Source organism: Ylistrum balloti, unplaced genomic scaffold (genome assembly GCF_031769215.1).
Source record: "Ylistrum balloti isolate Yb309-2 unplaced genomic scaffold, AGI_CSIRO_Ybal_v1 Utg370776, whole genome shotgun sequence".
Taxonomy (NCBI): domain Eukaryota; kingdom Metazoa; phylum Mollusca; class Bivalvia; order Pectinida; family Pectinidae; genus Ylistrum; species Ylistrum balloti.
Window position 1 is genome coordinate 365,356 of NW_026782454.1, and position 51,747 is coordinate 417,102.

At 37.8% G+C, this 51,747-nt stretch overlaps 1 protein-coding gene across 1 annotated transcript; it reads left to right on the forward strand.

Moving 5' to 3' along the window:
• The first annotated feature begins 25,456 nt into the window (after nt 1-25,456).
• On the forward strand, nt 25,457-42,817 carry LOC132558267 (tetratricopeptide repeat protein 39B-like). The gene is made up of 15 exons (XM_060222809.1): nt 25,457-25,532; nt 26,003-26,135; nt 26,590-26,722; nt 27,657-27,750; nt 28,157-28,222; nt 29,191-29,302; nt 32,761-32,828; nt 33,253-33,312; nt 35,383-35,474; nt 36,598-36,756; nt 39,585-39,702; nt 40,487-40,598; nt 41,362-41,479; nt 42,046-42,162; nt 42,568-42,817. Exons 1-15 carry the CDS (start codon nt 25,470-25,472, stop codon nt 42,815-42,817), a joined length of 1,695 nt encoding a protein of 564 aa, XP_060078792.1. The 5' UTR covers nt 25,457-25,469.
• The last annotated feature ends 8,930 nt before the right edge of the window (nt 42,818-51,747 follow it).

Sequence of the window (51,747 nt, forward strand, 5' to 3'; positions counted from 1 at the left end):
CATATTGATCTGATTTCTGGCTTAAGGCATACTAAAAACGCGGATCATTCGAGGTAATCCGTGTCATTTAAAAGTTTGGGTTATGCTCGGCAGTAGAGGCTATTAATCAGATACACACTGATACAAGTGTGCTTCTATCTTATTATTTCATTTCTTACTCAATTTTAAGTCGGATTGCTTATCCAAAAAACCGGATTTCTCGCTCCCGGTGAACGATTTTTCCCATACATTATATAGCGGCATTTCCGAATAATTCTAATATATCGTTTTATATATAAACATTCCAAAATGTATGTCTCTGATTAGTCAATTTAACATTTCTTCGTTAAAGATATATCATTTAAAAAAAAAAATCGATGAAAATTAAATGTGTCATTTTTTTAGTTAAGCACTCAGGCATAAATTTCCTTGATAGTCTTATTAAATTTTTAACAGAACGAATATTTTAACAACTGGCTATCAAGTATAGTAACTTTCCAACATATTGATAAAACTTTGACAAACATGAATTGAAAACTAGTTGTCACTTTTTAGATGAAAATGGCACATACTCTTAGTTCATGGAAATGTTGTAAGTCATATTGTTGTACATGTAAACACCGTCGATGTAGTGTATCGATGAAAGGCGGGCTGCTGTTTATGTATAGTAAATAGTTATATTGTTTTGAAATGTTGTAAGTCATATTGTTGTACATGTGAACACCGTCGATGTAGTGTATCGATGAAAGGCGGGCTGCTGTATATGCATAGTAAATAGTTATATTGTTTTGAAATGTTGTAAGTCATATTGTTGTACATGTAAACACCGTCGATGTAGCGTATCGATGAAAGGCGGGCTGCTGTATATGCATAGTAAATAGTTATATTGTTTTCTGATTAAAGCGCATTTGATAACTTCGAAATAAATGCAATTAACTAAACGAATAATAAAATATAAACGACATTTCCACATAGCGGCAAACAATCAATAATTGGAGTTTATTTCAATGTCTTGGTTATTTATTTATTTATTTTCTTTTTCAGTGTTTTTTTTTTAATTTATAAACTTATCACTATATACATTTCACGCGTTCTTCGTCAATGCCTGTTTTTATGTCATTATTTCGACTGAGTCGTATGACGTTTTTATCCCATAAAACATGCCTTACACGTTCTTGTCAACTCCTTTTTCCAGGTCCGGTCATTAGTCATAACCCACCACAACCGACAAAACCAACGGTATGCAGACGTTTCGCTCCCGACCCGGTTCGCACAAAGTCGTTTCGTCTCCAGCACCGTTTGCACCACGACGTTTCGTACCGGTTCCAAGAGTCTTTGCACCCTCCATGTTATAGATAAAACCATTTCTGTTTATATGTATAATGCGTTTATATTATGTGTCATACTCGACACTCCAGGGGTTACAACCATTTCGCTCTCTGCACCCCTGGAACATGTCGTGGGAAAATTGAAACCGAGATGGAATCATTTTTGTTTTGTTTTACACAATCTGTTGCTCAATCCGCATCTGTTACGTCCTTTTGTTTCATAATTTACATTTACACTATTTGTTCCATGTGCAATCGGACAAAGTACAGTCCTCCTGTAAGGTATTCATATTACTGAATAGCCGGGCAGAAAAATATGTCCAACACGTACATTTGTAGTACTATTAGTTAATCTGAGAAAATGTCAATAATATACCTGGATAATGGAAAGCAATGTCTGGTCATGTGTGTTGAATATTTATTTTTAATTCTCACCACGATATAGTGATTATCTAACTTGAAAACGATATCAGTTTTTTTTCACTGTATTAATTTTGTCTTTCACACCAAGTAATTTCAATTGTGAGTGGAATTATCTAACAAGATAAAAATATATAGACAAAAACAACAAACAAAAAACAAACTCTGAATTTTATTCAAAAGTATTTCAGCTAGTGGAAAACCATACGGCCCTTTAAAAGCAATTCCGAAATCGGCGGTAAATAGGCAGACCCGTATATTTCAAAAATTAAAATTCATGTCAGTCTCAGATCTATAATTTGTATCTGTTACTATTTTATTGAACAATTCTGGGCAAATTAGCCTTATTCGTTGGGGGCGAATTGTCATTTTGGAATTTTCATGCTGGGGCGAACTGTCTGAATTGGATGCGCAACGTTACGGTCCGAAACAACTTCGGGGCGAAACGTCTGACATTCAAACCAACATGGCGTCGAATGTTGTGGGTTCAACGACAACACAAGAAGATGAGGAGGTAAGGTCCACTGTCTCATTCTCGCTTCAGTGATCTTCAAAATTACATGTCTAACTTCACGGATGGATTGTTGTTTAAGTATGTCAGCGACAATCCTTGTTAGATCAAGCTTGCAATGACATGTTGACGATTTGCCAAGATCGTGCCAAGTGACAGGTGTTTGACAGTATAATGTATCGGCTGTTCTGAAAGTTTATGGTTGCTATACACTAAATGCACTCTTTCAATTAATCGTTTACTCCTAACAATATTTCATAAATATATTCACAAATTAAACAACAATATGCATTCCCTGATCCACAGGACGTCCTATGTGAAATATAGGTAGCAGGAAGCAGTTAATTTGCATTTTTCCAGAAATTATTGGTCATGTTTGAGATATACAGGTAAAGCAGTTTCGTTATGAAAAACACATCATTACATGTATATATATTTATAAACAACATAACAATTACATTGATAGTAGTGAAATAAAAAAATGTGAATAAAAGATTTCCTCTGATTTCTGACATGTGATTGCCATGGTTACCAACTCAAAAAAATGCTAAAAATGCAAAAATACTGCTAATTCCAGCCTAAAACTACAACTTTATAGAAGAAATTTATTTCTGGACACCTGTCTTAAAATCTACAAGACTTTCATGGTAATAAATTCCTTACATTTCGGCAGATTGCAACTCAGAACGCCTTCACAACATGACCATGTGTGAACACCATGAAAATTTCACTCTCTGTAAAGCTAGCTTTTGATGTGTAGACACAGATTCGAGACTGTCCAAATAGTAATATCCAACACAATGACCAATTTAAGCAAGGATTTATTTTGAAAGTTTTAATTAAAACATGTATAATGGGGTAATCTAATGAACAAAAATATCACCCATGGCCACACCGAGAAACTGTGTACTGCTATCTAAAGCTTTTTTCAGATTACACTACTTACAAAGCAGGAATCATACATAAAAAGAATATATGATTCCTGCTAGTTTAGAAGTATAATAAAATATAGCTTTATTTCACATACAAACGTCTAATTCCTGTGCTTGGCCAGACAATCCTTCTCATTTATTTATCTAAAAGGTTTTACGTCCACTATTACGGCCTTTCGGCCTTCCAACAAATGAGAAAAGAAGATAGGAAAATGAGTAACAGGGGAAAATAGGAAGCAATGGCAGAGAGTGGGATACAGATATGAGGTAGAGAGGGGCTGTCTTTGCTACTAGACCTGTTCAAAAACTATGATTTAGAAGGCGACCGCTGGCCTTATTGTAGACCTAGCAAGCCTAACCCTAAGCATGTCACAGCATGAGGACCTGTTAAGGATAGAGAAGAGGAGGAAGGGGATACTACACTAGATAGAGTCTGATATGTTGATAATATTACTTAATAAATAATCTCTCTGGGCCAGCGTTATCACACCTGCTCTTTTTCGAAAAGCCAGAGAGAGATCTTTATCATGCAAGCTGGACATTTTCACATGGGCCACCATTTTTAGTCCCATCCGCCGGTCTGTGGGTTAGTGGTTAGTTGTTAGTAAGATGTTGGTGCTGATCTGTTTTGTTATCTATACAAGTATAAATTGACATTCCATTTCTATCTCCCTCTCTTTATACTTTTTGCTTTATCAATGTCTATACTTTCTGTAAATCAACACTGTTTCTTTCTTCACGTAGCTGTTCACCACTCTGATGATGATATTTTGTGATTGTGAGGTTAATATTTGGAGAAGTTGGAGGTGTTAGTAGGACTTTACTAAGTGGTTAATAAACAGACTTGTTATAAGGTTACTTATTGGCTGATTGAGTGTTAATATTAAACTAACTGTGTTTAGGGATAGTGGTGATAGGAAAGGTAAACTACAGGGGGAGGTAGGTAATGGGCAGAGTACAGAAATGGGGTAGGGGTGCTTCATATTTTGGGGAGCAAGGAGGGTAGGGGTGGGGATGGAGTGTTACGTTCCTGCTGTAAGCCCTATTTTAGCCACAGTGGTGGCGTTGGACAAATTATGTATTTGGTTGTATTGTGTCAGGAATCAGAAATGGAGCCCTACTGTGTCCCGTACCATGCCTTAGGTATGAGCCTGTGTGATGTTGTGTGTGTATATGATGTGTTAAGGGTATGGTGTCCCCTATCTGGAGTCACAGTGCTGGTGTTATGCAAGCTGCCTATGTGGATGTTTGGATTGTACAGTTCCGGCGTAAAGATGACAGTGATTCATGTTAAGGGCATGGTGTCCTGTGTCTGGGGCATTTTTTCCAAAATAAAAAGTTTGAAAGCTTTTGAAACAATATCCCATTATACTAATCATTAGGTAAATTATAGAATGTTTAAGAGAAAACTTCCTCTTAAGTAGTATGCAAAGATAATATTTTATAAATAGCTATGCTGAGTGATATTTTTGAAATAACATTTGGTGGGGATATTGAATCATAGAAATTCATGAAAGTAGGTCCAACTGAAAATACAAACTGATGTTATACAAAGTTCTGAAAGGCACCACAAAAAAAAAAAAAAAACGTGACCAATCTATTGTTATTGATACAAATCATGGTCAATATAAAATGAAAAAAATATTCCTTGTATTTTTCTAGGAATTTGAAGATGCTGTTGAAGTTGTGCAAGTGTAAGTATAACCTAAATCAGGCTTCCAAACTCATATTTCAATTTTATTTTTGTCTGAAATATTTCAAACTGCATTTATTCTAGACTAGGTGTGTGATGTACATTACATGTGACATGTCATCATATGACTACTAGACTAAGTGTGTGATGTACATTACATGTGACATGTCATCATGTCACTACTAGACTAAGTGTGTGATGTGTCATCATGTGACTACTAGACTAAATGTGTGATGTACATTACATGTGATTTGTCATATGACTACTAGACTAAGTGTGTGCAGTACATGACATGTGATGTGTCATCATGTGACTACTAGACTAAGTGTGTGATGTACATTACATGTGATGTGTCATCATGTGACTACTAGACTAAGTGTGTGATGTACATTACATGTGATGTGTCATCATGTAACCACTAGACAAAGTGTGTGATGTACATTACATGTGATGTGTCATCATGTGACTACTAGACTAAGTATGTGCAGTACATGACATGTGATGTGTCATCATGTGACTACTAGACTAAGTGTGTGATGTACATTACATGTGATGTGTCATCATGTAACCACTAGACTAAGTGTGTGATGTTCATTACATGTGATGTGTCAACATGTGACTACTAGACTAAGTGTGTGCAGTACATGACATGTGATGTGTCATCATGTGACTACTAGACTAAGTGTGTGATATACATGCCATGTGATGTGTCATCATGTGACTACTAGACTAAATGTCTGATATACATTACATGTGACATGTCATCATGTGACTACTTGATTTAGTGTGTGATGTACATGACATGTGACATGTCATCATGTGACTACTAGACTAAGTGTGTGATGTACATTACATGTGATGTGTCATCATGTGACTACTAGACTAAGTGTGTGATGTTCATTACATGTGACATGTCATCATGTGACTACTAGACTAAGTGTGTGATGTACATTACATGTGATGTGTCATCATGTGACTACTAGACTAAGTGTGTGATGTACATGACATGTGATGTGTCATCATGTGACTACTAGACTAAGTGTGTGATGTACATTACATGTGATGTGTCATCATATGACTACTAGACTAAGTATGTGCAGTACATGACATGTGATGTGTCATCATGTGACTACTACACTAAGTGTGTGATGTACATTACATGTGATGTGTCATCATGTGACTACTAGACTAAGTGTGTGATGTACATGACATGTGATGTGTCATCATGTGACTACTAGACTAAGTGTGTGATGTACATTACATGTGATGTGTCATCATATGACTACTAGACTAAGTATGTGCAGTACATGACATGTGATGTGTCATCATGTGACTACTAGACTAAGTGTGTGATGTACATTACATGTGACATGTCATCATGTGACTACTTGATTTAGTGTGTGATGTACATTACACATGATGTGTCATCATTTGGCTATTTAACTAAGTGTACAAAAGTGTTGTGTAAAGAGGATGAAGTTTGGATTCTGTCAGCAGCTTTCACCTATGAAATCATTTGCTGTTGTACTGTGTTATACAGTTTTTTCTGTCCTATAAGTCTACAGTAAAGTGCTTTCATGCTTGTAACATCTATGGTGATATACCATAATGCATCAATACAACTACTTAAATATGTTTAATGATGGGTGATAGCTGTCACATACCCTCATACACAGCAGAAACATTATTATATGGCATGTGTTTAGCACTCGTTATCCTGGATCCTTACTGATAGTGAATGAAGGAGACAGTTTAATGAGAAAGACTATTAGGAGCAGCATTTTGAGGACGAGAGAGTTGTATGAGAAGTTGATGAGAAGCAGCATTTTGAGGACGAGAGAGTTGTTTGAGAAGTTGATGAGAAGCAGCATTTTGAGGACGAGAGAGTTGTATGAGAAGTTGATGAGAAGCAGCATTTTGAGGACGAGAGAGTATTTTGAGAAGTCAATGGAAGCATCATTTTGAGGACGAGAGAGTTGTTTGAGAAGTTGATGAGAAGCAGCATTTTGAGGACGAGAGAGTTGTATGAGAAGTTGATGAGAAGCAGCATTTTGAGGATGAGAGAGTTGTATGAGAAGTTGATGAGAAGCAGCATTTTGAGGATGAGAGAGTTGTATGAGAAGTTGATGAGAATCAGTATATTTAAATGTATAGATAAAATAGGATCAGAACAGTTAATGCTGGGTTATATAGACACAACATGACTATAACAGAGAGGTACGTGGTCTTAGCTAGATAAAATAAGATCAGAACAGTTAATACTGGGTTATGAAGACCACAACATGACTATAACAGGTATGTCGTCTTTTAACAGCTTGACTTATTTAATCATATACTTCACTGATCCAACTAAAGAGTTCTAGTAGTATAACACAGCTAGTGTTGTGCAAGGTTTACATACTCTCCATCCTGGAAATGTCCTGAAGTTTCCAGGGGTAACAGCACTGCTTGTGATAGTAACGCTAATTATTAAAGAAGACACAGATCTATCAGGTCAAAACTAAGTACATTACATACATATACAGAGGTTGGTTGGATTCACCACTCACTACTGTACAATGATATTGGGGGAACTTAATGCATTAGAAAAGAAAATGAAACAATCCATTTGTTGTACTTAAACAAGAACAGCCTGCTGGTACAGCCATCGTAGAAATGAATTGAATATGGTCCTGTACACTTGGCAATCAATATTGACTGGATGAGGCTTTAGATAGCTCTCACTGCGGGGCACTATCTGATTGCCAACACATTCATCTTGTGATCCACTGGGTTTGGATGGTGGAGGTGCAGTCTGTAGGAATCATGTTCAGGGATATTCTTTACTTAAGGATATATTATCATTCATTCCTTGGATCCTTCTCACGCTTTCTATTTCCTACTTGTGTTTGGGAGATTTGTTTACTTCGATCTGAAAGAAGGGTTGATGGTGTAACACTGCAGTAATGGCTTCGTCCCAAAACCCGACAAGTGCCAGGTAATATTTCTCAGTCCCCTACTCTGTTTTACACAGAACACAGACAAGTGCCAGGTAATATTTCTCAGTCCCCTACACTGTTTTACACAGAACACAGACAAGTGCCAGGTAATATTTCTCAGTCCCCTACTCTGTTTTACACAGTACACAGACAAGTACCAGGTAATATTTCTCAGTCCCCTACTCTGTTTTACACAGTACACAGACAAGTGCCAGGTAATATTTCTCAGTCCCCTACTCTGTTTTACACAGTACACAGACAAGTGCCAGGTAATATTTCTCAGTCCCCTACTCTGTTTTACACAATAAACAGCTGTAAATTCTACACAAAATTGTTCTTGTTACAGTTTTTTCTTTATTTTCCTTTATCATCAATAAGAAATGGAACTACAGGTCAAAGGTCAATTTTTAATCAAATGACATTAACTTAATGTAAATATGTAAATAAACTTGTTTTATAATGGTAACTGATAATGTTCAATAGCAAATTATGCTTGGTTAAATTGCTAGGCATAATAACGAAAGGAATGCAAATCTGTAAAGGCATGTAATGAGTTTTGAACTCAATATCCAAAGGCAACATATCATTTATTAAAGGTTGTTTCTCTTTGTGTTTGCATTTGATATAGATATTTAGTGATTTTAGTGTTCAGGGATCTTGCCCCCACCCCCATCCCCCCACCCCCATCCCCCCACCCCTCTCCCCTTGAGTCAAAGGGTGGGGCCCAATAGAGGAAATCTATCAGTTTATTTAAAATCTATCTTGTTCTTCAGGAATTGCCGGATATTGTCCAGATTTGGTCTGAAGCATGTCTAGGGGAAGGAAATTAATTGTGTGTAAATGGTGGGTCTGGGCCCCCTGGGGCTAATGGGGTGGGGCACAATAGGGAAAATCTATCAATATCTTCAGAATCTATCTCGTTCTTCAGGAATTGGAAGATATTGTCCAGATTTGGTCGGAAAAATGGTTGGGTGAAGGAAAATCAGCTTTTTATAAATAGTAGGTCTTTGGGGCCCCCTGGGGTAAGAGGGGCTGGGCCCAATAGAGGAAATCTATGAAATTCTAGTTTTTTACAGGATACAAGTCTGGAGTTACAGGTTTAGTTGTCAGGATGCTGTTGCTACAACTTTGCAGTTCTTTGTTCAAAGAATCATCCTGCTTGCTGATATTGCTAATACTATAATGTTTTAAAATCAATTTTAATGGGATGGAAAAAAGTACATTAAGTTATCAAAAGTCCATTTTTAGCTATTCAAATCTCCCTGTGTCCCTCCCCTGGTTAGTAAATAATTTTTATTGTTATTTCATAGGTACTGGATGGATCTTTCTCAAATTTCAAAAAAACAAAATGGCTGACAGGTGGCCATCTTGGATTTTTTCAATGAAGTTTGTTTTTGCTGTTTCTTGAAAAAAACATTATGGATCTCTCTCAAATTTTGTATGTAGGTTCTCTTTTAAATCTAGTTGCACCCACATGATTTTGGGTCTGATAAAAAAAAATAAAATAGCTAAGATTGTTATCCCTATTTCTTAAGAAGGACTGAATACATCTCTCTCAAATTTCATACACAGTTTCTCTTTTGTCTGTTGTTGTGCCAGTTTGATTTTGAGACTGATCAGAAAACAAAATGGCTTCCAGGAGACCATCTTAGATTTGTCAGGTAAAAATTATCATCGCTATTTCAAATTTCTTTTAAGAGCAAAAACAGAGAAGATTCACCTTTCAAAGAGCAATAAAGATCAAACAATGGTGGGTGTCAGGATCCCTCTGGGATCTCTTGTATTATTAAATTTCAATCTTAATTGTATTTCAAATAATACTGAGAGGGATTATGATAACATCAATCAATATTGGTCCTCCAGACATTTAAATGACGTGTTCAATATTCTGAAACTCCTCTAAAGTAGAATGGACTTGTCATGATCTATTGAAATTGAGCAGTCTACTTTTGTCTGAAGGGTGGGAAAAGCTCCAGCTGCAAGTTAGCATGTAAATTCTTCCAGACCACATGTAGTCCCAATCAGTATTGATTGAATTTCTTTCCCAAGAGCTGTTGATCCAAAAATGGATGACCTTATTTCTGTACACATTTAGGCAAGCATGTCTAAAACAAATTTCCTGAATATTTTCAGTTAAGGGACAAGCAACAGAATGTGTGTTTTTAATTAATATTCGACTTGGGACAACATTATATCTCAGTTGAGTTCATAACCTTTTCTAAAGAGATCAATCAAAGTTATTGTTCTTCGTTGATTGTTGCATTGGTGTCAGCACAGTTCAGATAGACAGGGTGGAATACGGAAACATACATGATGTCTCATGTCTTCTGATATATTTATCCTTTATCAAGTTTACAAGAAATACCCAGATCTGGCAGTCTGTGTTAATGATCAATCTAAGTTGTTTGTAGAAGATTTAGAAAGTCAGCACATTGGTGTGGACATTTGGTCAGTTTTATAGTCCACCATCATCAGGCTGTCTGCTGTATGGTCTGTTGGTGAAATTTATTTTTTCTTTAGAGATGGTGGTGTAGTGTGTTTTAGTGACTATTCAGTGTGAGATGGTGATATAGTGTGTTTTAGTGACTATTCAGTATGAGATGGTGGTGTAGTGTGTTTTAGTGACTATTCAGTGTGAGATGGTGGTGTAGTGTGTTTTAGTGACTATTCAGTGTGAGATGGTGGTGTAGTGTGTTTTAGTGACTATTTAGTGTGAGATGGTGGTGTAGTGTGTTTTAGTGACTATTTAGTGTGAGATGGTGATATAGTGTGTTTTAGTGACTATTCAGTGTGAGATGGTGGTGTAGTGTGTTTTAGTGACTATTCAGTGTGAGATGGTGGTGTAGTGTGTTTTAGTGACTATTCAGTGTGAGATGGTGGTGTAGTGTGTTTTAGTGACTATTCAGTGTGAGATGGTGATAGTGTGTTTTAGTGACTATTTAGTGTGAGATGGTGGTGTAGTGTGTTTTAGTGACTATTTAGTGTGAGATGGTGGTGTAGTGTGTTTTAGTGACTATTCATTGTGAGATGGTGGTGTAGTGTGTTTTAGTGACTATTCAGTGTGAGATGGTGGTGTAGTGTGTTTTAGTGACTATTCATTGTGAGATGGTGGTGTAGTGTGTTTTAGTGACTATTTAGTGTGAGATGGTGGTGTAGTGTGTTTTAGTGACTATTCAGTGTGAGATGGTGGTGTAGTGTGTTTTAGTGACTATTCAGTGTGAGATGGTGATATAGTGTGTTTTAGTGACTATTTAGTGTGAGATGGTGGTGTAGTGTGTTTTAGTGACTATTTAGTGTGAGATGGTGGTGTAGTGTGTTTTAGTGACTATTCAGTGTGAGATGGTGGTGTAGTGTGTTTTAGTGACTATTCAGTGTGAGATGGTGGTGTAGTGTGTTTTAGTGACTATTCATTGTGAGATGGTGGTGTAGTGTGTTTTAGTGACTATTTAGTGTGAGATGGTGGTGTAGTGTGTTTTAGTGACTATTCAGTGTGAGATGGTGGTGTAGTGTGTTTTAGTGACTATTTAGTGTGAGATGGTGGTATAGTGTGTTTTAGTGACTATTCAGTGTGAGATGGTGGTGTAGTGTGTTTTAGTGACTATTTAGTGTGAGATGGTGGTGTAGTGTGTTTTAGTGACTATTCAGTGTGAGATGGTGATAGAGTGTGTTTTAGTGACTATTCAGTGTGAGATGGTGGTGTAGTGTGTTTTAGTGACTATTCAGTGTGAGATGGTGGTGTAGTGTGTTTTAGTGACTATTCAGTGTGAGATGGTGGTGTAGTGTGTTTTAGTGACTATTCAGTGTGAGATGGTGGTGTAGTGTGTTTTAGTGACTATTCAGTGTGAGATGGTGGTGTAGTGTGTTTTAGTGACTATTCAGATGGTGTGAGATGGTGGTGTAGTGTGTTTTAGTGACTATTTAGTGTGAGAGGGTGTTCTAGTGTGTTTTAGTGACTATTCAGTGTGAGATGGTGGTGTAGTGTGTTTTAGTGACTATTTAGTGTGAGATGGTGGTGTAGTGTGTTTTAGTGACTATTCAGTGTGAGATGGTGGTGTAGTGTGTTTTAGTGACTATTCAGTGTGAGATGGTGGTGTAGTGTGTTTTAGTGACTATTCAGTGTGAGATGGTGATATAGTGTGTTTTAGTGACTATTCAGTGTGAGATGGTGGTGTAGTGTGTTTTAGTGACTATTCAGTGTGAGATGGTGGTGTAGTGTGTTTTAGTGACTATTCAGTGTGAGATGGTGGTGTAGTGTGTTTTAGTGACTATTCAGTGTGAGATGGTGGTATAGTGTGTTTTAGTGACTATTCAATGTGAGATGGTGGTGTAGTGTGTTTTAGTGACTATTCAGTGTGAGATGGTGGTGTAGTGTGTTTTAGTGACTATTTAGTGTGAGATGGTGGTGTAGTGTGTTTTAGTGACTATTCAGTGTGAGATGGTGGTATAGTGTGTTTTAGTGACTATTCAGTGTGAGATGGTGGTGTAGTGTGTTTTAGTGACTATTCAGTGTGAGATGGTGGTGTAGTGTGTTTTAGTGACTATTTAGTGTGAGATGGTGGTGTAGTGTGTTTTAGTGACTATTCAGTGTGAGATGGTGGTGTAGTGTGTTTTAGTGACTATTCAGTGTGAGATGGTGGTGTAGTGTGTTTTAGTGACTATTCAGTGTGAGATGGTGGTGTAGTGTGTTTTAGTGACTATTTAGTGTGAGATGGTGGTGTAGTGTGACTATTCAGTGTGAGATGGTGGTGTAGTGTGTTTTAGTGACTATTCAGTGTGAGATGGTGGTGTAGTGTGTTTTAGTGAGTGTGAGATGGTGTGTGTAGTGTGTTAGTGTTAGTGACTATTCAGTGTGAGAGTGTGTGGTGTGAGAGTGTGTTTTAGTGACTATTCAGTGTGAGATGGTGGTGTAGTGTGTTTTAGTGACTATTCAGTGTGAGATGGTGGTGTAGTGTGTTTTAGTGACTATTCAGTGTGAGATGGTGGTGTAGTGTGTTTTAGTGACTATTCAGTGTGAGATGGTGGTGTAGTGTGTTTTAGTGACTATTCAGTGTGAGATGGTGGTGTAGTGTGTTTTAGTGACTATTCAGTGTGAGATGGTGGTGTAGTGTGTTTTAGTGACTATTCAGTGTGAGATGGTGGTGTAGTGTGTTTTAGTGACTATTCAGTGTGAGATGGTGGTGTAGTGTGTTTTAGTGACTATTCAGTGTGAGATGGTGGTGTAGTGTGTTTTAGTGACTATTCAGTGTGAGATGGTGTTTAGTGTGTTTTAGTGACTATTCAGTGTGAGATGGTGGTGTAGTGTGTTTTAGTGACTATTCAGTGTGAGATGGTGGTGTAGTGTGTTTTAGTGACTATTCAGTGTGAGATGGTGGTGTAGTGTGTTTTAGTGACTATTCAGTGTGAGATGGTGGTGTAGTGTGTTTTAGTGACTATTCAGTGTGAGATGGTGGTGTAGTGTGTTTTAGTGACTATTCAGTGTGAGATGGTGGTGTAGTGTGTTTTAGTGACTATTCAGTGTGAGATGGTGGTGTAGTGTGTTTTAGTGACTATTCAGTGTGAGATGGTGGTGTAGTGTGTTTTAGTGACTATTCAGTGTGAGATGGTGGTGTAGTGTGTTTTAGTGACTATTCAGTGTGAGATGGTGGTGTAGTGTGTTTTAGTGACTATTCAGTGTGAGATGGTGGTGTAGTGTGTTTTAGTGACTATTCAGTGTGAGATGGTGGTGTAGTGTGTTTTAGTGATTCAGTGTGAGATGGTGGTGTAGTGTGTTTTAGTGACTATTCAGTGTGAGATGGTGGTGTAGTGTGTTTTAGTGACTATTCAGTGTGAGATGGTGGTGTAGTGTGTTTTAGTGACTATTTAGTGTGAGATGGTGGTGTAGTGTGTTTTAGTGACTATTCAGTGTGAGATGGTGGTGTAGTGTGTTTTAGTGACTATTGAGTGTGAGATGGTGGTGTAGTGTGTTTTAGTGACTATTCAGTGTGAGATGGTGGTGTAGTGTGTTTTAGTGACTATTTAGTGTGAGATGGTGGTGTAGTGTGTTTTAGTGACTATTCAGTGTGAGATGGTGGTGTAGTGTGTTTTAGTGACTATTTAGTGTGAGATGGTGGTGTAGTGTGTTTTAGTGACTATTCAGTGTGAGATGGTGGTGTAGTGTGTTTTAGTGACTATTCAGTGTGAGATGGTGGTGTAGTGTGTTTTAGTGACTATTCAGTGTGAGATGGTGTTTTAGTGTGTTTTAGTGACTATTCAGTGTGAGATGGTGGTGTAGTGTGTTTTAGTGACTATTCAGTGTGAGATGGTGGTGTAGTGTGTTTTGTGTTTCAGTAGTGAGATGGTGGTGTAGTGTGTTTTAGTGACTATTCAGTGTGAGATGGTGGTGTAGTGTGTTTTAGTGACTATTCAGTGTGAGATGGTGGTGTAGTGTGTTTTAGTGACTATTCAGTGTGAGATGGTGGTGTAGTGTGTTTTAGTGACTATTCAGTGTGAGATGGTGGTGTAGTGGGTTTTAGTGACTATTCAGTGTGAGATGGTGGTGTAGTGTGTTTTAGTGACTATTCAGTGTGAGATGGTGGTGTAGTGTGTTTTAGTGACTATTCAGTGTGAGATGGTGGTGTAGTGTGTTTTAGTGACTATTTAGTGTGAGATGGTGGTATAGTGTGTTTTAGTGACTATTCAGTGTGAGATGGTGGTGTAGTGTGTTTTAGTGACTATTTAGTGTGATGGTGGTGTAGTGTGTTTTAGTGACTATTCAGTGTGAGATGGTGATGTAGTGTGTTTTAGTGACTATTCAGTGTGAGATGGTGGTGTAGTGTGTTTTAGTGACTATTCAGTGTGAGATGGTGGTGTAGTGTTTTTTAGTGACTATTCAGTGTGAGATGGTGGTGTAGTGTGTTTTAGTGACTATTCAGTGTGAGATGGTGGTGTAGTGTGTTTTAGTGACTATTCAGTGTGAGATGGTGGTGTAGTGTGTTTTAGTGACTATTCAGTGTGAGATGGTGGTGTAGTGTGTTTTAGTGACTATTTAGTGTGAGATGGTGGTGTAGTGTGTTTTAGTGACTATTTAGTGTGAGATGGTGGTGTAGTGTGTTTTAGTGACTATTCAGTGTGAGATGGTGATATAGTGTGTTTTAGTGACTATTCAGTGTGAGATGGTGGTGTAGTGTGTTTTAGTGACTATTCAGTGTGAGATGGTGGTGTAGTGTGTTTTAGTGACTATTCAGTGTGAGATGGTGGTGTAGTGTGTTTTAGTGACTATTCAGTGTGAGATGGTGGTGTAGTGTGTTTTAGTGACTATTCAGTGTGAGATGGTGGTGTAGTGTGTTTTAGTGACTATTCAGTGTGAGATGGTGGTGTAGTGTGTTTTAGTGACTATTCAGTGTGAGATGGTGGTGTAGTGTGTTTTAGTGACTATTTAGTGTGAGATGGTGGTGTAGTGTGTTTTAGTGACTATTCAGTGTGAGATGGTGGTGTAGTGTGTTTTAGTGACTATTCATTGTGAGATGGTGGTGTAGTGTGTTTTAGTGACTATTCATTGTGAGATGGTGGTGTAGTGTGTTTTAGTGACTATTCAGTGTGAGATGGTGGTGTAGTGTGTTTTAGTGACTATTTAGTGTGAGATGGTGGTGTAGTGTGTTTTAGTGACTATTTAGTGTGAGATGGTGGTATAGTGTGTTTTAGTGACTATTTAGTGTGAGATGGTGGTGTAGTGTGTTTTAGTGACTATTTAGTGTGAGATGGTGGTGTAGTGTGTTTTAGTGACTATTTAGTGTGAGATGGTGGTGTAGTGTGTTTTAGTGACTATTCAGTGTGAGATGGTGGTGTAGTGTGTTTTAGTGACTATTCAGTGTGAGATGGTGGTGTAGTGTGTTTTAGTGACTATTCAGTGTGAGATGGTGGTGTAGTGTGTTTTAGTGACTATTCAGTGTGAGATGGTGGTGTAGTGTGTTTTAGTGACTATTCAGTGTGAGATGGTGGTGTAGTGTGTTTTAGTGACTATTTAGTGTGAGATGGTGGTGTAGTGTGTTTTAGTGACTATTCAGTGTGAGATGGTGGTGTAGTGTGTTTTAGTGACTATTCAATGTGAGATGGTGGTGTAGTGTGTTTTAGTGACTATTCAGTGTGAGATGGTGGTGTAGTGTGTTTTAGTGACTATTTAGTGTGAGATGGTGGTGTAGTGTGTTTTAGTGACTATTCAGTGTGAGATGGTGGTGTAGTGTGTTTTAGTGACTATTTAGTGTGAGATGGTGGTGTAGTGTGTTTTAGTGACTATTCATTGTGAGATGGTGGTGTAGTGTGTTTTAGTGACTATTCAGTGTGAGATGGTGGTGTAGTGTGTTTTAGTGACTATTCAGTGTGAGATGGTGGTGTAGTGTGTTTTAGTGACTATTCAGTATGAGATGGTGGTGTAGTGTGTTTTATTGACTATTTAGTGTGAGATGGTGGTGTAGTGTGTTTTAGTGACTATTCAGTGTGAGATGGTGGTGTAGTGTGTTTTAGTGACTATTCAGTGTGAGATGGTGGTGTAGTGTGTTTTAGTGACTATTTAGTGTGAGATGGTGGTGTAGTGTGTTTTAGTGACTATTCAGTGTGAGATGGTGGTGTAGTGTGTTTTAGTGACTATTCAATGTGAGATGGTGGTGTAGTGTGTTTTAGTGACTATTCAGTGTGAGATGGTGGTGTAGTGTGTTTTAGTGACTATTTAGTGTGAGATGGTGGTGTAGTGTGTTTTAGTGACTATTCAGTGTGAGATGGTGGTGTAGTGTGTTTTAGTGACTATTTAGTGTGAGATGGTGGTGTAGTGTGTTTTAGTGACTATTCATTGTGAGATGGTGGTGTAGTGTGTTTTAGTGACTATTCAGTGTGAGATGGTGGTGTAGTGTGTTTTAGTGACTATTCAGTGTGAGATGGTGGTGTAGTGTGTTTTAGTGACTATTCAGTATGAGATGGTGGTGTAGTGTGTTTTATTGACTATTTAGTGTGAGATGGTGGTGTAGTGTGTTTTAGTGACTTTTCAGTCAATGAATAAATATGACTCAAGGGAATGCTCTGCTCTCAGTAATGTTAGGTTTTTTATTACTTCTCACAGACAAATAAATTTGATCACACACAGACAGTATCGAAAGGCATTCTCCAGTTAGAGCAGTATGATTTAGTATGTGGGGAATTCTCCAGTTAGAGCAGTATGATTTAGTATGTGGGGAATTCTCCAGTTAGAGCAGTATGGTTTAGTATGTGGGGAATTCTCCAGTTAGAGCAGTATGATTTAGTATGTGGGGAATTCTCCAGTTAGAGCAGTATGATTTAGTATGTGGGGAATTCTCCAGTTAGAGCAGTATGGTTTAGTATGTGGGGAATTCTCCAGTTAGAGCAGTATGGTTTAGTATGTGGGGAATTCTCCAGTTAGAGCAGTATGGTTTAGTATGTGGGGAATTCTCCAGTTAGAGCAGTATGGTTTAGTATGTGGGGAATACTCCAGTTAGAGCAGTATGGTTTAGTATGTGCGGAATTCTCCAGTTAGAGCAGTATGATTTAGTATGTGGGGAATTCTCCAGTTAGAGCAGTATGATTTAGTATGTGGGGAATTCTCCAGTTAGAGCAGTATGATTTAGTATGTGGGGAATTCTCCAGTTAGAGCAGTATGATTTAGTATGTGGGGAATTCTCCAGTTAGAGCAGTATGGTTTAGTATGTGGGGAGTTCTCCAGTTAGAGCAGTATGGTTTAGTATGTGGGGAATTCTCCAGTTAGAGCAGTATGGTTTAGTATGTGGGGAATCTTTCACAGTTGTTGTAAAAGAAATAGTTTTTATATTGTATAAAGCAGTCTTAGGTGACCTGTCGGAGACCCTTGTCTGTTGTAATGCACTTTCTGATGTAGTGAGACCGGTCAAATATATACTGGGCTTTGTCAATTTGTTCAATATCCATACAAAGTGAATATGTTCTCCATTTCAGTAATTTTTGGTATGATTTAACACAGAAATGTTTCACTTCCCTCTACTATTTGTAAAAGAATGAAATCTTTTGTCCAATGACATCTTCATTAATATGACTTTTGTTTTTTCAAAAATGCAAGAAATTATCAAAGTATGGATGATTAATAATGAAAAAAATTACATAAAATCATTGCATAAAGTTAAATGATAGGATGTGTATGTTAATGTATATTTAACCATTTACAGGAATAACTAGCAAACATGACTAAAATGTTGTTCCCAAACAGAACCACGGTTAGGATAATCTTTTATTAGCTCAGCTGACCCTTTGGGCCAAGTAAGGAAAAAGAGAGCAAATAATGTGAAGCCCTACTCCTCGTGTAGGAATACTTGGATTTTGTCCAAATTTGGTCTAAAGGATGTTTGTGTGAAGGGAAATCAATTTTGTATAAGCAGTTTTCTCAGCCCCCTGGGACAAGGGGGAGAAGGCTGTATAGGGGAAATAGAGCAAATTATTTCAAATTCTTCTCTTCTGGTAGGAATGATTTGATTTTGTCTAAATATGGTGTGAAGGATGTTTGGGTAAAGGGAAATCAATTTCTGGGAGGGGTGGGGCCAAATAAAAAATAGGAAATTCTTTAAAGTCATACTCCTCTTGTAGGAATGACTGGATTTTGCCCAAATTTGGTCTGTAGCATGTTTAGGTGAAGAGGAATCAATAGATGATGGGTATTGGGGCCCCCGAGGGCAGGAGGGGAGGGGCTCAATAAGGGAAATGTTTTAAATATTTGAAACAGTTGAGATCCTCATCCCATAACCATATATGGCAATGTTGTGGATCAAGAGATAAACACAATCATGATGTAACACTTGACCGTAGAGTCTGGCCCCACTCCTAAGCACTCTGTTTCTTGGTACTATATATAGTTGAAACCATTGAGATCTTTATCCCTAAATCATACATCAAGAGATAAACACAATGGTTATGTAAGACCCTTGGGTGTGGCATACCAAAGGGACATTATTTCTGGGCGGTCTTATTGATATAGTTGAGATACTGACCCAATAACCATATAAACACTTACTTGGCATCGAAAGAGAAATACAGTCATGATATAAGAATTTACCCATTGGTCTTGCCCCCATGAAAGAGGTTAAGTGACTGGGCTTTAATTTGGAAATATTTAAAATACCTGACCTATAGGCATGTATATTATTGCTTGTCTTTTAAGATCCAGGTGAGTAATGCCGACCCAATGGGCCTCTTTGTCTGTTTGCTTGGTTGCATCACCCCATCAATAACCAGGTTTATTTTGAGGCAGGTCTCCTTATAGTAGCTGATGACTAAGTTACACTGAACGAAACACAGGAGCCTTCCATATATTATTCACAGCAAAAGGGATGAAATGTGTTGCCCAAGGACTGAACAACTCAAAACAGGTAGTGATTTGTTCTTAAAGAACTCAAATCACGCACCTCTGATTGTCACATGATCTACTCTGGATCTGTCCACAGAGTGTTTGGGGCCTGATATTGTACCAGTATTAAAATTGAAAAATTCAAAAAATGGTGTAATTTAATCCATGTGATATGTATTTTAGCTCTGCCCTAAGTTATATGTTATATATTGTATAACTGGAGCCATTCTGTTCAGACAACACTGATTACATTGGCCAATGTGCTGCTACCAATACGACAGTCAATGCAGACTCATGCCTACATGCCACTACAGCTACTATGTTGGATCTATTCTCGATCATCGTAATTACTCTTGAGGATAGAACGAAGAGACTTACAATGACATTAACATTTAACTTTAATGTCTGGGCTTTGTCCAAAAGATGGAGCTACAACAGCCCTGGATTTAGGTGAATAGACAGGAACAGTGATATGGAATAGTCTTTCTTTAATGTATAAAACCTACAACAGCCCTGGATTTAGGTGAATAGACAGGAATAGTTTTTCTTTAATGTATAAAACCTACAACAGCCAAGTTGAATAGGCTGGAATGGTAATAGGAAATAATGTAAAGTGTCTCATACAATCATGAGATAACAGACCAACCTTGTTCTCAGTTTCCTGAAAATAGAAACACCCACTTTTAAGTGTCAAAACCATGAGTGTAAGATCTTTGCCTGATCTCCTATGCTCTTATTGACTGGTAAAAACCATGAGTGTAAGATCTTTGCCTGATCTCCTATGCTCTTATTGACTGGTAAAAACCATGAGTGTAAGATCTTTGCCCGATCTCCTATGCTCTTATTGACTGGTAAAAACCATGAGTGTAAGATCTTTGCCCGATCTCCTATGCTCTTATTGACTGGTAAAAACCATGAGTGTAAGATCTTTGCCTGATCTCCTATGCTCTTATTGAATGTAAAAACCATGATTGTAATGTCCACTGTCTTTGTGATCTCCTATGCTCTTATTGACTGATGTAAAAACCATGATTGTGATGATCTTTGCCTGATGTCCAACTGTCTGCTTGTGATGTCCCCTGTCTGATTGTAATGTCCACTGTCTGATTGTAATGTCCACTGTCTGATTGTGATGTCCCCTGTCTGATTGTGATGTCCCCTGTCTGATTGTGATGTCCCCTGACTAAATGTAATGTCAACTGTCTGATTGTGATGTCCCCTGTCTGATTGTGATGTCCACTGTCTGATTGTGATGTCCCCTGTCTGATTGTGATGTCCACTGTCTGATTGTGATGTCCACTGTCTGATTGTGATGTCCCCTGTCTGATTGTGATGTCCCCTGAATAAATGTTATGTTCCCCTGTCTGAATGTGATGTCCCTTCACTGATGGTGATGTCTTGATGTCCCCTGTGTGATTTGTTGTCTCCTACACTCCCCTCCCCCCTAAAAAAAAAACCCATATACCCTGATATTCCTTGCCTGAAAGTGAAAAAAGAAACTTGGGCTGATATTGCTAAGCAATTACCACCCCAACCCCCACCACCCTTTGTCCGTTGCTATTCTTTAAATAAATTAAATAAATTCAGTTGAAATATAATTGATGGTATATTTTCTCTTCAGTCCTACACCACAAGACCTGGCAGCATGTATAGAACAAGCCAATCTCGCACTCACACTCTTCTTCAACAACAAGTTTACTCAAGCCAGAGAACTACTACAGCCATGGTAAGTAAAAGGAGGGAACTTTTACAGCTATAGTAAGTGAAGCTGGGGAGGGGGGGGTGGGACTTCTACAGCAATGGTAAGTAAAAGGAGGGAACTTTTACAGGAAAGGTAAGTGAAGGGAGGGAACTTCTACAGGAAAGGTAAGTGAAGGGAGGGAACTTCTACAGCAATGGTAAGTGAAGGGAGGGAACTTTTACAGCTATAGTAAGTGAAGCTGGGGAGGGGGGGTGGGACTTCTACAGCAATGGTAAGTAAAAGGAGGGAACTTTTACAGCTATGGTAAGTGAAGCGGGGGAGGGGGGGACTTCTACAGGCATAGTAAGTAGAGAAAGGGAACTTTTACAGCCATGGTAAGTGAAGGGAGGGAACTTCTACAGGAAAGGTAAGTGAAGGGAGGGAACTTCTACAGCAATGGTAAGTGAAGGGAGGGAACTTCTACAGCAAAGGTAAGTGAAGGGAGGGAACTTCTACAGGAAAGGTAAGTGAAGGGAGGGAACTTCTACAGCAATGGTACTACAGCAATGGTAAGTGAAGGGAGGGAACTTCTACAGGAAAGGTAAGTGAAGGGAGGGAACTTCTACAGGAAAGGTAAGTGAAGGGAGGGAACTTCTACACGAAAGGTAAGTGAAGGGAGGGAACTTCTACAGCAATGGTAAGTGAAGGGAGGGAACTTCTACAGCAAAGGTAAGTGAAGGGAGGGAACTTCTACAGGAAAGGTAAGTGAAGGGAGGGAACTTCTACAGGAAAGGTAAGTGAAGGGAGGGAACTTCTACAGGAAAGGTAAGTGAAGGGAGGGAACTTCTACAGGAAAGGTAAGTGAAGGGAGGGAACTTCTACAGGAAAGGTAAGTGAAGGGAGGGAACTTCTACAGCAATGGTAAGTGAAGGGAGGGAACTTCTACAGCAAAGGTAAGTGAAGGGAGGGAACTTCTACAGCAATGGTAAGTGAAGGGAGGGAACTTCTACAGCCATGGTAAGTGAAGGGAGGGAACTTCTACAGCAATGGTAAGTGAAGGGAAGGAACTTCTACAGGAAAGGTAAGTAAAGGGAGGGAACTTCTACAGGAAAGGTAAGTGAAGGGAGGGAACTTCTACAGCAATGGTAAGTGAAGGGAGGGAACTTCTACAGCAATGGTAAGTGAAGGGAGGGAACTTCTACAGGAAAGGTAAGTGAAGGGAGGGAACTTCTACAGCAATGGTAAGTGAAGGGAGGGAACTTCTACAGCAATGGTAAGTGAAGGGAGGGAACTTCTACAGCAATGGTAAGTAAAGGGAGGGAACTTCTACAGGAAAGGTAAGTGAAGGGAGGGAACTTCTACAGCAATGGTAAGTGAAGGGAGGGAACTTCTACAGCAATGGTAAGTGAAGGGAGGGAACTTCTACAGGAAAGGTAAGTGAAGGGAGGGAACTTCTACAGCAATGGTAAGTGAAGGGAAGGGAGGGAACTTCTACAGGAAAGGTAAGTGAAGGGAGGGAACTTCTACAGCAATGGTAAGTGAAGGAAGGGAACTTCTACAGCCATGGTAAGTGAAGGGAGGGAACTTCTACAGCCATGGTAAGTGAAGGGAGGGAACTTCTACAGGAAAGGTAAGTGAAGGGAGGGAACTTCTACAGCAATGGTAAGTGAAGGGAGGGAACTTCTACAGGAAAGGTAAGTGAAGGGAGGGAACTTCTACAGCAATGATAAGTAAGGGAGGGAACTTCTACAGCAATGGTAAGTGAAGGGAGGGAACTTCTACAGCAATGATAAGTAAGGGAGGGAACTTCTACAGCAATGGTAAGTAAGGGAGGGAACTTCTACAGCAATTGTTATGAGAAAGTCAAGAGAGGAACCTCCATCATGTTTGGTAAAACAAGAGAGGAACCTTCTACATGTTTGGTAAAACAAGAGAGGAACCTCCTACATGTTTGGTAAAACAAGAGAGGAACCTCCTACATGTTTGGTAAAACAAGAGAGGAACCTCCTACATGTTTGTTTTACTACATGTTTGGTAAAACAAGAGAGGAACATCCTACATGTTTGGTAAAACAAGAGAGGAACCTCCTACATGTTTGGTAAAACAAGAGAGGAACCTCCTACATGTTTGGTAAAACAAGAGAGGAACCTCCTACATGTTTGGTAAAACAAGAGAGGAACCTCCTACATGTTTGGTAAAACAAGAGAGGAACATCCTACATGTTTGGTAAAACAAGAGAGGAACCTCCTACATGTTTGGTAAAACAAGAGAGGAACCTCCTACATGTTTGGTAAAACAAGAGAGGAACCTGCTACATGTTTGGTAAAACAAGAGAAGAACATCCTACATGTTTGGTAAAACAAGAGAGGAACCTGCTACATGTTTGGTAAAACAAGAGAGGAACATCCTACATGTTTGGTAAAACAAGAGAGGAACCTCCTACATGTTTGGTAAAACAAGAGAGGAACATCCTACATGTTTGGTAAAACAAGAGAGGAACCTCCTACATGTTTGGTAAAACAAGAGAGGAACCTCCTACATGTTTGGTAAAACAAGAGAGGAACCTCCTACATGTTTGGTAAAACAAGAGAGGAACATCCTACATGTTTGGTAAAACAAGAGAGGAACATCCTACATGTTTGGTAAAACAAGAGAGGAACCTGCTACATGTTTGGTAAAACAAGAGAGGAACCTCCTACATGTTTGGTAAAACAAGAGAGGGACCTCCTACATGTTTGGTAAAACAAGAGAGGAACCTCCGACATGTTTGGTAAAACAAGAGAGGAACATCCTACATGTTTGGTAAAACAAGAGAGGAACCTCCTACATGTTTGGTAAAACAAGAGAGGAACCTCCTACATGTTTGGTAAAACAAGAGAGGGACCTCCTACATGTTTGGTAAAACAAGAGAGGAACCTCCTACATGTTTGGTAAAACAAGAGAAGAACATCCTACATGTTTGGTAAAACAAGAGAGGAACCTCCTACATGTTTGGTAAAACAAGAGAAGAACATCCTACATGTTTGGTAAAACAAGAGAAGAACATCCTACATGTTTGGTAAAACAAGAGAGGAACATCCTACATGTTTGGTAAAACAAGAGAGGAACCTGCTACATGTTTGGTAAAACAAGAGGTGAACCTCCTACATGTTTGGTAAAACAAGAGAGGAACCTCCTACATGTTTGGTAAAACAAGAGGGGAACATCCTACATGTTTGGTAAAACAAGAGAGGGACCTCCTACATGTTTGGTAAAACAAGAGAGGAACCTGCTACATGTTTGGTAAAACAAGAGAGGAACCTCCTACATGTTTGGTAAAACAAGAGAGGAACCTGCTACATGTTTGGTAAAACAAGAGAAGAACATCCTACATGTTTGGTAAAACAAGAGAAGAACATCCTACATGTTTGGTAAAACAAGAGAAGAACATCCTACATGTTTGGTAAAACAAGAGAGGAACCTCCTACATGTTTGGTAAAACAAGAGAGGAACCTGCTACATGTTTGGTAAAACAAGAGAGGAACCTCCTACATGTTTGGTAAAACAAGAGAAGAACATCCTACATGTTTGGTAAAACAAGAGAGGGACCTCCTACATGTTTGGTAAAACAAGAGAGGAACCTGCTACATGTTTGGTAAAACAAGAGAGGAACCTCCTACATGTTTGGTAAAACAAGAGAGGAACATCCTACATGTTTGGTAAAACAAGAGAGGAACCTGCTACATGTTTGGTAAAACAAGAGAGGAACATCCTACATGTTTGGTAAAACAAGAGAGGAACCTGCTACATGTTTGGTAAAACAAGAGAGGAACATCCTACATGTTTGGTAAAACAAGAGAGGAACCTCCTACATGTTTGGTAAAACAAGAGAGGAACCTCCTACATGTTTGGTAAAACAAGAGAGGAACATCCTACATGTTTGGTAAAACAAGAGAGGAACCTGCTACATGTTTGGTAAAACAAGAGAGGAACCTGCTACATGTTTGGTAAAACAAGAGAGGAACATCCTACATGTTTGGTAAAACAAGAGAGGAACCTCCTACATGTTTGGTAAAACAAGAGAGGAACATCCTACATGTTTGGTAAAACAAGAGAGGAATCTTCTACATTTTTATTAAGTCAAAGAAGGGATTTTCTTGATCTTTTGTCCTTAGTTAAGTGAAAGAATTTCCAGGGATAGACCGGAAAGGGAACTCCTACTTTTGTCCTTTGTTCATTAGGGGACAACCTTCCAGGAAAAGTTAAGTGAGGGCACTCCTGTTGCTTTTGTTAAGGGAGAAAATTTCCTGGGTAAATGATTGATTTGGGATGGGGGAAGGGCTGAGGGTATAGATGTTGGTATGTACCATTTCCTTGGATGGGGGAGATAGAGTGTGAGGGTTGAGGGTATAGATGTTGGTCTGTACCATTCCCTGGGGTAGGGGAGATGGAATGGGAGGGCTGGGGGTATGGATGTTGATATATATTATTATGTCTATTTACAGTGTGGACTGGAGTATGTACCATTCCCTGGGGTAGGGGCGATGGAATGGGAGGGCCGGGGGTATGGATGTTGATATATATTATTATGTCTATTTACAGTGTGGACTGGAGTATGTACCATTCCCTGGGGTATGGTACTATCATGTACCTACAAGCAGTCATGACATTTGATATGGTGAGTTCAAATTTCACACAAAAATTTCAGATGAAATTAATAACACCATTTTGACAATTGACTGCTTTTATTTCAGAAATTCAAATTTTAGAGGAAAAAGAAAGCTAACTTCCAGATCGCTTTTGTCTCTGGTAAAAGCTAGGACCTCATTCGTCTCTGAAATATCATCTTGTGTAACAGTCACATTTTATTAGTGATTGACCATGTACATTTGAAGGTGATGTGATGGATTCTATTATCTAATGATGTTTCATAATGTCTGACCTGTCCCTGCTTGTACTGTAGAAACCATTTGAGTTGAATACATCCTTTTTTCAGCTGTGATGATAATGTCTTTAAGTAATATTTTGTTTTGTTAGATTATTGTAATGTAAAATGTTTTTGACATGTTAGGCCACAGTGGCCATTCTGTAACATGATTGATGTTCATAAACCAGCTGTAAACATTTTGAGGTGTTCATTTTTTACAGAATGATATAGAGGTAGCCATCCAGACAATCAAGTCATCTCTAGTAGTGTGTAATAAGTACAGACGGAAAGTCTCCGTGTTGGAGGCCATCACTCGCAGCTCTAGTCGCAACAACTACAATGATCTTTCAGAAAGTAAGTATTGACAAAGACAAACAAACAGACAAAAAGACTGACACCACTAGACAGACAAACACTGCTAAAAAGACAGACACTGCCAGACAGACAGACAGACACTACCAGACAGGAAGATATTGCTAGACAGACACTGCCAAACAGTGACTGCCAGACAGACATAAAATTGTTAAAATTACATAATGCAATAGGAAGGTGTTTGATAAAAGCACAATATAATATAAGAAAAGAGGTCATTATTTATTTTGATGCCTCTGGTAGGAATCGAATCCAGGACCCCTGGCTTACTACTCTGATGCTCAACCGATCAAGCTACAGAGAAGTTCTCTCTAGCCGAGTGGTATATTGCGGTAAGTATTTTAGCTTGGTTACATAAATATCACAGTTGATGAGATTAATGTTGGAGAGATTTAAATAATAACAACTATGAATTTTTTATTTTGCTGATTTTCAGTTGAGATCCATGCAGAACTTTGCTATGCAGAATGTCTGATGATCAGGGCCCTGCTCACGTTCATACAGGATGAAAATCTCATCAGTTTTGTAAAAGGAGGACTCAAAATTAGGGAATGTTACAAAGTCTACAAGTAAGTTACCTCCATTCATAGAACTTGTTGTTAGACCAGAATGCATGGTGACAACTGACTTTACACTATTGCCCTCTCGCCAAATAGTAATCTGTTGTCAGTAATACAGGAAACAGATGTTTTCTAAAGCATGTAAAATACAGTTTTGTTTGTGCCGAAGATAAACATTGTCTCAAAATATATTTATACCGAAAAGATAAATCTCAATCCTTAACATTTTTTGTGTCGTGTCTAAATTTTCAAATTGAACTAAATTATCTCCCTTTTTAGCCCACCATCATCACCCTTTCTTAAATTTCATATGTAGGTTCCCCTTTGTCTCTAGTTGTGCTCATTTGATCAGAAAAACAAAATGGCCGACAGATGGCCATCTTAAATTTTGACTTTGAGCTTTCTCAAATTTCAAGTGTGTGTTTCCCTTGATCCTTAGTTATGCCTGAGAAAAGAATGGAAAAGATCCAACTTTCAAAGAATAAATAAAGATTAAACAATGATGGGCGCCAAGATCCCTCAGGGATCTCTTGTTTGGTACTGTGATACGTCAGAAAGATTTGTATATATGATGTTATTTAATTCATATTGCGACTTTGTGCCCATGTAAAGGTCGCAGACAGATCAGAACAGATAGTTTCCATTTCAGATTTCATTGTCTCATTTACAAAAAAAAAAACTGTCCAATAAGTTCTTGTCTACATCATGGCTGATGAAACTGTGAAGTTTTTCTCCTAATTATTGTCATTTCCTTTCTACCAATAGCCTTAAAGTCTTACAACTTGAGGTACATATGATGGTTGTTGCGATATTCCATCAGATAATAAATTTGAAGGATCAGCAGCCTCATGATAACATTATAGGAATCTATAACCGGAAATGTGAGGGTAAAAGATCAATCTGTTTCATACACATCATCTTTACATGTATAACTATACTTCAGAGAATGCAATCGAATGCTGAAGCACCGAACCTTTAAAGAGGAAAAGATCCACTTTGAGAGCGGAGTAAGGATGGGTGTTGGTGGGTTTAATTTGGTAAGTAATCCAATCCTAAAAATGTAGGAAATATTTACCTTTTGTAGAAAAGTATCATATTACAGAAGACTATTTGGGGAAAAAATGTGAAATAACTCACAACTTTAAAGCCTCAGAAGATATCTAAAAATGCAAGATATGCCATATACTGAAATTTCATTGATATTTCAAAACTTAACTAGTCACTTTTTTTCTTAAATTGATTGGATATCATTTATCGATGATTTGTGTTTTAAAGTCAACTTTTAAATAATTCTTTATCTTAAACTGTAGATCAATATAAAACTTATTAGCAACATCAACTTGAACCTCTAAAATTGACATTGTTTTTGTGAAAGTGATGCTGTGATGTTTGCTTGGGGATTTGAAGTACCATTTATAACTAATCTGACGTTGATATTTCCAGATGATATCATTGCTTCCTGGTAAAATACTAAAACTACTGGAGTTTGTAGGATTCTCTGGCAATAAAGTAAGTATTGGTGTAATTCATCCCTGTGTGATTAGGTCTGACGTCATGTTATAATTCATCACTGAGTGATTAGGTCTGACGTCATGTTATAATTAGTCCCTGTGTGATTAGGTCTGACGTCGTGTTTTTATTCATCACTGAGTGATTAGGTCTAACGTCATGTTATAATCCATCTCTGAGTGATTAGGTCTGACGTCATGTTATAATCCATCCCTGAGTGATTAGGTCTGACATCATGTTATAATTCATCCCTGAGTGATTAGGTCTGACATCATGTTATAATTCGTCACTGAGTGATCAGGTCTGACGTCATGTTATAATTCATCCCTGAGTGATTAGGTCTGACGTCATGTTATAATTAGTCCCTGAGTGATTAGGTCTGACGTCATGTTATAATTAGTCCCTGAGTGATTAGGTTTGACGTCATTTTATAATTCATCCCTGAGTGATTAGGTCTGATGTCATGTTATAATTAGTCCCTGAGTGATTAGGTCTGATGTCATGTTATAATTCATCCCTGAGTGATTAGGTCTGACGTCATGTTATAATTAGTCCCTGAGTGATTAGGTCTGACGTCATGTTATAATTAGTCCCTGAGTGATTAGGTCTGACGTCATGTTATAATTAGTCCCTGAGTGATTAGGTTTGACGTCATTTTATAATTCATCCCTGAGTGATTAGGTCTGACGTCATGTCATAATTAGTCTCTGAGTGATAAGGTCTGACGTCATGTTATAATTAGTCCCTGAGTGATTAGGTTTGACGTCATGTTATAATTCATCCCTGAGTGATTAGGTCTGATGTCATGTTATATTTCATCCCTGAGTGATTAGGTCTGACGTCATGTCATAATTAGTCTCTGAGTGATCAGGTCTGACGTCATGTTGACAACCATTCCTTGAATTAAACACTCCATGATGTAGATGATGTTATTGAAATGAATGTCCAACCAACATTGTTTCTTACAGAAAGTTGGACTGAGTGAACTACAGAAGGGTACGGAAGTGTTGTCAAGTCTTCGTGGACCACTATGTTCTATAGTGTTGATAGCCTACCACACTGTAGTCTGTTTTGTATTAGGTTTGTATTTGGTTACCATTATCATCTGTAGTCTGTTACATTTTAGGTCTGTAGTCTGTCGTCAGTTACATATTATGTCTGTAGTCTGTTACGTATTAGTTCTGTAGTCTGTCATCAGTTACATATTAGGTCTGTACTCTGTTTTCTGTTACATATTAGGTCTGTAGTCTGTGGTCTGTTACATATTAGGTCTGTAGTCTGTTGTCTGCTACATATTAGGTCCATAGTCCAGACTGTCGTCTGTTATGTATTAGGTCTGTAGTCTGTCGTCAGTTACATATTAGGTCTGTAATCTGTCGTCTGTTACGTATTAGGTCTGTAGTCTGTCGCCTGTTATGAATTATGGTTTGTAGTCTGTCGTCTGTTACATATTAGGTCTGTAGTCTGTTGTCTGTTACATATTAGGTCTGTAGACTCTCGTCTGTTACATATTAGGTCTGTAGACTCTCGTCTGTTACATATTAGGTCTGTAGTCTGTTGTCTGTTACATATTAGGTCTGTAGTCTGTCGTCTGTTACATATTAGGTCTGTAGACTCTTGTCTGTTACATATTAGGTCTGTAGTCTGTTGTCTGTTACATATTAGGTCTGTAGACTCAGACTGTTGTCAGTTACATATTAGATCAGTAGTCTGTCATCTGTTATTAGGCCTGTAGTCCAGACTCTCATCTGTTACATATTACGTCTGTAGTCCAGACTCTCATCTGTTACATATTAGGTCTGTTTTCTGTCGTCTGTTACATATCAGGTCTGTAGTCCAGACTCTCGTCTGTTACATATTAGGCCTGTAGTCCAGACTCTCATCTGTTACATATTACGTCTGTAGACTGTCGTCTGTTATGTATTAGGTCTGTAGACTCTCGTCTGTTACATGTTATGTCTGTAGTCCAGACTCTCATCTGTTATATATTAGGCCTGTAGTCCAGACTCTCATCTGTTACATATTACGTCTGTAGTCCAGACTCTCATCTGTTACATATTACGTCTGTAGTCCAGACTCTCATCTGTTACATATTAGGCCTGTAGTCCAGACTCTCATCTGTTACATATTAGGCCTGTAGTCCAGACTCTCATCGTCTGCTACATATTACGTCTGTAGTCCAGACTCTCATCTGTTACATATTACGTCTGTAGTCTCTCATACTGTTCATCTGTTATATATTAGGCCTGTAGTCCAGACTCTCATCTGTTACATATCATGTCTGTAGTCCAGACTCTCATCTGTTACATATTAGGTCTGTAGTCCAGACTCTCATCTGTTATATATTAGGCCTGTAGTCCAGACTCTCATCTGTTATATATTAGGCCTGTAGTCCAGACTCTCATCTGTTATATATTAGGCCTGTAGTCCAGACTCTCATCTGTTATATATTAGGCCTGTAGTCCAGACTCTCACCTGTTACATATTACGTCTGTAGTCCAGACTCTCGTCTGTTACATATTAGGCCTGTAGTCCAGACTCTCATCTGTTACATATTATGTCTGTAGTCCAGACTCTCATCTGTTACATATTAGGCCTGTAGTCCAGACTCTCATCTGTTACATATTAGGTCTGTAGTCCAGACTCTCATCTGTTATATATTAGGCCTGTAGTCCAGACTCTCATCTGTTATATATTAGGCCTGTAGTCCAGACTCTCATCTGTTACATATTACGTCTGTAGTCCAGACTCTCATCTGTTACATATTAGGTCTGTAGTCCAGACTCTCATCTGTTACATATTAGGTCTGTAGTCCATAGACTCTCATCTGTTATATATTAGGTCTGTAGTCCAGACTCTCATCTGTACATATATTATATATTAGGTCTGTACTCTATAGTCTGTTACATATTAGGTCTGTAGACTGTCGTCTGTTATGTATTAGGTCTGTAGACTCTCGTCTGTTACATATTATGTCTGTAGTCCAGACTCTCATCTGTTATATATTAGGCCTGTAGTCTGTCGCAGACTGTCATCTGTTATATATTAGGTCTGTAGTCTGACTCTCGTCTGTTACATATTAGGTCTGTATCTGTCTGTCTGTCTGTAGTCCAGACTCTCATCTGTTACATATTAGGCCTGTAGTCCAGACTCTCATCTGTTATATATTAGGCCTGTAGTCCAGACTCTCGTCTGTTACATATCAGGTCTGTAGTCCAGACTCTCGTCTGTTACATATTACGTCTGTAGTCCAGACTCTCATCTGTTATATATTAGGCCTGTAGTCCAGACTCTCATCTGTTACATATTAGGCCTGTAGTCCAGACTCTCATCTGTTACATATTAGGTCTGTAGTCTGTCGTCTGTTACATATAAGGTCTGTTTTCTGTCATCTGTTACATATTACGTCTGTAGTCCAGACTCTCATCTGTTACATATTAGGCCTGTAGTCCAGACTCTCATCTGTTACATATTATGTCTGTAGTCCAGACTCTCATCTGTTATATATTAGGTCTGTAGTCCAGACTCTCATCTGTTATATATTAGGCCTGTAGTCCAGACTCTCATCTGTTATATATTAGGCCTGTAGTCCAGACTCTCATCTGTTACATATTATGTCTGTAGTCCAGACTCTCATCTGTTATATATTAGGCCTGTAGTCCAGACTCTCATCTGTTATATATTAGGCCTGTAGTCCAGACTCTCATCTGTTACATATTATGTCTGTAGTCCAGACTCTCATCTGTTATATATTAGGTCTGTAGTCCAGACTCTCGTCTGTTACATATTACGTCTGTAGTCCAGACTCTCATCTGTTACATATTACGTCTGTATTCCAGACTCTCATCTGTTACATATTACGTCTGTAGTCTGTCGTCTGTTACATATTACGTCTGTAGTCCAGACTCTCGTCTGTTACATATGAAGTTTATAGTTGAGTATAGAGGTCTACATCGAACACTGTGTTCCTTACCCATCAGCATCTCTTCAGTATTGTTAATGGAAAGATGGCTTCATTGAAATTAAGAACTGGCTTGTCTACAGATATTTTCTGAGACAGTACTAAAACAGCTGTCAATAATTTTGTAAAATACATGTTGGGTTGTAATTTCATTATTCTACATACATATATAGGATTTTGAATGAAAATTTATCTCACATGTAATGATAACTTGTGTAAGATACTTTATATGATTTTTCACATAACTCGGAAAAATGCCATTTTAACAGATTTTAAATCAAAGCATGGAGGAGAAATTCAGACAATTGTTGTGTTGTGCCATTTTTGATGTAAAGTGGTTATCCATGTTATAATATTACAGTTTATTTCTGGCCCAACCAATCAAAAACACTCCAGGTTATATTACACGAGTGACATATACACATTATTATCACATGTACAAATTCACTAGATAACAGGAGGATCATGTGATAATAGTTTGTAATACAACGTGACACTACACACGTCTTCCTGTTCTTCACTTTAAGTAGGAGGTCATCTTTTATCAGAAACAATCTCTGTTCAATATGTATTGCAGGTTTAGCTGACGGGGATGTTGGCCTGGCTGATGAGCTTCTACAGAATTGTTTAAAACGGTTTCCTAAGGTTAGTTTACTACTTATTCATCAATGAAGCATGGATGATAAAGCAGAAATCTACATCTATGAAATATATTTCAAGAAGATTCGAAATGTGTGGAAATGTGTATCTATGAAATATATTTAAGTAAAAAAAGACAAATTTTTTCATCTCCAATTTGAAATATGATATTATAATAATACCAGATTTAATTAGAAGACAATTTATTAAAGGATATTGTAATAAAATTATCTGTATTTCATCACATGCTTTTGTCTTTGCCTTGAAATATAATACTGAAATAATGCCAAATTAAAAGTAAACGACAATTTATGAAAGGACACTACAATATAATGATAACTGTATTCAATGGTAAACCTATTGTGTGTGACCATTGTTCAAGTTTTTGTTGATGTTTATGAAGATGAAACATGTTTTATTTTGTTTACAGGGTGCTTTGTTTTTATTTTTTGCGGGAAGAATAGCAGAAGTGAGAGGAAATATAGATAAGGTAAATATGCTAATGAAGTAGATCTTACTAGTATCAACAATTATTCTGCAATTAGCCCAACCCACAACTTCAAGTCATATTCCACTAGAATTATTGAAACATTGAACAGACTTTTTATAAATGCCAGAGATTTTCAGGCAAATATCATAGTGCTCACTATTGGTATTTGATCGTAATGTTGAATTCTTTTTAAGTGAAGGCAATTTTCCAAATGACATTGGGAGAATAGGAATTCAAACTGATGGTTTCTTATGAAGGAATTAATTAGCAAAGCCACAAAGTGGCAAATATTTGTTGAAATGTTTTAATGAGTTTGGATTATGCTATTTAAGAGGCAGATGGCCTAGTGGTAGGACATTGGGCTGGTGGTCTAGAGGTACAATGGCCTTGTGGTAGGATGTTGGACTGGTGATGGTTAGAGACACTGTGGCCTTGTGATAGGATGTTGGACTGGTGATGGTAAGAGGCACAGTGGCCTTGTTGGATGTTGGACTGGTGATAGTAAGAGGCAGAGTGGCCTTGTGGTTGGATGTTGAGCTGGTGGTCTAGAGGCATAGTGGCCTTGTGGTAGGATGTTGGACTGGTGATGGTAAGAGGCAGAGTGGCCTTGTGGTTGGATGTTGAGCTGGTGGTCTAGAGGCATAGTGGCCTAGTGGTAGGATGTTGGACTGGTGATGTTTAGAGGCATAGTAGCCTTGTGGTAGGATGTTGGACTGGTGATGGTTAGAGGCAAAGTGGCCTTGTGGTTGGATGTTGAGCTGGTGGTCTAGAGGCATAGTGGCCTTGTGGTAGGATGTTGGACTGGTGATGGTAAGAGGCAGAGTGGCCTTGTGGTTGGATGTTGAGCTGGTGGTCTAGAGGCATAGTGGCCTTGTGGTAGGATGTTGGACTGGTGATGTTTAGAGGCATAGTAGCCTTGTGGTAGGATGTTGGACTGGTGATGGTTAGAGGCAAAGTGGCCTTGTGGTTGGATGTTGAGCTGGTGGTCAAGAGGCATAGTGGCCTTGTGGTAGGATGTTGGACTGGTGATGGTTAGAGACACTGTGGCCTTGTGGTAGGATGTTGGGCTGGTGGTCTAGAGGCATAGTGGCCTTGTGGTAGGATGTTGGACTGGTGATGGTTAGAGGCAGAGTGGCCTTGTGGTTGGATGTTGAGCTGGTGGTCTAGAGGCATAGTGGCCTTGTGGTAGGATGTTGGACTGGTGATGGTTAGAGGCAAAGTGGCCTTGTGGTTGGATGTTGGGCTGGTGGTCTAGAGGCATAGTGGCCTAGTGGTAGGATGTTGGACTGGTGATGTTCAGAGGCATAGTAGCCTTGTGGTAGGATGTTGGACTGGTGATGGTTAGAGGCAAAGTGGCCTTGTGGTTGGATGTTGAGCTGGTGGTCTAGAGGCATAGTGGCCTTGTGGTAGGATGTTGGACTGGTGATGGTTAGAGACACTGTGGCCTTGTGGTAGGATGTTGAGCTGATTTTCTAGAGGCATAGTGGCCTTGTGGTAGGATGTTGGACTGGTGATGGTTAGAGGCATAGTGGCCTTGTGGTAGGATGTTGGACCGGTGATGGTTAGAGGCATAGTGGCCTTGTGGTAGGATGTTGGACTGGTGATGGTTAGAGGCATAGTGGCCTTGTGGTAGGATGTTGGACTGGTGATGGTTAGAGACAGTGGCCTTGTGGTAGGATGTTGGACCGGTGATGGTTAGAGGCATAGTGGCCTTGTGGTAGGATGTTGGACTGGTGATGGTTAGAGGCATAGTGGCCTTGTGGTAGGATGTTGGACTGGTGATGGTTAGAGGCAAAGTGGCCTTGTGGTTGGATGTTGAGCTGGTGGTCTAGAGGCATAGTGGTAGGATGTTGGACTGGTGATGGTTAGAGACACTAAAAATAAAGAAATATAATGTCTGCTGTCAGGATTGTTAGCACTGAGTCTGTTCTTCTTATTAAACATGGCTCTGTATTACTGTATTTTATCCTATGAGACTACTAGGGTTTCAATACAGGAAACAACACATCACTGTAATATTTAATGACAACATGTGTGTTCTAATCATCTTCGATGATTGTGTTCTCTCAGGCGTTATGTAAGTTTGAAGAGTCTATAGAATGCCAGCAGGAGTGGAGACAGTTTCATCACCTTTGTTTCTGGGAACTCATGTGGTGTTATTGGTAAGTATAGAATAAATTTGATTTATTCTATAATTATGACACCAACAATAAGTTTTATATATAAATTACTTCAGTGGGCCATGTCTGACAGAGGACTCAAACCCCAATCATTAAGGGGGAAGTTAGTGTGTCACCACTTTACCACTTTACCATCCAGTCTATCATTATTGTAGGAGCTACATACTGTATTTCTGGCTAGTGTGTTTTAAAGTTGAGTTTTCCTACACTTTCTCCTTCACAGCAATGTAATATGGAGATGTGCAGTTTCAAAAAGAAATAAATAAAAATTCATACCATATTCAATCCCATCAAACAATAGTCATTGATCATTATTATAATTATATAATTGTTGATTCAGATAATGCTAAATTCATTTAACTAATCACATGCTAGACACATTAGAATACTATTAACGCATCATTGAAATCCAGATACAAGGCCCATTAAGATACCAGTAACTTATCATTAAAATCTTGGTGCTAGACTCATTAAAATATTGTTAACTCACCATTAAAATCTAGATGCCAGGCCCAATAAAATACCTTTATTTAATTAATATTGTGACAACTTGCTAAGAACAGATTAAAGAACCCATTAAACCAAGTTTATATCTTACTATCACATAAGTATCTACTATGACCTTGTGCAATAACACCTAGTTAGCATTGCTGTGATTGGCTAAAGGTTCTCACTGCTTCTACATGTGGCATCATAATTTCATGGCATCATAGTCATTGTGACATCACTAAAGAAAACAATAAAGAATCCAGAAAAATGATATAATAACAATAAAGAGGTCCAATGAAATACTATTTTCACGAGTGCTTTTAACGCTATGTTATCTGAGAAGCGGAATATTTTAATATCTATGAAACTTGACATATATGTTTCTTTTCACGTTGCATGATGTAGTGTCGTTAAAATGAATGAAAAAAAAGAAACTCAGCCTCATTTTAGTAATTTCATATGAAATAGTACATAGATCAATATATGATATCAATTTTTATATAGGTTGATGGTTCTAAATTATTTTACAGTCACTAACCAATTTATGACATTTAGCATTGTGATTTACAAAGAACACTTAACTGTATGTGATGCTGATTGGATATTTCATTAACAGTTTCAAATCTGATTGGCTGATGGCGATGAAGTATGCAGAGAAGCTGTGTAAGGAGAGTCGTTGGAGTAAGGCTACCTATACCTACCTGAAGGCTTGCTTCTTACTTATGTGTGAAGATCGGTCGCAGGACACACAGGATCATCTTATCTATCTATTTGGGTAGGAAATATTCTACATGTAATAGCTCCCACTTATAAGTTTAATGGTAGATTTTCATTTGGATGTATTCTCACAAGGCTTGAAATATCTCTTCGAAAGGTCTCTCAAGACAGGTTTTGTTGTAATCCTTCTCATGGTAGGATCTTATCTATACAGAATAATCGTCTTTAAAGGTAGGTATACACAATATCAGTACAGTGGTCTCTCAAGACAGGTTTTGTTGTAATCCTTCCTTTAAGTTGGTTTCTTATGGGATTTCTTGTCTCTACAAGAAGATGGTCTTTAAAGGTAGGTATACACACTATCAGTACAGTGGTCTCTCAAGACAGGTTTTGTTGTAATCCTTCTCATGGTAGGATCTTATCTATACAGAATAATGGTCTTTAAAGGTAGGTATACACACTATCAGTACAGTGGTCTCTCAAGACAGGTTTTGTTGTAATCCTTGTCATGAGGGATTTCTTGTTTATACAGAATAAGTAGGTTTACGACTGTAGGTCATCAGATGGCTGGTCTCTCAAGACAGGTTTATGAGGGCTGATTGATAAGTAGTGAGCCTCGTATTTATGGATTTGACTTTTGGCAGACATATTGCATGATTTTTCAACATAATCCCCTTCAGTATCTATACACTTTGTTTAAGGGCCTCGATGCCACTTTTAAAGAATTCCTTTTCTTGACCGTTCAGAAAGTCCTCCACAGCATGTATGATGTTATCATCTGAATGAATGTGGGTATCAGAAATGACCTTTTTCAAATTTGGAAATAGATGAAAGTCTGATGGAGCAAGATCAGGCGAATAAGGGAGACGCTCCATGAATTCAGACCTCAATTGTTAATGGAGTCATAGCAATGACAGTCTTGTTAACAATGGCATTGTCCGGGTGGAACAACTGCCTATAAAGTGATGTATAATATATGCCATTGATTGTTCGTCCAGTCTGCAGATAATTTACCATCAGAATACCATTAGCATCCCAGAAAACAGAGGCCATAACCTTTCCAGCTAATGGAACAGTCTTTGCCTTTTTTGATGGGGGTGAAATAGGGGGCCTCAATTGTTTAGACTGTTGTTAGGCCTCTGGGTTGAAATGATGGACCCACCTGTCATATACAGTCACAAACCTCTGCAGAAAGTTTGAAGGATCTGCCTCTAAAAAGGTTCAGATTGGCCTGGTGTGCTTCTGATTAACGGTCAGAAGTCGTGGTACCCAATGGTCTGAAAGCTTTCTCACTGAAAGATCTTCCATAAGAATAGAATGTACACTTTCCTGTGAAATCCCAACTGTACTGGCTATAGATCTCTGTAACTCGCCTGTCAGCCATAACAATATCATGGACTTTATTGACCATTTCTAGGGTTGCAACAGTAACAGGCCTTCCGCGACGAGCGTCACTGTAGCATATGAAGAGACATCATTCTCAAGTGTTGCTATCATATCAGTATGAATATCCTTAGGTGCTAGACCTTCCTTATGCAGATTTTGTCCATTTTGCAAAAGTCACTTGCCTTGTTTATTTTAGAGTGTTACCTTTTTGACATAAACTGACCAAGTGACACCAGTCTTCAGGTACATAGCCTTAAATAGTCAGAGAATAGTAGAACTGAAGACTCACAACATATCAATCAGCCCTTGTACTTCTGTAGTTCATCAATCAGGTGGTCACTCTGGACAGTTTTACTTCTGTGGTTCTTTAAGAGGGTGGTCTCTCAAGACAGTTTTACTTCTGTGGTTCTTTAAGAGGGTGGTCTCTCAAGACAGTTTTACTTCTGTGGTTCTTTAAGAAGGTGGTCTCTCAAGACAGTTTTACTTCTGTGGTTCTTTAAGAGGGTGGTCTCTCAAGACAGTTTTACTTCTGTGGTTCTTTAAGAGGGTGGTCTCTCAAGACAGGTTTTGTTGTTATCCTCCCTTTAGGTTTCTCATGACTGAATGATGGTCATTAAAGATAGGTTTACTACTGTAGTACAGTGGTCTGTTGCGACAGGTTTACTCCTGCAGATCCTTAGGAAGGAAGTGTTTCAAGACTGGTTTACTTCTATAGATCTCCAGGAGGATGGTTTCATAGGACAAGTTTACTTTTGTTATTCTTTAAGAGGGTGGTTTCTCAAAGCAGAGTTACTGTGATTTTTGATAAAGAGTTTCTACAGACTGGTAAGATATTTAGTTACCCAGTATTGATAAAAGTAGTTAAGCTCAACTGATTTTCAGGTAGGGCAACCTTTCAGAACAAATTTTCAGGTAGGGCAACCTTTCAGAACAAATTTTCAGGTAGGGCAACCTTTCAGAACAAATTTTCAGGTAGGGCAACCTTTCAGAACAAATTTTCAGGTAGGGCAACCTTTCAGAACAAATTTACAGGTAGGGCAACCTTTCAGAACAAATTTTCAGGTAGGGCAACCTTTCAGAACAAATTTTCAGGTAGGGCAACCTTTCAGAACAAATTTTCAGGTAGGGCAACCTTTCAGAACAAATTTTCAGGTAGGGCAACCTTTCAGAACAAATTTTCAGGTAGGGCAACCTTTCAGAACAAATTTTCAGGTAGGGCAACCTTTCAGAACAAATTTTCAGGTAGGGCAACCTTTCAGAACAAATTTTCAGGTAGGGCAACCTTTCAGAACAAATTTACAGGTAGGGCAACCTTTCAGAACAAATTTTCAGGTAGGGCAACCTTTCAGAACAAATTTTCAGGTAATGCTTTCAGTTTATGATTTTATGACATAAAAGCTTTTCATCTTTAATGAATAAATGACAGAATTTCCTACAAGTTTTGAAATGTTTGTATTGTTTGTAAAGACTGTATATCTCAATAAAGGTGTATATTTCCAGAGAGGTACCAAAGTTGAAACAAAGGATAGCAGGAAAATCTATCCCATTAGAAAAGTTTGCTGTTCACAAAGCGAAACGGTTCCAGGACGAAGGAAACCAACTGCTATTGCCAGCCCTGGTGAGGTTGTCTTATTAACACAATATGTTTGTAGATATGCTGTGGTAAATGCAGCTAATATTGAAATACGATTATTTAAATGCGTCTTACAAAAATTGTGACAATTGAGACTTTCATATGTCTTTAATGGATCTCTATCAAACATGGCTTAATCACACTGGTATTTGATTGTGTTTCCCTGAAAAGTATTTTAATTAAACTCAATTCATCAGTAAAACATACTGCTTTCCCTAGTGGCATTTCATCGTGGTATTTCCATATTCATGACATCACACTAATGATGGGAGGGGTAAAGTTTACTATGGTGTATGTAAGAAAATTATATTTTTGAACTTTATTTGTTTATTTTCTATTGAAAAAAACTTGGTTAGAAGTCTAAGCATGTGACAGCAGTTAATGTACACAATTTAAATTTGTTTGATGTGTACAATATAATTAAAGTTACATTGCTTTTTTTATTAAAAAAATTTCTCTGACATGTTACAAGAATCATTGTGACTGAGGTTACCGTTAAGGTCCCTGGGCCTCTTGTTCATTGATATCAGCTTTTTCCCACGGATTCAGCATACTGTAAACTTTCTCAATTTTCCTTATGACAAGGATTTCAAATCCAATTTCTAGCCTGTAAAGCTTTGAGCCAGTGTTTAGTTTGTTATCACTGTAGTATTCTCTTCATCAGGGATTACGTTAGATCAGGCATGAAAAGTTCTCCTTGAAAAATATTCAGCCTCAGGACATTATTTTACTGTAATAAGAAGCAGTGATAATGGACCATTTTTTTTAGGAAATGGTGTATTTACTGAGCGGTTTCAACATCCTCAGTAAAAATGACCCTCTACTGGAACCTTTCCTGTTGATCACGGAGAAGACTATTAATGATGTGGTGAAGAACAAAGGTAAATTCTCCCAAATCAACATCACCTCACAACGTGTTATATACTGAATCAATGTCATCACACCTCACAACGTGTTATATACTGAATCAATGTCATCACACCTCACAACGTGTTATATACTGAATCAATATCATCACACCTCACAACGTGATATATACTGAATCAATGTCATCACACCTCACAACGTGTTATATACTGAATCAATGTCACCTCACAACGTGTTATATACTGAATCAATGTCATCACACCTCACAACGTGTTATATACTGAATCAATGTCATCACACCTCACAACGTGTTATATACTGAATCAATGTCATCACACCTCACAACGTGTTATATACTGAATCAATGTCACCTCACAACGTGTTATATACTGAATCAATGTCATCACACCTCACAACTTGTTATATACTGAATCAATGTCATCACACCTCACAACGTGTTATATACTGAATCAATGTCACCTCACAACGTGTTATATACTGAATCAATGTCGTCACACCTCACAACGTGTTATATACTGAATCAATGTCACCTCACAATGTGTTATATCCATACTGAATTTTACCCTCTTTTTTACCCAGAGTGTTTGGCAGTATGGTTCGTCTCTGTCATTTCCTTAGTGATCTGATTTGCCCTTCTGGTATTTGATGGGCTGTGACTTCCCCAATGTCCACTTACAGCTGAATGTTTTACCTGTCCACCCACTTGGAGTTAGCCCACCTAAAGTGATGAAATCGGGTTTTATTTTTTGCTCTCAGATTCCCATCCCTGTTTCATGGACGACTACTGCCTCGCCCTCCTGTTGAAGGGAGTCTGCCTCAAACATAGGTCACAGTATTTCCAGGCTCGACAATGTTTCACAGAAATTGTGGAAAAGTGAGTATTTCCAGGCTCGACAATGTTTTACAGAAATTGTGGAAAAGTGAGTATTTCCAGGCTCGACAATGTTTTACAGAAATTGTGGAAAAGTGAGTATTTCCAGGCTCGACAATGTTTTACAGAAATTGTGGAAAAGTGAGTATTTCCAGGCTCGACAATGTTTTACAGAAATTGTGGAAAAGTGAGTATTTCCAGGCTCGACAATGTTTTACAGAAACTGTGGAAAAGTGAGTATTCTAATGACAACTTTATCACAATCAAGCCTGTCTAAAACAGTCATTCAATGGAGCAGATATAATGTGCTGAACTTTGACTTGATAATGTGCTGAACTTTGACTTGATAATGTGCTGAACTTTGACCCAATATTCTGTTGATCTTTTACCTGATATTGTGTTAGAATTGACCTGCTTTATTAAAAGATTGGGGTTGACATTTTATCTGATTATGTGTTCAAGTTGTACCTGATAATATGATGAACTTTGAGTGGATAATTTGGAAATTTTACCTAAAAATGTTTTGAACTTTGACCTGATGATAATTTGAACTTTGATCTCTGTGTCAGTGAGAAGAACATTAAGAAAGACACCTTCCTTGTCCCCTATGCAGTGGTTGAGTTGGCAATCCTGAATCTGGCAGAGGAGAACTGGAAGGAGGTCAAGATACTTCTGGAGAAAGCTAAGTAGGTCGCTGTGACAGTATTTTGTAATGAGACAAGTTTCTTAATGTCAGCTGTAAAAATCATAGTGTTATGGATGATGTGCATTCAACTGAATTTTTTGTTTGTTTAAGTTATCATAAGTAACTGTACACTCTTTAAAATTGAAAATCTGCTGTATGTATGGATGTAATGGCCTTGAGCTTCTTGGTTACACCTGAAGTTGGCGCCCCAACCTCAAAACTATGTAGATTTTGAGAGACTGCACATTTTTTTTAGTCTGCTACTGGTAAAAAGTGAAACTTTGTGTAAAATTTCCTGATATCTACCCGACAATCTCTTGTGTTGGTATGTTTGTTTGAATGTTCAGGTAAATTCTACTATAAATTTTTATATTACAATACAAAATTACTTATATATCTACTACAGGAACAAGTACAAGGGCTACCTGTTGGAATCTCGATTACACTTTCGTGTTCATGCCGTCCGTCTGTCCATGTCCAGTCAGACCAATAGCAACAATAGCAATGAGGGAGATGATGTAGACGATATTGAATCGCCGTTGGGCTCACCACACCCTGGTAAATCAGATCAGGGAGGCAGTCGGAACAGCTGGACTTCAGGACAAGACAGTCTGGATGGTGGACTGGCAGAGACCAATCATACGACACACTTTTGATGTTAAATAGAATTAGTAAATGGAGAATATTAGATCATTAGATATGTACAGTTCAATAACTAAACTGGATTACTAAATCATATTTGTATTATCATTTTTGTTTTATGTATGGAATTCAAGATGGCAGCCACTTGTTTGGAAATTCAGTATGGCTGCCACAGTAATAATCGGCAGTACTTGCTTTTATGGTATGGAGAAAATACTACACCCTCTTGTGATGATTAGAACAAGTGGTGAAACATCATTTTTATGATGATTAATTTTTTTTTCCATTTAATTGTGAGCTTAATTTGAAGATATATGTCTGAAGGGTTACATTAAGTGTGATGACATTCAAAATTTATATTATTCTGTGATACACTGACTTTTTTACAGGGACCCGATCATTTAGTTTCTCAAATTTTCAGACTCTTTGTATATAATGGTAATTGATTTTGTGTTAAGATCAATAACATTAGATCTACACCAGTTTATATTGATAATATTTTTATGAGGAAGCATTATCATTGTTTAATCAACGCATCACGTCATGTTCCAAATCAATAATATTACATCTTGAGAACTTCTCAACATATTTGGTTCATATTTAGCCAAGAGTATTATAACACCAAATTTTACCCCTCCTCTAATTTTAGTTTACATAGGAGCAGTGTTTATTTACACCTCCTCTAATTCTAGTTTACATAGGAGCAGTGTTTATTTGCACCTTCTAGTTTACATAGGAGCAGTGTTTATTTACACCTCCTCTAATTCTAGTTTACATAGGAGCATTGTTTATTTACACCTCCTCTAATTTTAGTTTACATAGGAGCAGTGTTTATTTACACCTCCTCTAATTCTAGTTTACATAGGAGCAGTGTTTATTTGCACCTTCTAGTTTACATAGGAGCAGTGTTTATTTACACCTTGTAGTTTACATAGGAGCTGTGTTTATTTACACCTCCTCTAATTCTAGTTTACATAGGAGCAGTGTTTATTTACACCTCCTCTAATTCTAGTTTTCATAGGAGCAGTGTTTATTTACACCTCCTCTAATTTTAGTTTACATAGGAGCATTGTTTATTTACACCTCCTCTAATTTTAGTTTACATAGGAGCAGTGTTTATTTACACCTCCTCTAATTCTAGTTTACATAGGAGCAGTGTTTATTTACACCTCCTCTAATTCTAGTTTACATAGGAGCAGTGTTTATTTACACCTCCTCTAATTCTAGTTTACATAGGAGCAGTGTTTATTTACACCTCCTCTAATTCTAGTTTACATAGGAGCAGTGTTTATTTACACCTCCTCTAATTCTAGTTTACATAGGAGCATTGTTTATTTACACCTCCTCTAATTCTAGTTTACATAGGAGCAGTGTTTATTTACACCTCCTCTAATTCTAGTTTACATAGGAGCAGTGTTTATTTACACCTCCTCTAATTCTAGTTTACATAGGAGCATTGTTTATTTACACCTCCTCTAATTCTAGTTTACATAGGAGCAGTGTTTATTTACACCTTCTAGTTTTTAATGTTACTAGGTCCTCTTGTTGACATGTAACTGATCTTGTTTGTTAATTTGTTTATTACCATCCTTTGTTAAACTGTGAGAATATTGTTCATGAAGTATCAGTCATAATTGCAAAAAAAGAAGGAACACAAAATGACAATATTTTTCACATGTATTCTCTGCTTTATTTAACTAGTGCAGGGCTAGATATAAGACAATGTTTTACGGCCTGGTGACTCGGTTTATAATGAAGCAAGACAATATGGTGTAAGACAATGTTTTACAGTCTGGTGATTCTGTTTATAATGAAACATGACGATAATGGTGTAAGACAATGTATTACGGTCTGGTGACTCTGTATAAAGGTGTAAGACAATGTTTTATGGTCTGGTGACTCGGCAGATAATGGGGTAAAATTATTTCTTGGATTTGTCCTGTAATCAGCCCGGAGAGAGGTGGGTGAGAGCGGGGGAGGGCATCCATCACACAAATACCTAATGTGAAGGACAAGAGATGGTGTTTGTTTTTATCAAATAGCAATAGTTATTTCTTATTATCAATCAATGCATTATCTCTGGGTAACTGTGGTCAGTATATCAATAAAGTATAAAATTTGGATGAAATATATAAGTCATCATTGTGCATAATCTGTAACGGGATGAGCATATTGTCCACTCTGATGACGGTAAAGCAACACAACACAGAGTATTTATATTATTTACAATATTTAATTACACTATACACTATTAACAATGGTTGCACTTCATACACACTCTCTCTCGTACATTCAACAAGGTCATAGATTAAAGGCATAAGATATATACAAAGTAACAGTCACACTCTATAAATGGGCAGTATTCCATTATTTCCCAAATGTTCCTGCTACAGTGACACCGTATACTGATGGGCTGATATCCACCACGGAGTAAGTGTCAGTACACATGTGATGTGGTCACCGTCGCATAAAGACTGCCGGAACACAACAACCAGAAAAGTTCCAGAGCTATACATTAGCCAAATGCTGAACACAAGGTGGACAGTCTATCCTCATCATAAGTGCTGGCTGTGTCCCTCAACAGGCAACCCAGTACCCCAGACCACTTAGTAAGACATGCGTGCACCTCTGGCAGTTATCCCTCTCTACTGGGTTAAACTACAATAGATATAAATATAACCCTACATCGTTATTAACTCATCCCCAACAATTTACAGCAATAATATGGACATATATGAATATATATAATATGGTATAATACATATTTACAGCTAAATCAACTTCAATGTAAAGTTCACTAAAGTATGCCACACGACGCCTTAATATCTGTCATGCTGGCATGCACCCGTGCATACACGTGAGTGATATAACTGTATGTAGCCAAATACAACCCTTTATTATATATTATATCTATATTTACAACTACATATATGATAATAAATGATTATAATACAACCAATGTAACCTACAGGTCATGTAATGCCCTATACACCCTAAACAATACAACACGTGCACCTGTACACACCTGTGCCACGTATCGGGTGGATATCTATAAATAGACAATAATATGAAACCTCGCTGTTTATCTACACAGCAGTTGAACAACATATATAAACATATCCACATATGGGTTTGTGTGGTCGGTACTCACCGCAAGCTGCAGTTTGCGTATATTGGTCCCATAAAGGTAATATATGCCCCGGTGAGATACCGCTACCCTCACATGCTGTTTACACCGGTAGTGTCCATTGTCTCTCTCCTCTAGTATACCATGTCGCACATCCCGTGCGCGTACAACGCGCGAAATACAAATAGGGTAGTACAAAGCTATGTAACATAATCAAATTTGAGCACTTTAACAAGTTTTGGCTAATCAGCTAAATGATGATTTTGCACAATGATTACATCACAAACAACTTCCAGAACTACAGTTAATAGAATTGTATTATGCTTTCAGCATGAACAGTGTTCAAAAATCAGTTTGTTTTCTGAGGTATGTATTTCTGTGTAGAAATACACTACAATTGATAACTGGATTGAAAACTTAAACATAGTTAAGTACATGTAGTTAAATTTATGCATGAATTATTAAAAGGGATGTTGGCGCTCTAAAACTAAAACTCAGGATTTTGAAGTTGAGTGAAATTATAGTATCAGAATTGTAGTTAGATTGGTGAGGATTATTGGAGTATATCAGTAGTGTGTGTAAATATAAAAATGTTCATGTTTATATTGGAGTACCAATAGATACCCACCCTCTGTTACAGTGTACAAAATAATGCACATAGAAATCACAGACATTTTTAGATAATTCACAAATACAATTTTACTGTCGTATTTTCAGCCCACCATCTTATGATAGTGGTCCAGTCAAATCACCCTCTGTCCGTGGCCTGTGGTCTGTGGTCTCTGATCCGTGGTCTGTGGTCCGTGGTCCGTGATCTGTGGTCCGTGATCCGTGGTCCGTGGTCTGTGATCCATGAACCGTGGTCTGTGGTCTGTGATCCATGGTCTGTGGTCCGTGGTCTGTGGTCTGTGGTCTGTGATACGTGGCCTGTGGTCTATGATCCGTGGTCTGTGGTCTCTGATCCGTGGTCTGTGGTTGGTGGTCCGTGGTCTGTGGTCTGTGATACGTGGCCTGTGGTCTGTGATCCGTGGTCTGTGATCCGTGGTCTGTGATCCATGGTCCGTGGTCCGTGGTCTGTGGTCTGTGATACGTGGCCTGTGGTCCGTCTGTAAACAGTTTTTGTTATCGCTGTTTCTTGAGAAAAACTACATTGATCTTTCTCAAATTTCATATCTAGGTTCACATTTGTCCCTAGTTGTACCCATTTTATTTTGGGACTGATCAGAAAAACAAAATGCATGACAGGTGGCCATCATGGATTTTGAAGTTAAAGATTATAATTACTATCTGTGCAAAAAAATGTTCGTTTTTCATATCATTAAGAGCAAAAACAGAGAAGAGAAAAAAAAGGGAAAATATCCAACTTTCAAAGAATAAATAAAGATCAAACAATGATAGGCACCAAGGTCCCTCAGGGATCTCTTGTTGTTATTTCAAAACCAAATTTTATTTTTCAGACATTCATTTTTTGATGTTTTCTAAAATGACAAAATGAAATCAAGGGAAAAATAAAATTGCCTTATGATAAATGAAAATTACATGATGGAATAAATGTTTTCGGATACCAAGTACCCGGTATTCCGGTTATGACACCATATCATGCATTCATTTGTATTTATGATTATTTGTAATGTTTGTTAATTTAATGATGTTTGTTTATCTGTATAATGAATTTATCATGGAACTGTGTGTATCTATAGGATGTTGTAATCTGTCTCTGAACAATTCAGTATTATTTATAGAACATGGAAATATTTATAATAGATACAATATCAGTGCTGGGGGACAATTTACACGGTGTGGAGAAACTTCTGTGTTTGGGAGTATAGTCAATCCATCAGGACTATAGGTCAATCTGTCAGTCTGTGTGGGGGACTATAGGTCAATCTGTCAGTCTGTGTGGGGGACTATAGGTCAATTTGTCAGTCTGTGTGGGAATTTAGGTCAATTTGTCAGTCTGTGTGGGGGGGCTCCAGGTTTAATCAGTAAGTCTGTGTAAGGACTCCAGGTTTAATCAATAGGTCAATCTGTCAGTCTGTGTGGGGGACTATAGGTCAATTTGTCAGTCTGTGTGGGGGACTATAGGTCAATCTGTCAGTCTGTGTGGGGGACTATAGGTCAATCTGTCAGTCTGTGTGGGGGACTATAGGTCAATCTGTCAGTCTGTGTGTAGTTTGTTTCTGAAATTGTCCAAATGAAGAAAGTTCAAATCATATAATTATTTTCTTTCTCTTACAATTACCTAAGTACAATGCTTGTAATATAAAAGCTTTCCATACGGAAATTAGGTATGGTTAGACCTCTCTGTTTAGACTGATATAGTGCCGTCTTATCTATATTGGTATAAATCTTGATGTACACTGCGACTCTTTTTACCTACGTTGACAAGCGTTGACCATTGACTTGAGATGCCATGCTTAATGACCGCATGACAAGATGGTGATTCGATTGTAGCACTTGTGCAATAGATTCAAGACTGCATCACATACATTAGGTACTCATGGTAGATTCATTAATGCTCAAACTGCCAGGAACCTCTTGCGTGCCAAGAGAATCATTGTGCGCCGACCTTATGTCAGGCCACCTCTGACACCACGATTTGGTGGGGCTTCTGTAATGGTTTGGGAAGGCATCTACCATGGAGTAAAACCCCTCTTAGTTGTCCTGGATCCAAATCTCAATGTCATTTGATACAGAGACCAGATTCTCCAACTACATGTCCTTCCATTTCTCAAATGTCATAACCTAATTTTCCAGCAAGACAATATTTGCCCGCATGTTGCTAGAGTCTGTCGTGATTTTCTCATGGCAGACAACGTTCAGCCTTTGGAATGGCCCTCATACAACCCTGACATGTCTCCCATTGAACATCTGCGGGATGAGCTGGACAGGCGTTTTAAGAATCGTTAAAACCCTCCAACTAACCACACCCAGTTGATCGCAGCATTAACACAAGAATGGAACAACATTCCCTTAAGGTGAATAATGTTCTAATGAATTCAGTGCATAGGAGAATCGTGGAAGAGCTGCTCATACGAGGTTCTTCGGTGTCATTTTGTTTTTCGTGGGTATATCACTAAGGGTAACTACTGATGACACTAGTGACATCACAGACTTTTCTTCTACAGTATTTTAAAGAGTAGACTTGTCTCTGCACATTAATAAAAAATTTTGTACAAAGATATCATAGGTTATTGATTGCATAATTTAATTGTGTGTTTCCTTTTTTGTTGGGTATATATTGTATTTAACGTCCTTATTTATAATTTATTTCTTTTTCTGTTGGGTATATATTGTATTGTAAGTCCTAATTATAACTGACAGATATAGTCATTCAAAAACATGTTGACATTACTTGTATGTATGCTAGGAGTTGCTCTATATTAAGAAATGCCCAGAATATGGCAGACATTCAAACTGTCATTTGTTCACAAAAAATGACATTTTCTCACAAAATGCTTAAAATATTATTAATATTGACGGTGTACTTACTTTGGTATTGAGTTTATGGTTTAAACTTTCAGATTTCGTTAAGATTTTTGTCTGTTTTGTGACACTGTTCATAGTTCACTTATTTAGTTATGTACTTAGTTCATTAGTCAGGTACATCATTTATTAATCTGGATTAAATAAAGGAACCGACTTTGATGGCACAAAGCAATGTATAGGTGAGTGGTGTCGAAGGGTGAAAATATCATCTGACTGACCTCTATGGGAAATAAGCATTGCTGAAACCCAATTGTTTTTAAATGTCTTGGGACCAGAGAACAAAATGTAAGGTATAGAAGAACTGGCCTTGGTTGTCAGAGACTGAGCAGGAAAGTAGGTGCAATATCACTTTTGATGAGAATAAACATATTATATACTTTGTTAGGATTATACTGTACAGAAGAAATGATGCAGACCCACTAGGCCTCTTGTTTATTGAAATGGATTTGTCTCTTTTACCGACAAAATTCAACATTCCTACTTTTCATTCCCTGCTGATGAAATAATTTTTGAAAAGAATATAATGATAATATATCGCTGAGATTTTTTTTTAAACAAAATTAATGAAACTTGTTTTGCATTTAATTTATACAGAACTATTTCAGTTTCAGGACTGAGATTTTACTCTATTTTATGTATGCAATTAAATATGCTAAGGCATGTTGATTTTGGCTCTCACTTTGTTCTGATGATAGAATCCAAAAGAAATCAACAACTGTTGGTTTGATGTTTTATTTCTGTGATAATGTATGTAAATTTAGTCAATATATACTAATATATTACATGTTTAAATGCACCGCTACATGTCCAAATGCCTTATAGTATAATTTTATTTATGTATAATTACAATAACTTATTTGCATAAATTACTGTAAACAAATTTATTCTACGCTAAGTCTAGAAGATACCAGGATATTAACGTAGTAATGGTTAGCAGTTTTGATTGAAAGACCATATTACAACAACAGGGTTACAATCCTGTATGTGGATTGTCTTAATTATTCTGACGTATTACAGAATTTGTTAATTGGACTTGGGTCATTCACCGATGCAAAACCGATATGTTGATAGAACATCAGGATGATTTTGACTAGTGTAGGAACAACGCAGGATAAATGTGTTCGGGATATTTTCACCTTAGGCGATTTAGGTGTAAAATTGTTGAATGGTGAACTGTAACACTGAAGATCTCAGTGATCTGCTTTGAATACTCAGGCAATTCTTTATTGTTTATTAATTTTTATTTTAGTAACTAGAGTACTGTGATCTCATATTTGTAAGATGTAATTTTTACATTGTGTTCAAGTTTATAGCAAGAACATAAATATTTAACACGATGCCATATCTGTTGGTATTTCATGAAATTTCATTTTTCTTTAATAGACAACATCTACTACCCTTCTTTGAATGTAAAATGTATCCTAGACCAAGAAGTAAGAACTGCTGTCTTCGTAATTTTGAATCTAGTGTAGAAAAGATGAAGGACTAAAGAATGATTTAGAACTGAGCCAAATAGTCAGTTAGGCCAATTACTTGGGTCTCTCAAGCAGTTCATTTAATCAATAAAGATTTTTTTTATTGCAATTCGACGTTTCACAGTATTTTGTTTCATATTTCAGTTAAAATATTACCTTTAAATCCATCTGTATCTGTTTTCATTATACAGTCGAACCTTGTAATCTCTAACTTGGCAGTACCACGGGAAAATGTTAAGATGAATGAGCATTTGATTTAAGTAAGATTGAATGTTTCATGTAAAGACCGATGAATTGCTTCGAATTAAACGGTGTCTTTGAGTTGTAGGAGTTTGAGATAATGAGGTTCGACTGTACTTTAATCAAGGAAAACTTACTTGTATTCACTGTTACTGTTAATTTCTCATTACAATTATTGAAACAGTTAAATAAAGATGATCTCTGATTTTATTTTAGCTATGTCTTATTTTTAGTTTATCTGAGCTGAAGGCTAAAATGAGTGATCCATATGGACATCTGTTGTCCAGTGTCTGTTGTCCGGTTGTAAACTTTCTCAGCAGATTTTGATGAAACTTCATGCAAATAATAGATATAGGATACTGATCAATATCTAAGTGAAAATGAAAATTCAACATTTCTTCCATAGCCTCCATCTTTAAATATGTTACGAGCTACTAATTCAAATACCGTTTGAATGTTATTGATGAAATTTTGTTTAGTAGATTTGGTATGGAAGTCTTAATTTTGTGTTCATCAGAAGTAAACTATGGCAACCAGATCAATGATTGTTTAATGGGTTATGAAAATCAATTTAATTTCCTGGTCCTGTGACTTTTGGTGACCTATATGTTGA

What these genes read in the sequence shown, in the direction of transcription:
- LOC132558267 (XM_060222809.1), top strand. Translation starts at nt 25,470, where the DNA reads ATGTACCATTCCCTGGGGTATGGTACTATCATGTACCTACAAGCAGTC. An exon ending in GAATGTTACAAAGTCTACAA is followed by an intron (nt 26,723 to 27,656) that starts GTAAGTTACCTC and finishes ACTATACTTCAG; the next exon opens with AGAATGCAATCGAATGCTGA. An exon ending in TTCACAGAAATTGTGGAAAA is followed by an intron (nt 41,480 to 42,045) that starts GTGAGTATTTCC and finishes TCTCTGTGTCAG; the next exon opens with TGAGAAGAACATTAAGAAAG.